The 68053-nt window shown below is 48.1% G+C and overlaps 2 protein-coding genes and 1 long non-coding RNA gene across 3 annotated transcripts; 1 reads left to right on the top strand and 2 right to left on the bottom strand.

Annotated features, from left to right (window-relative positions):
• Window positions 1-2858: 2858 nt before the first annotated feature.
• Window positions 2859-22783, top strand: LOC129713843 (uncharacterized). The gene is made up of 7 exons (XM_055663176.1): window positions 2859-3085; window positions 13844-13957; window positions 16744-16990; window positions 18207-18368; window positions 18772-18913; window positions 20306-20401; window positions 22556-22783. Exons 2-7 carry the CDS (start codon window positions 13861-13863, stop codon window positions 22634-22636), a joined length of 825 nt encoding a protein of 274 aa, XP_055519151.1. The 5' UTR covers window positions 2859-3085; window positions 13844-13860; the 3' UTR covers window positions 22637-22783.
• LOC129713844 (uncharacterized) lies at window positions 22601-22991 on the bottom strand. Its single transcript, XR_008726284.1, has 3 exons — window positions 22862-22991; window positions 22810-22828; window positions 22601-22726 (listed from the first exon to the last, which is right to left on the bottom strand). It is a non-coding gene; the product is annotated as an uncharacterized LOC129713844 (long non-coding RNA).
• A 19961-nt stretch (window positions 22992-42952) lies between these two features.
• On the bottom strand, window positions 42953-64779 carry LOC129713842 (branched-chain-amino-acid aminotransferase, cytosolic-like). Its single transcript, XM_055663175.1, has 11 exons — window positions 64636-64779; window positions 56751-56825; window positions 56239-56439; window positions 55092-55202; window positions 54463-54582; window positions 53246-53409; window positions 52067-52209; window positions 51107-51192; window positions 50111-50251; window positions 48565-48639; window positions 42953-47366 (listed from the first exon to the last, which is right to left on the bottom strand). Exons 1-11 carry the CDS (start codon window positions 64672-64674, stop codon window positions 47325-47327), a joined length of 1197 nt encoding a protein of 398 aa, XP_055519150.1. The 5' UTR covers window positions 64675-64779; the 3' UTR covers window positions 42953-47324.
• Between the last annotated feature and the right edge of the window lie 3274 nt (window positions 64780-68053).

Below are 68053 nucleotides of genomic sequence, written 5' to 3'. Positions count from 1 at the left end.
CCCCCTCCCTTCGTCCCCACACCCCCTCTCATCCCCCACAACCCTGTGTCACCCCACAAATCCCTCTGTCCTCCACCCTCTTCACATACCACCCTCTCCCCCACCCCCATTTTCTCACCCCGACACCCCCTTTCCCTTCAGCCATATTAGCCCCCCCACGCCCTTGTCTCCCCTCACCCCATCTGTCTCCCACACTTCCCTCCCCTCTACGTCCCTCCTCGGTCTATCCCCCCCAATCCCGGACCAATGGCTCATTGGGTATATCCGCCTATGTCCCCACATCCACCAACTGTATCCCCCCTCCGCCCCCCATGCCCACACAGGCTGTGATTTGTGTGTGTGTTGTGCTGGGTGTGATCTTTGCTCGGGGTGTTATGACCTTCATGAGGTAACCTGATATTTGTAAACTGTTTACTGGAAATCAGACGTCATCTTCAGAGTGCGATCAATTATTTACCTGTTATTTAACGCCCTGTGCCGGTGTACCGTGCGTGGCAGGTGTGTATGTGGGTGTATGTCTGGGTATTTGGAAAACAAAGGCGACAGGGTGGGGTTGTGTGGGGGCCGTCCCCAGTCGCCAGTGGAGAAGCCTCGTTGTCCCATCGCCTGGATTATAATCATGAGTCATGGGTAGAGCTGCTCACTCCAGTGGGATGGAGGGTGAGAATCTCTGGTGAAACTGTCCCCTTCGATAGAGACGCTGAGGTCTCCAAAGATAGACACAAAAAAGCTGGAGTATCTCAGCGGGTCAGGCAGCATCTCTGGAGAAAAGGAATGGGTGGCGATGTTTCGAGTCGTCCCCTCCTCTCTCCGACAAGAGTTCTGCGACACCCTCTCTTGCTGTGATTGATCAATGTCTGCTTTGTTCTGTCGTTTTTACACCATACCCTTCCATATCTCTAGTATCCCTCTCCCCTGACTCTCAGTCTCCCTAGTTCTCCAGTTGGACCCATTGTAGATAGTCCACCATCTACTGGGCCAGTGTGAGGCAGACACACCATGTGAGTCTCTCCGTACCTCAGGACCCCTCTCCAATTGGATTTCAGGTGAGGGCCAAATGGCCTCCTCCTCGAAGGGCCAAATGGCCTCCTCCTGCACCTATTTTTCTATGAACAGTCATCCATTCCCCCCTTAGCCTGACACCTCATTCCAGCCCATTGACCAAATTCCTTGGAAGAACTTTGGGAGGGCTCCTCTACCAGTGATTCTGGGGGTGGGAATAGGATGGAGATGGGGCCTATTGGTGAGGTTAGGACACTTGCCCCACAATGTTTAGGGAGCCTTTGTGTGGTAGCAGTGATCAGCAGTGAGGAGATGAGACCATTGTGAATTTGACGTCCGTTCATCAGTGGTGGTCTCCATTGTGGCCCACTATGATTTGCTTCTTCCTTAAGTTTAATTTATTATTATCATGTGTACCGAGGTACAGTAAAGAGCTTTTTTGTTGCGTGCTATCCAGTCAGCGGAAAGACTATATACACAATTACAATCAGGCCATCCACAGTGTACAGATACATGATTAAGGGGACAATATTTAGTGCAAGATAAAGTCTGAGGGTCTCCAATGAGATAGATGGCAGGTGAGGACCGCTCTCTAGTTGGTAAGAGGATGGTTCATTTGCCTGATAACAGCTGGGAAGATACTGTCCCTGAATCTGGAGGTGTGCGTTTTCACACTTATGTCTGTACCTCTTGCCTGATGGGAGAGGGGAGAAGAAGGAGAGGCACAGGAACAGGCCCTTCGGCCCACAACATCTGGGGCAGCACAGTGGAGCAGCGACAGAGTTGCTGCCTCACAGCGCCAAAGACCTGGGTTCGATCCTGACTACGGGTGCAGTCTGTGCTGATTCTTTACGTTCTCCTTGTGACCGCGTGGGTTTTCTCCAGGTGCTCCAGTTTCTTCCCACCCTCCAAGGATGTGCAGTTTGCAGGTTAATTGGCTTTGTTAAGTTATTACAAAACAATTGTCCCTAGTGTGTGTAGGTTAGTGTACAGGTCTCTGGCGTTGTGAGGCAACAACTCTTACCACTGCGCCACTGTGCTGTCCCTCGATGTGGCAACCGGAACTCATCACACGATTACATCGGGTAAATGCACAAAGTGTTTTGCCCAGTAGGGTTCACTTTTTTACACCAAGGGTTGTGGGTGTATGGAACGAGATGCCGGAGGAAGTAGTTGGTGCATTTAAGAGTCATTTAGACAGGTATATGAAAAGGACAAGTTTAGAGGGATATGGGCAAGGGCAGGTGGGGTTAGTGTACATGGGGCATGTTGGTCGGCGCAGATAAGTTGGGCCCTGTTTCATAAGTTCATAAAAGGAGCAGAATTAGACCATCAAGTCTACTCCGCCATTCAATCACAGCTGATCTATCTTTCCCTCTCAACACCCATTCTATCATCTGCCTTCTCCCAATAACCCCCCCCCCCGTGACACCCGCAACTTTAATCAAGAATTTGTTCATCTCTGCCCTTAAAAAAAATATCCATTCACGTGGCTCCACACACAGCCTCCCTGGGGACGAATCCTGCAGATGGCACCACCCTCTGACCAAATGGTTTTCCACCTTTGTAGGACTCCGATTCTGACTCGAACCAGCGCACAAATATTGGACATAGACACAGAGAGCTGGAGTAACTCAGTGGGTCAGACAGCATCTCTGGAGGAAAGGAGCAGGTCGGTCCCCGAAATGCTACCTATTCCTTTTCTCCAGATATGCTGTCTGACCCGTTGAGTTACTCCAGATTTTGGTTTATACCAGCGTGATATAGGAGTTGTTGGCCGTGTCAGGTCACTTGCTCCACACACGTGATATGCCCGTGTGCCCTGCCTTTTGTGTACGTAATATTGTAGACAATAGGCTTGGTGCATTCCAGAGATGCTTTGACAAAGGGCTACGTCGAGAGTGGAGGCGTGCCAATTTGGTATTGTGGATCCATGTATCCGCACACCTTGGTCCTTCGAGCCTTTGTCCGCTCCTTCAGGGCAGCAAGGATATTCGTGGGCAAGACTGCCTGGAGAGTCACAGTCTTGTGGATTATTCACGGAGCTGTGTGCTGTGCTCACCACCCACCCTGACCTGAGGAGGTAGGTTCCCCTCCCCCCTCTGCCTGAGGGTCCCTGGCATTCCACGTCTGGCTTTGGGGGTGGGGGGAAGCTTCTTGCTCAAGTGCCGGGGAAAGCCTGGACACTTGGGAGGGGGAGAGAGAGAGAAGGGGTGAGAGGAGAGAAAGAAGTGGGGGGAGAGGGGCAGAGGGAGGAAAGAAAGAGGCAAGAGACAATAGACAATAGGTTGCAGGAGGAGGCATTTGGCCTTTCGAGCTGCTTTTCTTTTTTTTTTTTTTGCCGCTTCAATGTCCCCCTGATCATGGCTGATCATCCCCAATCAGTTTTTTTTTTTTTTACCTCCCCCCTTGTTCCCCCCCTGCCTTCTCCCCAGATTTATCCCCCGACTCTCCGCTATTTTTTCCTGCCCCCCCCATGAGCCCCACTCTAGCTTTTTTTCGCTCTCGTGAAACCGCATTTTTCCAGGGAACTAGCCTCCACTGCCCTCTGAAGCAGAGAATTCCACAGACTCTCCACTCTCTGTGAGGAAAAAGTGTTTCCTCGTCTCCATTCTAAAGGGCCCTTACTCCAGATTAGTAAAGACGGAGAGAGAAGGGAGGGAGGGAAGAGGGAGGAGAGGAGGAGAAGGGCGGGAGGGGGGGAGGAATAGCACCTCCTCTCGGCCATCTAGCCCCTCGCGATCCCTGACTTCCTGCTCCGCTCTCTGCTAGACCATCTCGCCATCCCTTTCTCCATCGCAACTCCATCCCCACCACCTCCCTCTCTGACCTGTTCTCTCTGCACTAGTGGTCCCATTAAATATTTGCAGGGCAGGGAGATAAGGGGATAAGTGATAATAAGTAATGAAATGTTAAATGTAATGTCAAGAAGGAACCGGCATTAGAGGCTGGAAACAATAATTATCGAAGCGCCTAGACAAAACTTTGTCCTTCTTTTTTTTTTGGCGAGAACCCCATTTCAATCAGAGGCCGAAATGCGGAGCGCGAAGATCACAAGAATCTAGCGGCGTGCAGCAGATCTATGGAGCGAAGGAAATAGGCGGACGTTTCGGGCCGAAACCCTGTCTTCATGAACAGATAAAGTAACGAGCTGTTACGAGTGCAGGCATTCTTATTCTGATTCAGTTGTTGATGGTCGAAGCAAATGAATGGCAAGCACTTGCATTGTATAAATGTGTATTGGAGCTTCTGGGCAATGGTACAATTTAGTTTGAATTAAACACCACCATTTCCTGCAGAATCAAATGCAATTAAAAAAAAAACTCCCAAATGCCATATTAAGGATGGACTTGCTTCCAATCCGGACACACTTCCCGCCGTGGGCAAGTCAGCTCCGGATCCCTGTGGCATTCGGGTTCATTGTCCGGCACTATTTTGCTTCTCCTCCCGAAGACATCGGCAGGAGCTCGGCCACAGTCATAGTCTTGACTTTACCGTCCACTTGCATGTGGATCTCTGTCTTGTCCCCGAACTGCAGGGGGGAGAGGGAGAGGAGAGAGGGGAGGGACAGGGAGAGAGGAGAGGAAGAGGACGGGGGAGAGAGGAGGGGAGAGGAGGGGAGAGATTGGAAGATGAGAGGGAGAGGGAGAGAGGGAGAGAAAGGTGAAGCAGAGGGGAGGGAGGGGAAGAGAGGGAAGGGAAGAGGGATAGAGAAGGGGGAGAGGAGGAGAGAGGGGGGGAGGGAGAGGGAGGGAGAGAGGAGAGAAGGAGAGAGGGGGAGGGAGGGTAGAGAGAGAAGGAGCAAGGGAAAGGAGAAGGAAGAAGAAAGAAGGAAGAGGGAGAGGGAGAGAGAGAGGGAAGGGAGAAGATGAGGGAGAGGGATGGGAGAAGGGGAGAGGAGTGGAGGGGAGAGAAGGGGATGAGAGGACAAAGAGGGGAGGGAGAGAAGAGAGTGAGATCAGGACAAATCTTACTGCTTTCTGAAGCTTACACTCTTCTCTCCAGCCGGACACGTTCCCCTAATCTAACGGCAGGGGGATGGGAACTGGACCCGGGCTGAGGAACATTGAGCCATCCAGCCTGGGGGTGTTGTTTATGTTTATCCCCAGTTTGGGGAGGGGAGGGGGTGACCCTGAGTAGCCCCCCCCCACCCCATCGCTGCCAGACCCAAAACAAAAATCAGAATATTCAGCAGCAGGCCAGGCATCATTGAGATACAAGGAACCACAGATGCTGGTTTATAATACAAGTCCCTGCCTCAACAACCTTCTCTGGCAGCTCGTTCCATACACCCACCACCCGTTCCACACAATGGATGGTGGGTGTATGGAACGAGCTTGCCAGTGGAGGTAGTTGAGGCAGGTACTATCCCAATGTTTAAGAAATAGTTAGACAGGTACATGGATAGGACAGGTTTAGAGGGATATGGGCCAAACGCAGTAGATGGGACAAGTTGGGCCGGTGTGGGCAAGTTGGGCTGAAGGGCCTATTTCCACGCTTCTTCTTCTTGTGTACGGCATGCTCAGCCTAAAGTTGTAGGACAACTTGTTCTATTTGATCTTATTTGATTGTGCACGCCGGGGTTGATTGCATTTGTCGAAACAGGGCGGACCAGGTGAAGGTTGCTACCTCCCACCCCCAATTTCCATGCTGTATGACTCTGATAGTGCTGGAGTAACTCAGCGGGACAGGCAGCATCTCTGGGGAATGTGGATAGTGATGTTTCCGGTTGGGACCCTTCTTCACACTGAGGGCCATGGAGTAAGTGACACAGTCAATGTGAGGGGGGGGACCTGTTGATATTAGTATATTTGCATTTCCAGATGGTATATGCCAAAATGCCATATAAAAGGTCGCTGCACAAAGTATGGAGGGGGGAAGTATTTTAACATGGATTTAAGTGTGTCAGAAGGAACTGCAGATGCTGGTTTAAACCAAAGATAGACACAAATAGCTGGAGTAATTCAGGCAGCATCTCTGGAGAGAAGGGATGGGTGATGTTGCAGGTCGGGTTTGAAGAAGGCTCTCGACCCGAAACATCACCCGTTCCTTCTCTCCTGCCTGACCCCCGCTGAGTTACTCCAGCATTTTGTGTCTAACGTGGATTTAAGATTGGATATGACATTGACAGCAGAGAGTTTGAATTATTAACAGGTCTTTTTCAGGCTGGTAAGATGTACCTAGTGGAGTATCAGGAACGTGAGGGGCAACATTTTCACACAGAGAGTGGTGGGTATACACGAAGAGCTATGCCAAAACGCAGGATGTTAACGTCGTCTTTGTCAGGTTTCTAGAACATTTAAATAAATGTGGACTATGTATGGATCACAGCTTAGGATAATGTCCATTTGAAAATCATGAGGGAATACAAGAGCTACCTTCGAGAGTACTGAATAAGGCCATTCGATTTTAGCCCTTGAGTCAAGAAGTTCTCATCTGTCAGTCAATTTCAAATTATTCGCCCCGACCTCTATCTCCTCCGATACAATCACATGATCCCGATTTCTCCCTGCCCTTTATTCCCAATAAGCTCTGTAACATGCTATGCTTTGAGTCGTGGCAGCTGCATGAAAAATGCTGCCAAATTGCGCGGCTATGATGCCGGTTTAAGAGACAGGTACAAATTGGGGCACTTTACTAGGTCTTGCTCAGGAGCTGGTTGGTCCAACTAAGGACCCTGCTGCACAACGAATGACTATGCCCCAGTGTAACATTGATATGCATTTTCTTATTACAATGACTTGGGTTTTGTAGTCCATCAGCGGGGACTATGCCTGGTGCGGAAGGATTCACGAAGCAGACGGGAGCATTCCTGCTGGTTCCATTGCAGATTTAATGCCACCTGTGACTATCCCAGATGGCAGAGGAGAAATCCACCTGCCCCCCCCTGGATTTCCTGTTTGTGTGTCGCAGATGGCGCATTGCTGGTAAGAGGTGGAAATGTCCGCTAATGTTGCCAGCAGAAAGGGGGGGAGTGGAAGCAGGTGAAATCCTGTGAATCTGACAATCCGTGTGGGAAGGCGTGTGAAGCGCCTGCTGCAATTTGGTGAGGAGGACCCAGTAGAGGTTAAGTCTTTTAGGTTTGGTCTCATACCTCTCTCGGCGCCCCTGCCGAAGCAACACCAGAGGGCGTGTTAGTCCTTTATTAAATCACTGTACTAACCTCAGAAGACCAATGGTCCAGCAAACCAGGCTTACAGAGCCCTGGCTATAATAACTCTGTAGTGTGGTAGGCGCTGAGGGAGAGGGGGTGCAGGGGAGGGTGAGGGGAGGGAGAGAAGAGGGGACTTTTTGGGTCAGCGGGTGGAAGGTCTTGGTTGTGAGCGCTGCGAGGGAGGGGGATCGGGAGGGAAGAGGAGGGGAGACTGAGGGGTGGGGGGGAGCCAGTGGGGCGAGAGGCGGAGGTGGGGATGGGGCAAAACCCCCCTTCCAGGGGACGGAGGCGGAGAGTGGGGGCCGCACTAAGTCAGGGGCAGGTGCCCTGGCTTTGAGGCGGGTAGTGGGGGATCTGAGGGGGGAGAGAGAGAGGAGGAGAGGGGGTTGTGGGGAGAGGAGGGGGTCCCTGTGGGGAGGAGGGGGAGGGGGGACGGGGGGGAGGGGGGGACCTAGGGGGGAGGGGTAAGAGCTACACCAGACTTACCTGGCCAGAAGAGGGTAGTTATCCCCCAGATGACGCCTATTCACGCTTCTGGTCGTGGGGGGTACGGGATAGGTGGTCTTTTTTTTGATTGGGCCCACACCCAACACAGGGAGACCCCCTCCTTTTTCGGTATTCCCCACTTCTCCCACCCCTCTCACTCCCTCCCTCACCCCCCTTTCACCCTATTTCAAGGTAAGACAAAACGCCCACCTCATTGACCATCCACAACCCTGACACACACAACTACACACCCTCCCCACACACCAGCACCACTACCACAACTGACACTCCACGCACACACACTAACTGAAACACAGATCAGCCTCAAATCCCATGACTCACACTCCACTGACACACATCGACACACACCTGAGACCACCAAACACAATCAGACCCACATTCTACACAGCTGACCCACACACACATCACTGACATCACGCCCTTTTCACACACACTGTCCACACCACCACACGGCACCCTACACACACGCACACAAAACACTGCACAATACACTGAGACACACACACACACACACACATACACACACACACAACACACAAAACACACACAATACACACAATATACACAATACACACAATATACACAAAACACACAAAATACACACAAAAAAAAACACACACACACACACACACACAAACAAAAACACACACAAAACACACACAAACAACAACAAACACACACACAAACAAAAAAAAAACACTATTATTTTTTTCCCCGGCCAGTACACTGCAACCCCCCTTTTATTTTTACAGGCCACACGTGACCCTTCCGACAACCCCATATTTTTGGTGCATCCTCCCCCCGAATCCCTGGCCCATTCACACACACACCCGCCCAAGCACCCACCCCCTCTAGCACCCCACCTTTTAGTCACAGTTTGACTAGGAAGGGTGTGCTGTTCTGAATGCTGCACCACACCCTTTGCCTCGGTGAGCGGATGTGAGAGGTCACTCCCCCCCGGCCCCCCTTCCAGTAGTTAGAGGCCACAGTGCACACGCATGACCCCCTTCCCCTCCACTGGCGCGGGCCCTTTATCTTTTTTCCCCCTTTCTTTTCTTTTTTCCCCCCCTTTTCCTCCCCATTTTGCTGCTCTCACTGGCACTTTCAGGTCGTTCTGATCGCCCCTTAGATTATCCCTTCCCACCCTCATTTCATGATTTTGTGATTACGGTGTGGGAAACCAGGACCTTCGCCAAAATTATCCACACCCGGGCACACCAGCGCCCAAAACTCCTTACATTAGCCCCTCTGCCGCTTGTTAGCCAATATTTAGTTGTTTTTTTTTGTGGAAACTTGTAAGACTGTAGCCCCCCCTATTCTCCCTAGACCCACATGTAACTTTTGCCTTTTTCTCATAAACCAGCCCCCCACGCCCCTTGAATGACAATTAAAAGGCATGCGATTCTATTCATTCCATTCAATGTTCGTATCCCTATCCCTTTTTGTCCAAACTGCTTTTTCTTTTATGTCTAAAATGTCTAATTTTACAGCGTTTCTACACACCCATTGTAACTCCACCGTCACCCACTGGCCCTAAGACCACACCCCCTACCCCCTCCTTACAGCAGCTCCGGCTGGCATACAACCACCAACCCATTTACGTGAAAAAAAGTTGACTCGGGTTCCTCTTACATCTTCCCCCCCCTACCCTGCCACCTTAAAAACAATAAGTCCCCCTGTTCATCGGCTTCCCCTACTCAGGACAAGAGACTCTGTGCGCGCCCGATCTATTCCTGTTATGATTCTGTATCTACCCTCTAATAAGACACCCCTCAACCTCCTTGCGCTCCCACCCCTCTATGGAATAGTTTTATGTTCTTCCAAGGCTTTCCCTTTCTTGCAGTCAAACCCTCTGCGTAGAGAATTGCCCGTTACTGCTGTCCATATCCCCTGCCTGGGGGGTTTCTGACCGGCCCCGGTGTATTCTAATCCAATTTACATTTTATCCCTGATCTGTTGGTCCCTCCCTCAGAAGTACCTCCCATGGTCTCCGTTTAAGGTAGAGACTTAACACCCCCCAACCCCCACTACACTCTTTTTTCTACTCATGTCTTGACGTCCCTGAGCGGAGGGCTATATGTATGTAGTTTTTGGTTATTTTGTTCACGTACGTATTTTTATCTATTTTCCCCCCCCCGCAATTCTCAATGTTTGTTATAAACGTTAGTACCTCCACCAATATAAAGCACTCTGGCCAACGAGAGTTGTTTTTTAAATGTGCTGTATAAATAAAAGTGACTTGACTTGTTTGCCTGGCCCCACACAGCCACACCCATATCTCGTTGACCTCTCTGTACATGGCCCCAGTTACGCTCGGTGCTGGGATGGGTTTCTCACCTGTGAAGGTCTTTCCATCATCAGTCAAACAGAGCAGCACCCACGGAATCATTGCTACCCCCGGTGTGGCTCCCGCCTAACCGCCTTGTACCATACCTTGGCACCTCGTTGCCTTTCCCCTGTGTAACACGACTCGCCTTCTGTTGTCACGTGGCCTAGAGCTGTCACATTCTTGCTCTGCCATGCACAAAGGTCAGGGGTTTAAGACGGTGTTGGACTTGCCCAAGGGACCCAACCACAAACACTGTAGGAACCAAGCTGGACATACGTGTCTCGTCGACTGGGTCGTTTGTGTCTTGCCCTTTTCGCGTTGAGAGAAAGGCATGATAGGGCATGAGGACCCCCGATTGTTTTTATTTCTTTGCTGTTTAGCAGCAGATGTTTCTAGTGGGAGATCTAGGAAAAGAGGCCGCCACTAGCACCAGCAATATAAAAGGAAATCAGAGGGTCAGGCAAGAAACATCAATGGAGCCCCAATTTAGTGATATCATTTTTCCCCCTTATTCCGTTTCGCAGCCGTTTCGTTTTTTGGCCCTCGATGATCCACGTCAAGGATTTGCTTTTTCCTTCCTCGTCCCCCGACCCTGAACACGAAGTTCCGCTCTCGACACGAAACGTAACCTATTCCTTAGCTCACTAGATGCTGCCTCACCCGCTAAGTTTAGCGGCATAATTCGTCGTCTATCGTTTGATTTTTGCCAGTATATCTGCACGTTCATTTCTGCTTAATTACATTCAGAATTTAAAGGACGTTTTTTTTCTTCTTGCCGGCAAACCCTGTGAGATTTTTTTTTTTTTTTTTTTTGATGAGGGAATTTCTTTAGTCAGCGGGCCCCCCTCCCCGCCCCCGGCACTAGACCCCCCCCCCCATTATTGCACCACCGCTACGTCAGTTTTTGACCCCCCTTGACCCGCCCTTCCCTTTTCCCCCCCCCGCCCCTTTTTTTTTCGACACAGGTTTGTCTCTGGCGCCATGAGGCACCCCCCTTTTCCTTTTTTTCCCCCTTCCCCCCCCGGCCCCCTTTAATACACTACTGCGCGCCCTCACTCACCATTTCTTTGGGTAGCCTTTCCCCCCCCTGTCTCCATCAGCAGAGGATGGCTTGACCCTTCCGCTGATTTTCCCCCCCCCCCCCCACCCCCCCACCCCTCTTCACCACCCCCAGGATGTGACTGCTCCAGGAAACAGCTTCCCCTCCCCACCTAGTTTCCTCACCTAGATGGAGAGCTTTCCACTGCCCAGTTGACTTCTACCCACCCCATCCCACCCCTTCAACCTTCCCCCCCCACCCACCCCCCCCCACCCACCACCCCCCTTTTTTACCCCAACTTAGGTGGGGGCCCCCACTTAGTGGTGGATGAACTCCCCACACGCAGTTAGTTTCGGCTCCCACCTGAAGTGCGGGCCCGCTGTTTGTTCTTCTCCCTTGGGGCCAAGTGGTCCCTGATTGAGCCCCCCCCCCCCCTTTTTTCCCTCCCGCGAGAACACTTTTATTAAAATTGCTCGCATTCCTAGACAGAGCCCCACCCGCACAACCCCCGTACGGGCCGGGATCGAACCCGTGGGGTTATCCGGCGTGTTGTGAGGCAGCAAAACTATACCACTCAGTGTCTAGGACCATGTAAGAAGAGGGGTGAGACCGTGGGGATTACTGCATTGGTTGAGGGAGTTTAAGGGAAACACAGTTGTCCATGGCCATCAACTACCATTTACCGCCCTACTCATATGGACAATGCTCACACCCGCTTGACCATTAAAGTTGCTAATACGTTTCACGAGAACCCCCCCCCCCCCAGAAGGCTTTTGTGAAAGAACCGTGTCAACTTAAAGTCACGCCACAACAGTTGTCCCGCGGTCCCCCCCCTCAGCGAATGGTCTAACCCATTTCCAGTAAGGTTTTTTAGACATTCCCCCCCCGAACTGAGTCCGCACAACTTCCCACCCCACCTAGCCCTAGTCATTCGCAACTGGGCTGGGTCTGAGCCCGACTGAGTCCTGGCACAGGGCAATGTTGACAAGAGTCCAATTCACAATTGGGTGTCAAGGCAACTGGGCCAAACAATGGAGAGGGTGACCTTATAAGGAGGGCAATGAATGACACAACAGAGGATGACTGTGGGTGTGGGGGTGACTGCGCAACCGCCCAATATGGTCGTCCTCTCCACATATGGAGAATATGTTGATTGGACACGGCCTGCAGTGACCCATGCATCACAATGGCCTTGCTCGGTCATAGGGCAGCGTTGACCATAAGAGATAGGAGCAGAATTAGGCCATTGGGCCCATCAGGTCCAAAGATCCTATATAGCAAGCAAGATAGACCACTCCTTCTAAATGCAAGGGGCTGACGTGTAGTACGCAACGGAGCGGCACGTGGGCCTTTTTTCCATCCATTTCAGTAACCGGACCCGACCCGACTCGCAGTGTAATCAACGTTGCGGGGGGGGAACAGTTTGTGTTAATAAATTATAATTCTGAAAATGAGGAGAAGAGTTTTCCCAAATAAATTTTACTTTTACCAGGATGTTTCCGTAACCGACTTCCGTCTCCGCACTAGTATCCTTGCTCCGCTACAGGATCTTTGGTGCGGAGACAATGTTCCCTAATGCGAGAGAATTCAATAAAGTTTGTTCCCCGTGGTCGGGGCCTCCAGCCCTCGGCAGTTGCCGCTAATTATGCGGCTTTATAAGTGCCCCACTGTGCTGTGTTAAGATAATGTAAGCGTGCATGTAATCCTTTCAGACTCATAGTGCCTCCACTTTGAAACTTGGTGCTCCTCCCTGACCTTCACTCCAGTGTACACTCGCTTGTACCAGTCAGACTATGGAGCCCCTCACTGCCCCTGATCCCACACCCACCTCAGTAGCTCACTAGAGCGAACTCCTTATACCGGACTTCTTTATAATGCACTTCGGTTATAGCAGACTGGCCTACTGATGGTTGCCAACAACACCCCCAGCTCACATACCTCCCCTGCCAATTGCAATAAAAGCCCACTGCCCCCATGCCTTCCCCACCCCACCTCCCTACCCCACTCACCACCCTCCCCCCCACTCCGACACCTATCCCCACAACAACCCCCTCCCACTCCCACCCCTACAACACCCACCTTCCACTCCAACCCCTCCCCCCACTCCCAACCCTACCCCCCCAAACCCCCACCCCCCCCCCGTCAGCTTGCAGCAAACGCCGGCTGCCCCCAGAGTCTGAAGAAAGGTCTTGACTTGAAACGTCCCCGATCCAAAGAGTGATGCAGCATGGAAACAGGCCAATCGGCCCTCCTTGCCCACACCGGCCAACATGTCTCATCTACACTAGTCCCACCTGCCTGCGTTTGGCCCATATCCCTCCAAACCTGTCCTATCCATATATTTGAGAAGGAACTGCAGATGCTGGAAAATCGAAGGTAGACAAAAGTGCTGGAAGTGCCTGTACATGCCTATCCATGTACCTGTCTTAACTGTTCCTTAAACGTTGCGCTAGTCCCAGCCCCGACTACCTCTCCCACAGCTCATTCCATACACCCACCACCATTTGTGTGAAAAAGTCACTCCTCAGATTCCTATTAAATCTTTTCCCCTTCACCTTAAACCTGTAAACCATGTTCTCCAGAGATGCTGCCTGTCCCGCTGAGTCGCTCCAGCACTTTGTGTCTATCTTTAGTGTAAACCAGCACCTGCAGTTCCTTCCTACACATCCGACAGCAGAGTGATTCAATGAACATGGAAGCATCTCGACCCGAAACGTCTCCAGAGATGCCAGCATTTTGTGTCGATCGAAAATGAATGCCTTGTTGTTGTGTCTCAGGTTAGATTAACCTGTTCCCTTTCTTGTCCCACCAGGGATCAGGCTGACCAACATGACAATGGAGTGCCCAATGTGTGGCCGTGACTTTCCCGAGAGCCAGCTAGAGCACCATGCATGGTCATGTGATGGATGGTACATGCCCACTGATGGTGAGCAGTGAAAGGGTCTCGACCCGAAACGTCACCCATTCCTTCTCTCCAGAGATGCTGCCTGTCCCGCTGAGTTACTCCAGCATTTTGTGTCGATCTTGGGTCTAAATAGATCCTGGGATCGGGCCATCTTATCTTCCCAATTGATTGTCATGTGTACCGACGTACAGTGAAAAGCTGTTGTTGCGTGCTAACCAGTCAGCGGAAAGACAATACATGATTACAATCGATCCGTCCACAGTGTACAGATACATGAGACCCGATCCAAGCGAGGCCCAGGCTGCTGCGGGGCCTCCACTTGTCGCCCTCCCTGGACCGATGTCCCTCTCCTCGCCCGTCCACCTTTGTGCCCCAGGGGGTGGGAGCCCCCCACAGCCGATCTCGAGGGCGCGGAAGGCCAGATCCCGGTTCCCTGTCCTCTCCTTCCCTCCCCTCCCCCTGTCCTCCCCCCCCCACCCTCCCCTCTCCTCTCCTCCCCTCCCCTCTCCTCCCCTCTCCCCTCCCCTCCTTCCCCCCCCCCTCCTCCCCCCTCCTCCTTCTCCTCCTCTCCACCCCTCCCCTCTCCTCTCTCCACTCCCCTCCCCCTCTCCTCCCCTCCCCTCTCCTCTCCCCTCTCCTCCCCTCTCCCTCTCTCCCCTCCCCTCTCCTCCCCTTCCCTCTCCCTCCCCTCCCCCTCCCCTCCCCTCCCCTCTCCTCCCTTCCCCTCCCCTCTGACCTTTCCACCTCTCCTCGCTCTCTCTGGCTCCTTTTACACCTCTTTCTGCCCACTCTGACTCCCTGTCTCTGCCCCGCTTGTACATCCTCCCCCTCTCCTCCCTCTCCCTCTCCTCCTCTCCCCTCTCCTTTCCTCTCTGCTCTCCTCTCCTCTCCTCTCCTCCTCTCTCCTCCCCTTTCCCCCCCCCTCCTCCCCCTCTCCTCCCCTCTCCTCCCCTCTCCTCCCCTCTCTCTCCTCCCCTCCCCTCTCCCCTCCCCTCCCCTCCTCTCCTCCTCCCCTCCCTTCCCCGCCCATACTCCCCTTCTCTCCTCCCCTCTCCTCCCCCTCTCTCCCTGCTTCCCCTCCCTCCTCTCCTCCCCTCTTCTCTCCCTCCCCTCCCCTCCCCTCCCAGAAAGCGGCTCCCCCTCCCCTCCCCCTCTCTCCTCTCTCCCTTCCCCTCTCTCCCCCCCTCCCCTCCCCCCGGGAGCCCTCCCCTCCCCCCCTCTCTCCTCCCCTTCCTCTCCCCTCCTCTCCCTTCCCCTGCTCGATCCCCTCACTCGCCCTCCCTCCTCCTCCCTCCCCTCTTCTTTCCCCCTCTCCCCTCCCCTCCCCTCCCCTCCCCCCCCTCTCCTCCCTCCCTCTCTCCCCTCTCCCTCCCCTCCCCTCCTCCTCTCTCTCCTCCCTCCCCTCCCCTTCTCCCCTCTCCCCTCTCTCTCGCCCTTTCCCTCCCCTCTCCTCTCCTCCCTCCCCTCCCCTCCCCTCCCCTCCCCTCCCCTCTCCTCCCCTCCCTCCCCTCCCCCCCTCTCCTTCTCCTCCCCTCCCCTCCCCTCGCCTCTCCTCCCCTCCCCTCCCTTCTCCTCCCCCTCTCCTCCCCCCTCCTCCCTTCTCCTCTCCCTCTCCTCTCCTCCCCTCCCCTCCCCTCCTCTCCCCTCCCCTCTCCTCCCTCTCCTCCTCTCCCCTCTCCTTTCCTCTCTGCTCTCCTCTCCTTTCCTCTCCTCTCTTCCTCTCTCCTCCCCTTTCCTCCCCTCTCCTCCCCTCTCTTCCCCTCTCCTCCTCTCTCCCCTCCCTCTCCTCTCCCTCTCTCTCCTCCCCCCCTCGTCTCCTCCCCTCCCTCCCTCTCTCCCCCCTCTCCCCTCCTCCCTCTCTCCTCCCCCCCCTCCCCTCTCCTCCCCTCCTCTCCCTTCTCTCCCCTCCCCTCTCTCCTCCTCTTCTCTCCCTCCCCTCCCCTCTCCCTCCCCTCTCCTTCTCCTCCCCTCTCTCCTCTCTTTCCCTCCATCTCCTCCCCTCCCCTCTCCCTCTCCTCCCCTCCTCCTCTCCTCTCCTCTCCCCCCTCTCCTCTCCTCTCCCCTCTCCTCTCCTCTCATCTTCTCCTCCCTCTCATCTCCTCCCTCTCCTCTCCCCCTTGTATCATCTCATCCCTCTCTTCTCATCTCATCCTCCCCTCCCCTCCCCTCTCCTCTCCTCTCCTCTCCTCCCCTCTTCATTCCTCTCCTCCCCTCTCCTCTCCCCCCTATATCTCTCTCTCCACACCACCCCTCCTCCCCCCCCCCCCCTCTCCCTTCCCCTCCCCCCCCCCCCCTCTCCCCCCCTCTCCCCCCCTCCTCCCTCCTCTCCTCCCTCCCCCTCTGCCCGCGCCTCCCCTCTCTCCTTCCCTCCCCTCCCCTCCCCTTTCCTCCCCTCCCCTCCCCTCCTCCCTCCTCCCCTCCCCTCCCCTCCTCTCCCCCTCTCCTCTCCTCCCCTCTCCTCTCCTCTCCTCCCCCCCCCTCTCCTCTCCTCTCCTCTCCTCCCCTCCCCTCTCCTCCCCTCCCCTCCCCTCTCCTCCCCTCCCCTCCCCTCCCCTGATCCCCTCCTCCCCTCCCGGGCCTCCCTCGCAGGGCCAAATGGCCTACCCCTGCACCTATTGTCTATTGTCCTTGAATGGCCTCGTGCTCGGTATCTCCTCCTTGTGGTTCCCCTCCCCTCTCCTCCCCTCCATGGCATACTTTTTTGGTACGTGCTCGGTGGCTCCCTCTGCAGGCCGCGGCCTGCCGGGGTCAGTGCGCGTGTTTTTGCCCATTTCTGCCTGGTAATGTGACTCCTGTTTGTGCTCCAGTCACTTCAGAGTGGGCGCAGGAGGGTGAAGCGGTGGGCGAGTGCCCGTTGTGTTTCTGCCCATTCTCCGCGGAACAGATGGCGGAGCACGCTGCCTTCTGCAACGGCCCCAGTTGCGTGGTGTTACCGGATGGAGCGATCTCCTGCCACAGCCGGCAGCAGGAGCAGGATCCCACGAGCTGCAGCCAGCATCCAGAGGAAGATGCCTCCACCCAGGTCACCAGTAACATCATGCAACTGTTTCGCAGGTACTCATCATTTATTAGCTAAGTTTAGTTTAGAGATACAGCGCTGAAACAGGCCCTTCGGCCCACCGGATCCGTGCCGACCAGCGATCCCTGCACACTAACACTATCCTACACACACTAGGGACATTTGACATTCATACCAAGCCAATTAACCTACAAACCTGTACGTCTTTGGAGTGTGGGAGGAAACTGAAGATCTCGGGGGAATCCCACACAGGTCACGGGGAGAACGTACAAACTCCTTACAGACAGCACCCGTAGTCGGGATCGAACTCGGGTCTCTGGTGCTGCATTCGCTGTAAGGCAGCGATTCTACCGCTGCGACACTGTGCCACCCAAATTCTTCCCTGTCTTAGCCCAGCCCTCCTGGGAGCGGGCTGGTGTTTGTGGAATGATCTCCGGGAGCAGCTGGTATCGGAGAGTCTTCCCGGGAGCGGGTCCGTGTTTTGTGGAACGTTCCAAACAGTGAAAGGCTTAGATAGAGTGGATGTGGAGAGGATGTTTCCACCAGTGGGAGAGTCTAGGACCAGAGGGCACAGCCTCAGAATTAAAGGACTTTCCTTTAGGAAGGAGACGAGGAGGAATTTCTTTAGTCAAAGGGCAGTGAATCTGTGGAATTCATTGCCATGGAAGGCTGTGGAGGCCAAGTCATTGGATATTTTTAAGGCAGAGATGGATAGATTCTTGATTAGTACGGGGCATCAGTGGTAATGGGGAGAAGGCAGGAGAAATGGGTTAGGAGGGAGAGATAGATCAGCCATGATTGAATGGTGGAGTAGACTTGATGGGCCGAATTGCACACACTAGAGGCAGGAAACATGTTCCCGATGTTGGGGGAGTCCAGGACCAGGGGCCACAGTTTAAGAATAAGGAGTAAGCCATTTAGAACGGAGATGAGGAAACGCTTTTACTCTCTGTGAGTGGTGAGTCTGTGGAATTCTCTCTCAGAGGGCGGTGGAGGCAGGTTCTCTGGATGCTTTCAAGAGAGAGGGCTCTTAAAAATAGCAGAGTCAGGGGATCTGGGGAGAAGGCAGGAACGGGGTACTGATTGGGGATGATCAGCCATGATCACATTGAATGGCGGTGCTGGCTCGCAGGGCCAAATGGCCTACTCCTGCACCTATTGTCTATTGTCTATTGAATGGCCTAATTCTGCTCCTATCACTTACCTTGTGGTTCCATAATCCCTCTGAGTCCTCTTTGTTCTCCTTCTCAGCTACGCCAATGTAACGGAGCCAGTAGTTCCAAGTGCTGCAGTGGGCAGCGTGGTTCCCAGGACTAGCGGGAATGAAGACAGAACTTCGCAGAACGTATCTGACGTGGTAGCGCATTTGATAAAAGTGGGAGGCCAGTTAGACAATGACGTTGAATTAAATAGGTAAGTGAATGGATTTCGGTGTTGTGGGACCACAAACGTTCCTTGATTTTAAGCTTCCGTCTGCACTTCCCTCACTGAGGGAGGTCCCACCAAAGCCCTGCCTTCCCATCAAGGGATTCTCGGCCGGATTCTTGGATGAACTGAGCAAATTCCCATTTAGTTGTAGTTTAGTTTAGAGATACAGCATGCAGGCCCTTCAGCCCACCGAGTCCACTGCTCACACTTGTTTCACACACAGTTCCTGCCACCTTGCACCCAGCAACTCTACCGCTGTGCCACCGTGCATATATACGCTGTGGTTGTCCTCTCATTCTGCTGCAGCGAGAGTGAAGAACTCACCAGTCCGATCCATAAAACGCAGGCGGTAGTGATCTCATGGTTTATCCCTGTTCCTTCCCTGCAGATTATTACAGCCCCTCCTGAACGGCAACGCGCCCCTACAAGTGCTCCAGGCGCTGATCAAGGGCATTTTCGGCAAAGGCAACTTCTCCAGCTATACGCCATTCATCTTTCTCTTCTACCTGTCCAAGCGATTTTTGCCAGGAGTGAGTAGCCATGTCTTGCGATCGTGAAGCCATCTTCCAGCGGTGGGTGACAGCCATCCCGAGTTGTCATCTTGGATGAGCCAGTGCTGAATCAACCTGTCTTTTATTCAAAAATATTTTTATTAGAACATATACATATCATAACCAAAACACGATTTGTTTACCAGTTGCATTTAAACACAGCTTCTATTTTTTATAATTTTTTTTGAAAGATAGAGCTATAGAGAGAAAAGAAATACGGGTTTAGAAAAAGGAAACTATAAGCTAATAGAGAGGGAAGGGAGAAAAAAAGTGTAAGGTCTCAGATATTTTCGTAATCCACATTTTAATTGTGGGGGTTATTGGATTTTTCCAAAATTTTAATATTAATTTTTTCCCAATTATTATACAATAATCAAGGACATTTCTTTGATTTATTGTAAGTTTTATGCTTTGTTCTGAAATTCCTAATATTATTAGTTTTGGGTCAGGATCCAATTGGATATTAACAAGAGAATAGAACCTGTCTAACCTTTGCTTTGGTCTGAAGAAGGGTATCGACCCAAAACGTTGTCTATTTCCTTCGCTCCATAGATGCTGCCTCACCCACTGAGTTTCTCCAGCATTTTTGTCTAACCTTTGCTGTGACCTCCATGGAATTGTATCGAGACATGGTTCAGAGACAGCTTTACCTGGTGGACACATAATGCTGGAGTAACTCAGCGGGTCAGGCAGCATCTCTGGAGGGAAGGAATGGCCGACGTTTTTAACCATGGCCTTCGATTATAACCAGCATCTGCAGTTCTTTCATGTGCAGCTTTCCCTGGTCTTTGGGAAAGTTCGATGTACCTTGAGTCAATACAGGAGTGACAGTCCAGGGAAAGGTTAATAAAGGCTCTATAGCATAGTGTAGTCAGATTAGCGGTGGATCAGTGAGGCACAGTGGCTCCGCAGTAGAGGGTGACAATGTGACTACACTTAAATCTCTTACAGTTCTTCACCAGACCATCAATGTAATTGTATAGATACAAACAAGTGCGGCACGGTGGTGCAGCGGTAGAGTTGCTGCCTCACAGCGCCAGAGACCCAGGTTCAATCCCGATTGTGGGCGCTGTCTGTACAATGTTTGAACGTTCTCCCTGTGACCTGCGTGGGGTTTCTCAGGGTGCTCCGGTTTCCTCCCACACTCCAAAGACGTGCAGGTTTGTAGGTTAATTGACTTCGGTAAAAAATGGTAAATTGTCCCTCGTGTGTGTGTGTGCGATAGTGTTAGCGTGCGGGGGCGATCGCTGGTCGGCGCAGACTCGGTGGGACCAAGGGCCCGTTTTTTGTGCTGTATCTCTTCAAAGTAAAGTCTAAAGCTTTGCATAACACTGAAGGCAGCTGACTAGTTGGTCTGGTTCTCTTTTTAAGATCTTGGAAAGCGAATTGTGGGCTACTTTTATTAAATGGTTGGAAACATTCGTTATTGAAGTGGTGGCTCCATGGATCAGCAAGATGGGCGGATGGGTGAGTAACCGTGCCGGCCACTCGCTGAGCAGCGGTGATCAGGAGTTGCTGTCGGCATATTGTATGCGGCGTGGTCACCATTCTTTAACGGTGTGAGATGTCTCGGTACACCGGCACGCCTCCCCTCCTGGAAGTGTTGCCCCTTGCTGGGGGGGGTGTGGAGTTCCATGAGTGCTGGAGTACAGGCGCACCTCTGTCCAGTTCAGTCTGAAGAAGGGTCTCAACCTGAAGCATCACCCATTCCTTCTCTCCAGAGATGCTGCCTGTCCCGCTGAGTTACTCCAGCATTTTGTGTCTATCTCTGGGGTGGAGTTCCATGGGTACCCTCCCTTGCTGGGGCACAGTTTTGTGGACAATGCTCCTTACTAGAGTAGATTCATTGGGTTTTTAAAAAAAATTAAAATCAAAAAATGTATTCAGTTATTAAAAAATAATATTGACACTACAATAAAACAAGCCACAACCCACCACCATAATACAATACATATCTCCTTAATAAAACCCACTATACAAGTATGTTACAATCCTTGTCAAGGATACATTCAACACCCTGCGGTCCCAGAACTCCCTCAGGGTGCCCGTGGACAGGGCGTATTCCCATTCTAACCCCACCCGGGAACGTACGTATTCCCGGAAAAGGAGCAGGCAGCCGGCTCTGGCAGAGCCCTCCACTGCCTGGCGACGTGACACGTGGATGGCCAACTCGGCCAGGCCCAGGAGCAACCCAACCAGGACACCTTCAGCCCCAAACCCTCTCCCCTGAAGGCAAGGAGCAGCCCCTTTAGGCTGCAGCCTCACGCACTCCACGTACACGTGGTACACAGACTCTTCCAGCCCGCAACAGTGGCAGGCGGCTGGCGAGTGTGTGAACCGCGAGAGAAACAGGTTGCAGGGAACACCTCGGGGCAATACCCTCCACCCCAGGTCCCCAATGTAGAGGGGGAGAATCCCTGTGTAGAGGGACTAGATTGTTTGTTAGGTACTTTATTGTCAGGTGTACTTGATACGGTGAAATTCTTCGTTTTGCACACAGGACACAAGTATACAGAGAGCCACCACGTAAAGGGCGCTGAAAAAGTTAAAAAATATCAATACAGTCCCTCTTCCTTCTCAATCCCCCAACCCCCCCCCCCACACCGGATCCCTCTTTGGGTCAAGTTTCAAGGGTACCATCCCTTGCCTGGGCACTGCCCCTTGTTGGGGACCAGTTCCTGGAATGCTGCCCCCTGCTGGGGTACAGCTCCATACACACTGCCCCTTGTAGCAATCTAGTAATGTGGGCACTGATTTCATCGAAACATAGACAGTAGGTGCAGGAGTAGGCCATTCGGCCCTTCGAGCCAGCACCGCCATTCAATGGGGCGACAGATGGCGCAATGGGCTAAGTGTTCGGCTGGCGACCGGAAGGTAGCCGGTTCGAATCCCGCTTGGAGTGCATACTGTCGTTGTGTCCTTGGGGCAAGACACTTCACCCACCTTTGCCTGTGTGTAAATGTAATGTAATTATGTGAAGCACTTTGGGGTCAATGCAAGTTGACTAAAAATGTGCTATATAAATAAGGTTATTATTATTATTAATGTGATCATGGCTGATCATCCCCAATCAGTACCCCATTCCTGCCTTCTCCCCATATCCCCTGACTCTGCTATTTTTAAGAGCCCTATCTAGCTCTCTCTTGAAAGCATCCAGAGAACCTGCCTCCACCGCCCTCTGAGGCAGAGAATTCCACACTCACAACTCTCTGAGAGAAGAAGTGTTTCCTCGTCTCCGTTCTAAATGGCTTCCTCCTTATTCTTAAAAAGCTAGACATGAAAAGCTGGAGTAACTCAGCGGGTCAGGCAGCATCTGTGGAGAAAAGGAATAGGTGACGTTTCAGGTCCAGACCCTTCTTCAGACCGAGTGTTCTGATGTGTGTAAACTCGTCTGATTAGACTGGGACACATTGTTGGTGTAGAGGTGGTTTATCCCCTGTGTTGCCCTGTGCGTCTGGTAGTATTGTGTAGTGGGAGTTCCAGCCGAACCATGGGAGTGTTTGGTGCGACTATGCAGAAGGAGCCTTGGTGTATTTCACCCCTGTGGTACCCACCTCCATCCTCGGTTCCCTCTGTACGATCCCCTGATATTAACGGTCTTGTGTCTCCCTCTGTCCACAGGAAGGGCTACTCTATGCCCTCGGGGGTCTCCTGGCCGCGGGCCTGGTGGCGGGGCTGAAAATGCTGCTCACAAAGTCATAGATTAGTGAACCTGCCACGGCCACATCAGTGTCCCTAGACCCATATCAGCTTCCAAGATCCATATCAGCTTTCCTGGGCCATATCAGCTTCCTAGACCCATATCAGCCTCCCAGGGCCATATCAGCATCCTAGGGCCATATCAACTTCCAACCTTCCAAGATCATATCAGCTACCTAGACCCATATCAGCTTCCTAGACCCATATCCATAGACCCATATCAGCTACCTAGACCCATATCAGTTATCCAGGGCCATATCCGCCTCCTAGACGCATACCTGCGTCCAAGACTCATACAACTTCCTAGATGCATATCAGCGTCCAAGACCCATATCAGACTCCCAGATCCATATCAGCCTCCTCGACCCGTATCAGCCTTGCACAATCAAATCAGCATCTCACAGCCATATCAGCCTCCCAGACCCCTGTCAGTGTCCTAGATCCATATCAGCTTCCCACAGTTACATCAGTCTTAGACCTGTATCAACCTCCCACAGTCATATCAGCGGCCCTCAGTCATAACAGTATCCCACAGCCATATCATCCTTCCACAGTTGTATCAGCGATCAAGAGGCATATCCTCCCACAGCCGTATCAGCGTTGGAGAGCGGTATCGGCCTCCCTCAGTCGGATCAGCGTTCCACAGCCATGTCAACCTCCCAGAGCAGCATCAACGTTCCAGAGCAGCACCAGCGTTCCAGAGCAGTATCCTGGATTCATTGACGTCTGGTAACCAGACCAACTCAGGAGATGGTGACGGGCTAGTGCCGAGACATAGGAGGAAGAGATAGATCAGCCATGATTGAATGCCGGAGTAGACTTGATGGGCCGAATGGCCTAATTCTGCTCCTATCACCTATGGACTTGTAGAAGGTGGAACATTGTAAGGGCACAGCCACCTAGTGTCTCGGTGTCTCTCCTACATCCACTGTTGGTGCCCCAGCCCCCCTAGGCTGAGGGGAATTGCAAAGAGAAGACGTCACTAAGATCCTCAAGGACAACTCTGCCCCTGCCTTCACAAGAGGAAAGCATTGGTGTTACGGAGAAAGGGTATGAGGTATTCCCATCAACAGAGAATAGAACATACCTTGCTCGAGATAGACACAAAATGCTGGAGTAACTCAGCGGGACAGGAGAGAAGGGATTGGTGATGTTTCGGGTGGAGACCCTTCTTCAGACTGCCTGTCCCGATGAGGTACGCCAGCATCTTCGTGTCTATATCTTCGATGTAAAGCAGCATCTGCAGTTCCTTCCTGCACATACTTGGTTCACTTGGACCCTCCTCGTCCCCGTCTCCGTCCCCCCTGTCCGAATCCGTCCTGCCCACCTCCTCATTATTCATTAGTCCCATCGTAGAGTCGCAGAGTGATACAGTGGGGAAACGGGCCCTTCGGCCCAACTTGCCCACAACGGCCAACATGTCCCAGCTACCCTATACGTCCCAGCTACCCTATCATCATAGGAACATAGCACAGGAACGGGCAAATTCGGCGTACAATGTTTGTGTCGAACATGATGCCAAGTTAAACCGATCTCATCTGTACCCTTTTCCTCAGCCTCGTCCCACCCGGAACCTAGATTAAGAGGAGAACACACAACAAGGAAATAAGTGGATTGATGAGCATCCTACAGAGTGATGAGGGAAATGATTTATTTGTATGTTGTAAGGACATAGCTGTTTTTGTTAACCATTGACAGATCCACTTCCCTGTTGAGGATTTTATTTCTCAATGGCATGCCTCTGCCAGGAATAATAAAATCTTTATATAACGTTTCATCACTAAGACACAGCCCTCATTTAAGTTCTTACACTACCTGTGTTTCCCGGTTCTTTTATTTCTTGATTACACACTGTACAACAGCGGAAATACAAATGGTCTGCAAATTCACGAGAGGAATGCATCTAGAAAGATCAACATGTTGTGTGCAAAACCATGAGGGGAATAGATCGGGTAGACGCACAGAGTCTCTTGCCCAGAGTAGGGGAATCGAGAACCAGAGGACATAGGTTTAAGGTGGGGGGGGGGGGGGGGGGTGGAGATTTAATAGGAACCTGAGGGGTAACTTTTTCACACAAAGGGTGGAACAAGCTGCCGGAGGAGGGAATTGAGGCAGGGACAATCGCAACATGTATAAAACAATTCGACAGGTACATGGATAGGTTACGTTTGGAGGGATGCAGGCAGGTGGAACTAGTGTAGATGGGACATGTTGGTCGGCGTGGGCTAGTTGGGTCGAAGGGCCTGTTTTCACGCTGTATCACTCTACGACTATGAGTTTGGTCACCCTGCTTCCCTTGCCACTGTAATGGCTGCGAGGGCAATCTCATTGGCGTCTTCTTGCACTTGGTCTGAAGGCTTTGTGCCTTTATATCAAGAGCTTTTCCTTTTGTCTTTCAGTTCCCTGGCTATGTCGTTATCATGAGAGGGGATCTTATTGAAACATATAAGATTATTAAGGGCTTGGACACGCTAGAGGCAGGAAACACGTTCCCGACATTGGGGGATTCCAGAACCAGGGGCCACATAGTTTAAGAATAAGGGGTAAGCCATTTAGGATGGAGACGAGGAAACACTTTTTCTCACAGAGAGTGGTGAGTCTGTGGAATTCTCTGCCTTAGGGTGGAGGCCAGTTCTCTGGATACTTTCAAGAGAGAATTTGATAGGGCTCTTAAAGATAGTGGTCAGGGGATATGGGGAGAAGGCAGGAACGGGGTACTGATTGGGGATGATCAGCCATGATCACATTGAATGGCGGTGCTGGCTCGAAGGGCCCAATGGGCCTGTCTCCATGATGCGTCTCTAAAGGCTAAATTAAAGAGCAATGTGCCAACAGCAGCAGTTCCCTCTCTTGAACAAGCCCAGCGTAGACCGTAGTGTGTTAGAGTTTGAAGATAGACACAAAATGCTGGAGCAACTCAGCGGGACAGGCAGCATCTCTGGAGAGAAGGAATGGGGGAAGTTTCGGGTCGAGACCCTTCTGTGTTAGAGCTTCTTATGTCTTCATGAAGGACAAAACAAAGTGCCTTATACCGAGACTGGGGAGTTTTAATGATTCTGTGATTGTGTTAAAATAATTCTATTGTCTTTGATTTATGAATAAATTCTAATGTGATTAATATTTTGCTGGCGTGTTTATCTTTACTGCTGTTGGTGGAGGGCAAAGATTCAGGGGGGAGGGGGGTGGGGTTGGCAGACAGGATGAATGAATTTCCTGGGACACTCCAGACATTGTTTCCACAAACAGTTCTATTATGATGGATGGGACTTGTGCCCGTAGGAGGGGCAGAGACAGGGACGCTGGGCACCGCACAAACAGAATAGGGGACCTTCAACAGGGGGCGGCAGGGTGGCACAGCGGTAGAGTTGCTGCCTTACAGCGCTTTCAGCACCAGAGACCCTGGTTCGATCCCGACTACGGGCGCTGTCTGTACGGAGTCTGTACGTTCTCGCCCGTGACCTGTGCGGGTTTTCTCCGAGATCTTCGGCTTTCTTAAGGGTTTGGACACGCTAGAGGCAGGAAACATGTTCCCGATGTTGGGGGAGTCCAGAACCAGGGGCTGCAGTTTAAGAATAAGGGGTAAGACATTTAGAATGGAGAAGAGGAAACACTTTTTCTCACAGAGAGTGGTGAGTGTCTCCCTAGAATGGGAAAAAATAGAATCTGAATCTGAATCCTCTGCCTCAGTGGAGGCAGGTTCTCTGGATGCTTTCAAGAGAGAGCTAGATAGGGCTCTTAAAGATAGCGGGGGCAGGGGATATGGGGAGAAGGCAGGAACGGGGTACTGATTGGGGATGATCAGCCATGATCACACAATGGCGGTGCTGGCTCGAAGGGCCGAATGGCCTACTCCTGCACCTATTGTCTATTGTCTATTGTCTGTAATCTCCCACACTCCAAAGACGTACAGGTTTGTAGGTTAATTGGCTTGGTTATGAATGTAAATTGTCCCTAGTGTGTGTAGGATAGTGTTAATGTGCAGGGATCGCTGGTCGGTATGGACTTGGTGGGCCGAAGGGCCTGTTTTCATGCAGTATCTCTAAAGCCCAAGCTAAAATAGAGAGCCTGGAACTGGACCCACAGTGCCAGACCCAGCACGAATAACATCTGATGGTCATGATTCTCAGGCTCCTGTGCCTTCTTCCAGATGCTAGCAGCAAAAGGAGAGCGCAGAACGGTGATCACGGAGAGGTGGAGCCCACAATGGTCCATTGTTGGCTGTGGTAACAAGTGAAACTAAGCAGAAAGACAGTGAAACTAGTAGGACGAGCAGGGTGGGAGAGAGAAGGTATCTGGAACTAATGTTTCCCAGTTCAGGTAACATCCTGGTGAATCTACCCCATATCCTCCCCAGCCTAGTCGCATGCTTCAAGTTCGGGTGAGTTTATTGTCACATGTACCGAGGTAGAGGGAAAAGCTTTTTGTTGCGTGCTAACCAATTAGCAGAAAGATAATACATGATTACAGTCAATGCATTTACAGTGTATATCCAGAGCCAGCAACATTATGGGGGACCCCTTCCACCCCAGCAACAGACTGTTCCAGCTGCTACGGTCAGGCAAACGCCTCCGCTGTCATGAGACGGAGTTTCTACCCAGAGGCCGTCAGGACTGTAAACTGCTGTCTCACCAGGGACTAACTTTACTGTACCACTCTACTGTTGTGTTGTGTCTTTTTTAAATTGCTGGGTTATTTTTTGTTGTTTTTTTCTATCACCAATATGTAAATACTGATACTGTTACATTCTGTTCTGTAGTTTTTTGCACAATGCGCAGGAATTGCCACTTTTCATTTCACTGCACATCTCGTATGCGTATGTGACGAATAAACTTGACTTGATAGATACATGATAAGGGAATAACGTTTAGTGCAAGGTAAAGCCAGCAAAGCCCAAGGGACATCGATGAGGTAGATAGTAGTTCAGCTCTGCTCTCTGGTTGTGGTAGGATGATTCAGTTGATGATAACAGAAGAAGCTGTCCCTGAATCTGGAGGTGTGCGTTTTCACACTTCTGTACCTCTTGCCTGGTGGGAGAGGGGAGAAGACGGAATGGCCAGGGATGAGGACTCGTCCTTGATTATGCTGCTGGCCTTGTTGAGGCAGCGTGAGGTATAAATGGAATTAACAGAAGGGAGGTTGGTTTGTGTGATGGTCTGGGCTGCGTCCACAACTCCTACAACATGGTGAGCAGAAATGCACACAATACGCCAAGTACAATCTAACTGATGTTGAGTATAGATGCAACAATGCATCCCAGCTCTTATATTCTATGTCCCAACCTCTGAAGGCCAGTGTGACATATTGTATTAGGACAGGCAGCATCTCTGGAGAAAAAGAATGGGTGACGTTTCAGGTTGGGACCCTTCTTCAGACAGAGGATGTTTTGGTCCCCGCCCAAAACATCACCCATCCTTTATGGCCAGAGATGCCGCTGACCCGCTGAGTTACTCCAGCACTTTGTGTCTATCTTCATTGTAATCCAGCATCTGCAGTTGTTAGTTTCTGCATGAGCCCCAACAGTGAATGAGAAAGAACTAACTGAAGAGGGGTTCCAACCCGAAACGAAACTACCCATGTTCTCCAGCGATGTTGTCTGACCCGCTGAGTTACTCCGGCACTTTGTGTCTATCTTCGGTATAAACCAGCATCTGCAGTTCCCTCCTACACCAAACCACCAGAGTTTCGAGACATGGGCTCCCATGACTACACCTGTCTCATATCAACGGAAGGAAATAGGTCATGAATACTTATGTCAACAATATAACAAATCAACTCATATTTCCACAGAAGAGTTATGTTATTTTATGGTCTTCTTGCGTAGAGCATGCACAGCCTAAAGTTGGTCAACTTGTTCTATTTGATCTTTTGTTTGATTGTGCAAGTCGGGTTGATTGCATTTGTCAAAACAGAGTGGTCCACGTGAAGGTTGCAATCCCCCACCCCTTGTTTTATGGTAACAAAACATTAAGTTTTCTTATCTTTGTTCATTGCATCTTCCAGGAGATCTATAGATTATTGAGAAATAGCAAGTAAGGCTGGTCGCTCTTTTATCAAACTAACCATCCACTTGTTGGTCAATCACTTCCCTTATTTGCATAAAGTGATTGGGTAGCTCCTTTAAACAAAATGTTGACGAAATTGAAAAAGTTAATGAGTATAAACAGGAAGGATTATTAATGCTAGACAGCGTTGTGAAATGCATGTTAATTATGTCTGCGTGCGTATGTGTGTTTCACTGAGGTCATTTACGTTTGAATTGTGTGGGAAGGAACTGCAGATGCTGGTTCAAATTAAAGAGAGACACAAAAAACTGGAGTAACTCAGCGGGTCAGGCAGCATCCCTGGAGAGAATGAATGGGTGACGTTTCGGGTCGAGACATTTTTTACACAGAGAGTGGTGAATCTGTGGAATTCTCTGCCACAGAAGGTAGTTGAGGCCACAGTTCATTGGCTATATTTAAGAGGGAGTTAGATGTGACCCTTGTGGCTAAAGGGATCAGGGGGTATGGAGAGAAGGCAGGGATGGGATACTGAGTTGGATGATCAGCCATGATCATATTGAATGGCGGTGCAGGCTCGAAGGGCCGAATGGCCTACTCCTGCACCTATTGTATATGTTTTCTATGTCTATGTTCAGACTTTCAGGTTTCGACCCGAAACGTCACCCATTCCTTCTCTCCAGAGATGCTGCCTGTCCCGCTGAGTTACTCCAGCATTTTGTGTCTATCTTCAATTACGTTTGAGACAAATGAATGCCTATATTTAGGTAATGAAAATGTGTATGTATCTGTGGATGTACACATGGCTTTCTCTGCAGGTAGACACAAAATGCTGGAGTAACTCAGCGGGACAGGCAGCATCTCTGGAGAGAAGGAATGGGTGATGTTTCGGGTCAAGAGCCTTCCTCAGACTCTCTCTCCCTCTCTCTGCAGTGCTTGTGAGGTTTAATATGCAGTTCTCAATCATGCAAGTCACAAAAATAGAAGAATCCAGGGTGAACATTCCTAACCTGCAGGATATGTGTCGAGGGTTTCGGAAGGGAATGAAGTGAAATTGAAATTTAGTTTATTGTCACGTGTACCGAGGTACAGTGAAAAGCTTCTGTTGCGGGCTAACCATTTAGCGGAAAGACAATAGACAATAGGTGCAGGAGTAAGCCATTCGGCCCTTCGAGCCAGCACCGCCATTCAATGTGATCATGGCTGATCATCCCCAATCAGTACCTCGTTCCTGCCTTCTCCCCATATTCCCTGACTCCGCTATTTTTAAGAGCCCTGTCTAGCTCTCTCTTGAAAGCATCCAGAGAACCGCCCTCTGAGGCAGAGAATTCCACAGACTCACCACTCTCTGTGAGAAAAAGTGTTTCCTCGTCTCTGTTAGAAACATAGAAACATAGAAAATAGGTGCAGGAGTAGGCCATTTGGCCCTTCAAGCCAGCACCGCCATTCAATATGATAATGGCTGATCATCCAACTCAGTATCCCGTACCTGCCTTCTCTCCATACCCCCGATCCCTTTAGCCACAAGGGCCACATCTAACTCCCTCTTAAATGTAGCCAATGAACTGTGGCCTCAACTACCTTCTGTGGCAGAGAATTCCACAGATTCACCACTCTCTGTGTGAAAAATGATTTTCTCATCTCGGTCCAAAAAGACTTCCCCCTTATCCTTAAACTGTGACCCCTTGTTCTGGACTTCCCCAACATCGGGAACAATCTTCCTGCATCTAGAGTGTCCGGCCCCTTAAGAATTTTGTAAGTTTCTATCAGTGTTCTATAAGCGTGTCCAAACCCTTAACAATCTTATATGTTTCAATCCTTAACAATCTTATATGTTTCAATACAATACATGATAACAATTGAGCCATCCACAGAGTACAGATACATGATAAGGGGAGTAACGTCTAGATAAACTCCAGTAAAGTCCGATTAAAGATAGTCCGAGGGTCTTCAATGACGTAGATTGTAGTTCAGGACAGCTCTCTAGGTGTTGGTAGGTAGACAAAAATGCCGGAGAAACTCAGCGGGTGAGGCAGCATCTACGGAGCGAAGGAATAGGTGATGGTTTCGGGTCGAGACCCTTCTTCAGTTGTTGGTAGGATGGTTCAATTGCCTGATAACAGCCGGGAAGAAATTCTCCCTGAATCTGGAGGCGTGCGTTTTCAGGATTGAACGTCCAAGTGAGTGGCATGGTGGCGACAGCGATCTGGGTTGGATTCTGACCTCGGGTGCTGTCTGTGTGGTGTTTGCACGCTCTCCCTGTGAACGTACGGGTTTACCGCTGGGTGCCTCAGTTTCCGACCACATACCGAAGAGGTGCAGGTTTGCAGGTTAATTGTCCTCTGTGAAACTGCCCCTCGTGCAGTAGGGAAGTGAATGGAAAAATGGGATAACACAAAACTAGTGTAAACGGGTGATCGAAGGTCGGTGTGGGCTCCATTTGTCCATGCTGTGTATCTAAATTTAGCTAAACTGATAGAGAACTAAGTTACAGGGAAACCGTGCACATGTGGGAGGTTACTTGTAATGACCTGATGGGAAATGGAAAATGACACATGTTTAAAGCTAATATCAGGCTGGTTAAACATATTAAAAGGGCAGTTTGCTCTCTGGAGTGATAAGGTCGGTGTACAACAACAGGATAAGAAGGAAGGGAAATTTATCATTTCAGAGCATCCCAGAATGTTTAATGTTGAGCTGTATTTGAAACGCTGGTACTATGCAAGGAAACACACACAGGAACCCTGCCAACAGGATCCACTATCATTAAATCATTCAATTCTTTTTGGTGGATGCAAGGAACTGCAGATGCTGGTTTAAAAAGAAAGAAAGAAAGTCAAACACTTTTTCTCACAGAGAGTGGTGAGTGTGGAATTCTCTGCCTTAGATGGAGACAGGTTCTCCGGATGCTTTCAAGAGAGAGCTCGATAGGGCTCTTAAAAATAGCGGAGTCAGGGGATATGGGGGAGAAGGCAGGAACGGGGTACTGATTGGGGATGATCAGCCATCATCACATTGAATGGCGGTGCTGGCTCGAAGGGCCGAATGGCCTACTCCTGCACCTATTGTCTATTGTCTATTGACACCAAATGCTAGAGAAACTCAGAAGGTCAGGCAGCATCTCTGGAGAACATGGATAGATGATGTTTCGGGTCACCAAATGCTCCAATAAATTGTGGCGCAGCGGTAGAGTTGCTGCCTCACAGCGCCAGAGACCCGGGTTCAATCCTGACTACGGGTGCTGCCTGTACGGAGTTTGCACGTTCTCCCTGTGACCGTGTGGGTTTTCTCCGGGTGCTCCAGCTTCCTCCTATGTTCCAAAGAGAACAAAGGTCAAAAGGACAAAAGGACAAAGGACATTTTATTGTCACATACACCAATTGGTGCAGTGAAATCTGCAGCACACCAATAAGAGGTGCAGGTGCATAGATTAATATGAACACTACACGTTGAACTGGGACTTGAAAAAGGCACCAAATCTGACGATTCTCTATACTGTCTCAGTGTAACATAGAAACATAGACAATAGGTGCAGGAGTAGGCCATTCGGCCCTTCGAGCCTGCACCGCCATTCAATATGATCATGGCTGATCATCCCCAATCAGTACCCCGTTCCTGCCTTCTCCTTGATTCCGTTAGCCCTAAGAGCTATATCTAACTCTCTCTTGAAAACATCCAGTGAATTGGCCTGCACTGCCTTCTGTGGCAGAGAATTCCACATAGAAACATAGAAAATAGGTGCAGGAGTAGGCCATTTGGCCCTTCGAGCCTGCACCGCCATTCAATATGATCATGGCTGATCATCCAACTCAGTATCCCGTACCTGCCTTCTCTCCATACCCCCTGATCCCTTTAGCCACAAGGGCCACATCTAACTCCCTCTTAAATATAGCCATTGAACTGACCTCAACTACCTTCTGTGGCAGAGAGTTCCAGAGATTCACAACTCTCTGGGTGAAAAGGTTTTTCCTCATTTCAGTCATAAATGGCATGCCCCTTATTCTTAAACTGTGACCCCTGGTTCTGGACTTCCCCCAACATTGGGAACATAAGTGCACTAGTGCTATACACTTGTACTGCATCTGAGATGGTTATCTAAGATGTATTTAAGTGCTTATGTGTAGTGATACTTGTACTGAACTGTATACAAAAATTAATTTCACTGTAACCTGATACATATGACAAATAAAGTGAACCATCGATGGGAGAAGGAAGAAGAGGGAGTGACTGGGGTGAGACTAGGGTGCAGTTGTATAGGGCTCTGGTGAGACCACGTCTGGAGTATTGTGTCCAGTTTTGGACTCCAAATTTGAGGAAGGCCATCCTTGTGATTGAGGCAGTGCAGCGTAGGTTCACGAGATTGATCCCTGGGATGGCGGGACTGTCATATGAGGAAAGATTGAAATGACTAGGCTTGTATTCACTGGAGTTTAGGAGGATGAGGGGGGGATCTTATAGAAACATATAAAATTATAAAAGGACTGGACAAGCTAGAGGCAGGAAAGATGTTCTCAATGTTGGGCGAGTCCCGAACCAGGGGCCACAGTTTTAGAATAAAGGGGAGGCCATTGAAAATGTCACATCCCAATTGTAATTGCTTCCTTCAAATCCATGAATGGCATCTGTAATCCAACTGCATTTATTCTATACTTTTATGGCATATCTCCGGTTGATATAACAATGCTGTCATTCTAATTGCAGCTAGATAATTCAGCATTTTGCATGCTGTACATTGCAGGATATTCTCCAGAATGATTACACTTCATAATACCCTGTAATACCATTTCCACCTAATTCATTAGTTATAATTTATTTGTTTATCTTTATAGCGCGTGCTTCTGTTCACACCTATAAAACCAATTTTTTATACTAGCAGACGGTGTAGATAAGATAAGATTTGCATTGTTATTGGTGGGGTTGACAGTCAGAGAGCAATATAAAGCATTCGCCCATCACAGATCGACAGACCGTCGAAAGGAGGACTGAAGATTTCACCGCGAGGAACAGCCTGAGAAACGCTCTGGTCAGTCCGTGCCTACTTTAATTTTCATATTACTGTTTGCTTTGAGGTTCCAACAGCCTCTGTATATATACCTGCCACAGAAGGTAGTTGAGGCCGGTTCATTGGCTATATTTAAGAGGGAGTTAGATGTGGACCTTGTGGCTAAAGGGATCAGGGGGTATGGAGAGAAGGCAGGTACAGGATACTGAGTTGGATGATCAGCGAGTGCAGAGAAGGTTCACCAGACTGATTCCTGGGATGTCAGGACTGTCTTATGAAGAAAGACTGGATAGACTTGGTTTATACTCTCTAGAATTTAGGAGATTGAGAGGGGATCTTATAGAAACTTACAAAATTCTTAACGGGTTGGACAGGCTAGATGCAGGAAGATTGCTCCTGATGTTGGGGAAGTCTAGGACAAGGGGTCACAGCTTAAGGATAAGGGGGAAATCCTTTAAAACCGAGATGAGAAGAACTTTTTTCACACAGAGAGTGGTGAATCTCTGGAACTCTCTGCCGCAGAGGGTAGTCGAGGCCAGTTCATTGGCTATATTTAAGAGGGAGTTAGATGTGGCCCTTGTGGCTAAGGGGATCAGAGGGTATGGAGAGTAGGCAGGTACGGGATACTGAGTTGCATGATCAGCCATGATCATATTGAATGGCGGTGCAGGCTCGAAGGGCCGAATGGCCTACTCCTGCACCTAATTTCTATGTTTCTATGTTTCTATCAGCCATGATCATATTGAATGGCGGGCGACAGGGTGGTGCAGGGGTAGAGTCGCTGCCTTACAGTGCTTGCAGCACCAGAGATCCAGGTTCGATCCTGACTACGGGTGCTATCTGTACAGGAGCCTGAAGTCTGCAACAACCAGGTTCAGGAATAGCTACTTCCCCACAGCCATCAGGCTATTAAACCTGACTCGGACAAAACTCTAATTATTAATAACTCATTTTCTGTTATTTGCACTTTATCAGTTTATTTATTCATGTGTGTATATATTTATACAATGATATATGGACACACTGATCTGTTCTGTATTCATGCCTACTATGTTCGGTTGTGCTGAAGCTAAGCAAGAATTTCATTGTCCTATCAGGGACACATGACAATAAACTCACTTGAACTTGAACTTGAGTTTGTACGTTCTCCCAGTGACTGCGTGGATTTTCTCTGAGATCTTCGGTATCCTCCCACATACCAAAGACGTACAAGTTTGTAGGTTAATTGGTGTGGTATAAGTGTAAACTGTCCCTAGTGTGTGTAGTGTTAGTGTGCGGGGATCGCTGATCAGTGCAGATTTGGTGGACCAAAGAACCTGTTTGCGTGCTGTATCTCTAAACTAAATCTTCCCCCCCCCCTCAACTTAAACTTATGACCTCTAGTTCTTGATCTCCCGACTCTGGGCTAAAGACTGTGCATTCACCCGATCTATTTCTCTCATGATCCCAGCACCTGTAGAGTGTCTACAGGTCCCCTTGACAGGCCTGGAAAGGTGAGAAATGTGTTTTAAAATTGCAGACAGGAGGAGAGGCGGAGAGAACATATGGAATGTCTGTGATAAGGGTGGAGATGAAAGTTGTTCAGGTGATGCAAGGATTTTAGTAGCTTCTGGTTAATGAGGGAAGCTCGAGATTAAAAAAACAATAAAACAGCATTGTTTGACTATGAGAATCAGAAGATGGGCATGAAATGCTGGAGTAACTCAGCGGGACAGGCAGCATCTCTGGAGAGAAGGAATTTTGTTAGGGGAGTGGGTGATACAGAGCATGGGCTGTACCTTATCCCTGACATCAGTCTGAAGAAGGGTCTCGACCCGAAACGTCACCCATTCCTCCTCTCCAGGGATGCTGCCTGTCCCATGTCCCACTGAGTTACTCCAGCATTTTGTGTCTATCTTTGATTTAAACCAGTATCTGCAGTTCTTTCCGGCACGCAGTTGATTGAAATTTGAATCTATTTGAAAATTAAATGGGGGGGGGGGTCGTGAATCTGATGGCTGCAGAAAAAGTAACTGCTCTTAAACTTGGTGGTGTAGGACTGTGGGTCTCCGCACCTCCTGCCCGATGGTAGCAGAGAAAAATCACGGCTCCGATGTTGGGAATTGTTGATGATAGATGCCACCTTCTTAAGGCAGTGCCTCATGTAGATGCTTTTGATGATAGGGAGTGGCAAACCTGTAATGGACTGAAGGTTACACAAAAAGGCTGGAGAAACTCAGCGGGTGCAGCAGCATCTATGGAGCGAAGGAAATAGGCAACGTTTCGGGCCGAAACCCCTCCAGCCTTTTTGTGTAACCTTCGATTCTCCAGCATCTGCAGTTCCCTCTTAAACACTGTAATGGACTGAGCTGAGTCTACCACTCTCTGCAGCCTGTTGTGTTCCCTGTACATTGGAATGATGCTATCAGGCAGGATACTTTCTTGGGCAGAAGAGCTGCCTTGGAGTTGGGCCTTCCGAATAACATTTAAATGCCAACTTTTTTTTGTTTTGAACAGTTAAGTGTGAATTGCTGCCATGCCCCACTTAGCAATTCCACTGGGCCTTCTGCTGATTCTGTCATTCTCGGCGATGAGCTTGATCGAGGCAAGTCCGGTGGAGCTGGTCCACGGCAGAGGACACGACCCCAATCCTGGCCAGCCCTCCCACCGACACGTTACCCTCTACATCCAGATCAACAATGAGGGGCAAGTCAGCAAGACGAGGCGCCAGAATGATCACAGTAAGGAAACAATCACTTCAACTAATTCCGCAAAGGTTACACAAAAAAGCTGGAGAAACTCAGCGGGTGCAGCAGCATCTATGGAGCGAAGGAAATAGGCAACGTTTCGGGACGAAACGTTGCCTATTTCCTTCGCTCCATAGATGCTGCTGCACCCGCTGAGTTTCTCCAGCTTTTTTGTGTAACCTTCGATTCTCCAGCATCTGCAGTTCCTTCTTAAACACCAATTCCGCAAAGCTTTGCTTGTTTGTTGATTAATTGGCTATTATAGAGCATTTGAAAACCAGGAATAGAATATCGAACAGACAACGTGGTACAGCACAGGGACAGGCCCTTCCGCCCACAATGTCTGTTCCGATCGTGGTGACAAGATAGAAAATAGAAAATAGGTGCAGGAGGAGGCCATTCGGCCCTTCGAGCCAGCACCGCATAAACTAATATGTGGATAAACTAATTCCGCCTACACTTTGATCCATATCCCTCCGTGGTGATCACCATACTTTCGGGCAGCAGAGTGGCGCAGTGGTAGAGCTGTTGCCTTTCAGCGCCAGAGGCCCGGGTTCGATCCTGACAACGGGTGCTGTCTGTAAGGAGTTTGTACATTCTCCCTGTGACCATGTGGGTTTTCTCCAGGTGCTCCGGTTTCCCCCCATATTCCAAAGACGTGCAGGTTTGTAAAACCCCTGTCCCACTGTATGAGGTAATTCAAGAGTTCTCCCGTGTTTTCCCCTGATTCGAACTCGGAGAATGTCCGCAGCGGCATGTCCGTAGGAGTTCGGGGATGTCTCGTAGCGGCCGGTACAGTTTAAAAAAGTTTTTTAAAATTTCATCACGAGTGTTTTTTTACTCGTGGACATTTTTCACAGTGTTGAAAAAAACGTCACGAGTTTACCGGATTACCTACCGTTACTCGTACGAGCCGCTATGTGACATCCACGAACTCCTACGGACCTTCTCCGAGTTCGAATCAGGGGAAAACTCGGGAGAACTCTTGAACTCTCGTTCAGTGGGACAGGCCCTTAAGGTTAATTGGCTTCAGTAAATTGTCACTCGTGTGTAGGATAGTGCTAGTGTACAGGGGGTGATCACTGGTCGGTGTGGACACGGTGGGCCAAAGGGCCTGTTTACACGCTGTGTCTCTAAAGTAAACTAAACTTTGTTGTAGACTGTGAAGTGAGTAAATCTACCAACATTACCCTGTTGTTTTCAGCTCTGATGGACATTGAGTTCACCAACACTGGCATCTTGATTAAAGGAAGAAAGAGTGCTCGCTATTTATGTTCCAACACCAACAACACTCTCTACAGCACGGTGAGTAGAAGGGCATGAAAATCACCCTCCTGTAAGGAAGCAGAGAATCCCATTGTCTCCTGTTTGATTGTTACATTATTACATGGTTATTTTAGTATGGTTTAGTTTTAGTTTAGAGATACATAGAAACATAGAAATTAGGTGCAGGAGTAGGCCATTCGGCCCTTCGAGCCTGCACTGCCATTCAATATGATCATGGCTGATCATCCAACTCAGTATCCCGTACCTGCCTTCTCTCCATACCCCCTGATCCCCTTAGCCACAAGGGCCACATCTAACTCCCTCTTAAATATAGCCAATGAACTGGCCTCAACTACCCTCTGTGGCAGAGAGGTCCAGAGATTCACCACTCTCTGTGTGAAAATTTAAAAAAAAAACAAAAAAAACATAGAGGGAGTGCAGAGAAGGTTCACCAGGCTGATTCCTGGGATGTCAGGACTTTCATATGAAGAAAGACTGGATAGACTCGGTTTATACTCGCTAGAATTTAGAAGATTGAGGGGGGATCTTATAGAAACTTACAAAATTCTTAAGGGGTTGGACAGGCTAGATGAAGGAAGATTGTTCCCGATGTTGGGGAAGTCCAGGACAAGGGGTCACAGCTTAAGGATAAGGGGGAAATCCTTTAAAACCGAGATGAGAAGAACTTTTTTCCCACAGAGATTGGTGAATCTCTGGAACTCTCTGCCACAGAGGGTGGTTGAGGCCAGTTCATTGGCTATATTTAAGAGGGAGTTAGATGTGGCCCTTGTGGCTAAGGGGGTATGGAGAGAAGGCAGGTACGGGATACTGAGTTGGATGATCAGCCATGATCATATTGAATGGCGGTGCAGGCTCGAAGGGCCGAATGGCCTACTCCTGCACCTACTTTCTATGTTTCTATACAGCGCAGAACAGTCCCGTTGGCCCACTGAGTCTGCACCGACCAGCGATCCCCGCACGCTAACACTATCCTACATACACTAGGGACAATTTACACTTATACCAAGTATACAAACACACCCCAATTACCCTACAAACCTGTACGTCTTTGGAATGTGGGAGGAAACGGAAGATCTCGAAGAAAACCCACACAGGCCACGGGGAGAATGTACGAACTTTGTACAGACAGCACCTGTATTCAGGATTGAACCTGGGTCTCTGGCACTGCAAGCGCTGTAAGGCAGCAACTCTACCGCTGCGCCACCGTGTTGCCCTACCACTGGGATTTTGGGATTGATCGCTGAGATCTTCTTCTTGCGTGAGGCGTGCACAGCCTAAAGTCGTAGGACAACTTGTTCTATTTGATCTTATTTGATTGTGCACGCTGGGTTGGTTGCATTCGTCGAAACAGGGCGGACCGCGTGAAGGTTGCAATCTCCCACCCCATCCAGTTAATGTCTCATATGTTGTAGGGAGAAATGTGAGGGAGGTGGGTGTGGAGACACAAGGGTAGTGCATATGATGGTTTATTAAAAAAAACAATAAGTGCTGGAGTAACTCACGGTTTCAGACAGTATCTCTGGAGAAGTGACATTTCGGGTTGGGACCCTATACAGATTCAAGAAGGATGACCTGTAACGTTACATATCCATGTGCTCCAGAGATGCTGTCTGACTCGCTGAGATTTGAAAAATGCAGCAAAATAGCCACTGCCCGCATGTGCAAGAAGTGCATTGTGCAGTTGTTGCATATGTGATAAATAAAGCAGTTAGAGATACAGCGCAGAAACAGGCCCTTTGGCCCATCGAGTCCGTGCCGACCAGTGATCCCTGCACATTAACACCATCCTGCACACTAGGGCCAATTTACACTTATATCAAACCAATTAACCAACAAACCTGTACGTCTTTGGAGTGTGGGAAGTCACGGGGAGAATGTACAAACTCGGTAGACAGCACCCGTAGTCAGGATCGAACCCGGGTCTCTGGCGTTGCATAGCGGAAAAACTCTACTGCTGCTCCACCATGCCGCCCAGCAGTTACTCCAGCACTTGAAGTGTTATTTTGGGGTAAGGGTATGGCCAAAGATTGGTTTGGTTATCAGAACTTGTAATTAGACATGCGATTTGTTTAAGAAGGAACAGCAGATGCTGGAAAATCGAAGGTAGACAAACGTGCTGGAGAAACACAGCGGGTGCAGCAGCATCTATGGAGCGAAGGAAATAGGCAACGTTTCGTGCCGAAACGTTGCCCATTTCCTTCGCTCCATAGATGCTGCTGCACCCACTGAGTTTCTCCAGCACTTTTGTCTACATTACACTGCAAACTGTTTAATCTGGAGCAGTTATTTCAACTTCACTGTAGTCACAGCTCTATGAAATCATGTTTGTTTCAGTTTCAGCTGATGGAGAACTGCAAATTTAAGGAGGGAGGCGCCAACGAGCCTTCAAGTGACAATGGGAATGTGGGGCACGGCAACTCTTCACCACCAGAGTTGGACTCCGGCTGCCCACAGTCAGGACAAATCAATCCCGCTCGAGCAGATCCGCTGGGATTGATCGAATGTTGAGTCACTACACCTCAGGAGTTCAGCGATAAATGAGGGGCAACAGCCTCAGATATTATTTATTTAAACACATTATCATCAATGTTAATGAACCGTTTTATTTATTAAAGAGGAGATTGTTACATAACGTGAAAGGGCTGAAACTGGTTTATTTTGATAACCTTTTTATATGAATGGTTCTTTGCTATTTTTGTGTTTGTTTTCTAAGTCTGCACAAAATTTGAGAGTCTTTAACTTACAACAGAAGTCTTTAATGTTTCACTCAATGCTGGCAGCAAGACTAGTCACTACCCACAGGATAAATGATATACAAGACATCTCCCTTTGTCCTGTGCAGCACCTACCTGCTGCACGAGAGGAGCAACGGGTCCTCCCACCCCACACAGTCCACCAAACCAGATACTATAGGGTGATTTTACCAAATGTCAAATGAGCGTAGATCCCCCCTCACGTGACTGAAAATTTTAACTGGAGGACATATGGAGGACAGCGTTTGCTCGCTGAATTTCATCAAAAGTAAGTTAATAATGCCTTACTTTTGATGAAATTCAGCGAGCAAACGCGATATTTCCCGATATTTTGGACCTGTAAATTTCCACGGCAAATGTCGGCTGATCACTTCCGCTGTGTTCCACCTTCAGTTCCCTCTTGTAATTACCTTACTTTCTATCTTTTTTTTTGCCTGAAAATTTAGGTCGCTGTGCTTCACGGTCACCCCGACCAGCACAGAAAATTTCAGCTCAAATATCGGCCGTTTTCCATGTTTTTAACGGGTGGGAAAGTGCGTGTTTCCCCATTCACTAACATGTACCGATGTGACATATGTCCTCCAGTTAAAATTTTCGGTCACGTGAGGGGGGGATCTACGCTCATTTGACCTTTGGTGAAATCACCCTATAGCGAGCAAGATAGATCACTCGACGAAAAAGACGTAGTACGGTCATGGGCGATTTTCGGCCCCATTTCGGTAACCGGCTTCCGTCTCCGCACCAAAGATCCCATAGCGGAGCAAGGATACTAGTGCGGAGACGGAAGCCAGTTACGGAAACATCATCGTAAAAATAAAAGTTATTTGGTAAAAATCTTCTCCTCATTTTCAGAATTATAATTTATTAACACAAACTGTTCCCCCGCAACGTTGATTACACTGCGAGTCGGGTCCGGTTACTGAAATGGATGAAAAAAAGGCCCACGTTCCGCTCCGTTGCGTACTACACGTCAGCCCATTGCATTTAGAAGGAGCGATCTATCTTGCTCCGCTATAGGATCTTTGCACCAAACATCACAGTCATTTGCAAGGTCTCTCTTACCGTTGCATTTTTTTTCTTCTGCCGTGAAACTGGGCCGCTGGTTCGATGGATGTTTACTATCACATGTACAGGCGTGGAGTGAAATTGGATATTTTTTTTCCGTAGAGTTCAGTGAAGCATTGCCATGCCCAAGCACAATCCTTCAGAGAAGGATGTGGAGGAAGGAACTGGAGATGCTGGTTTAAATCAAAGATAGCCACAAAATGCTGGAGTAACTCAGCGGGACAGGCAGCATCCCTGGAGAGAAGGAAAGGGTGACGTTTCGGGTCGAGACCCTTCTTCGGACTTCTTCATCAGTCTGAAGGGTCTCGACCCGAAACGTCACCCATTCCTTCTCTCCAGAGATACTGCCTGTCCCGCTGAGTTACTCCAGCATTTTGTCTATCTTCCCTTCAGTCAGAGATCTGGTTTAGCCCACACAACCCTTAATTTCCCCTGCCCGTAACGGTGTAGCAAGTTACATGCCGCGATGTCTCAACCATCCTTCTGCCCCCGCAGCTGCTGCTTGACCAACTGAGTTTAGTTTAGTGATACAGTGTGGAAACAGGCCCTTCAGCCCACGCCAAACCATCGATCACCTGTTCACACTAGTTCTCTGTTATCTCACTTTTTCACTCTGAGTAATTTACAGAGTGCCAATTAACCTACAAACCTGCATTGCATTGGGATGTGGAAGGAAACCGGTACACCCAGAGAAAACCCACGCGGTCACACAGGGAAAACGTGCAAATTCCACACAGACAGCGCCCGAGGTCAGGATCGAACCCGGGTTTCTGCTGCTTCGAGGCACGTTTTACCATGTTCTTTCCAGGAGTTTAGTGTTTTCCTGTAGATTCCAGCATCTGCAGTCTCTTGTATCTCAACACAACGGTTTACATCCACATTCTCAAGAGGCAATGGTCACAAGGTGTTTTCAGATAACTTTGTCACTAGGTAGCATTAACATTACAAATGGGAAGGTTTAAGGACTTAAGGAGACAGCAGTATGTGCTTGCCTCTACTCAGATTACATCTCGACACAGTTGTGCACAAAGATCATATAGCAAACAAGATAGATCACTTGACAAAAAAGACGTAGTACGGTCATGGGCAGATTCATGGGTAATTTTCGGCCCCATTTCCGTAACCGGCTCCCGTCTCCGCACCAAAGATCCCGTAGCGGAGCAAAGATACTAGTGCGGAGACGGAAGCTGGTTACGGAAACATCCTCGTAAAAATAAAAGTTCTTTGGGAAAAATCTTCTCTTCATTTTCATAATTATACTTTATTAGCACAAACTGTTCCCCAGCAACGTTGATTACACTGCGAGTCGGGTCGGGTTACTGAAATGGATGAAAAAAAGGCCCACGTTCCGCTCCGTTGCTTACTACACGTCAGCCCATTGCATTTAGCAGGAGTGGTCTATCTTGCTCCGCTATAGGATCTTTGGTTGTAGTCAGTCAGTTACAATCCCTCACCTCCCCCCTCCCCATCAGTGAGAAAACACAAAACACATTTTAATTATTTTATTGCAGAATGAAGGAATATAGTGTTAGTAATGGTGCAAGCGAGTTTGACAACCTTTGTAAAGAAAAAAATACATTTATAAATAGCACTTGGGAATGAAAGACATAATTCAAAGGTGTATAAATATACTCTTGGATGAACAAAAATACAACTTACAGGTAAAGATCAAAGCCAAATGGACGCTGCCAGACACATTAAATAGGAAGAGATGTTGGCCACGCTGCAAACCAGAATAACGTGGTGCAGCCTCGACAGAGTTTACTGGAAGCATTTTTAATTAACCTCCCGAAGGAACGTTTTGGAGATGGGATTCTTTGCAATTTCACTGATATTTTGTTGACAGTCAGGATTCAGCCCAAACAGCTCCAATCTATTAGCCTCCCTCAGAGCCATGACATGACGTTTCATGAGTTAGAGATGGTGGAACAAGGCCACTGTGAAAGCCCTTGGCAAGGACACATGTGGTGTTGGTTGTGGATTTTGCCAACATCCTTCAGACAGCACGGATGCTGGTGGTGGTCTGGTAAAGACCTTGACTGTTAGTCAAGATGAGCGCCAATAAAGAACGACACAAAGTGCTGGAGTCAGGTTGGTAGTATCTCAGGAGCAAAAGGGTGGATGACATTTCGGGTCGGGACCCTTCTTCAGTTTGATACTGAATAGGGAATGTCTGTCCGTACCAAGGGCATTTACAGTGTGACATGGAAAATGGGCAAAATGGGCTCGTTCAGGAAGCCACCTTGTCTCCGTCCCTCTGTCATTCCCGTTTTCATGCAGTGACTCCTCTGACAGGCACTCCCTGCAGCTCCATGCTTGCCTCCCCTAACTCCAAATTGAGCATCTCACTGTGTAAATCACTAGTCATCGAATCGTACAGCACAGAAACAGGCCATTCGGCCCTCCAAATCTGTGCACTGCTTTACAGCTCGCCGACACCAATCCTATTTTATTCCCTACCCACCCCCCCCACATTCCTGTCAACTCCCACAGATTCTACCATTCCCTGCATACTTCAGGCAATTTAACAGTGGCCAACCTTTGCATGCCAACAGTGGCACGCCTTTGTTGTGTGGGAGGAAAATGGAGCACCCGGGGGGGATAGACACACTCTATCACAGGTGGGAAATGGGCAAACTCCACACAGACAGCACCCAAGGTCAGGATTGAATCCGGGGCTGAACCAGCGAGGCAGCTGTTCTACCAGCACATTACCTAACCTGAAGATAGACACAAAAAGCAACTCAGCGGGACAGGCAGCACCTCTGGAGAGAAGGAACGGGTGACGTTTCGGGTTGAGACCCTTCTTCAGACTAACCTGGCAGGTAATGAGAACTGGAATTTGGTGGTTTGTCTCTTTAGAATTATCACTGGGTAAAAACAGTGCCGAAGATGATTTAAAGGATGGGTTTATTATGCAGCTTGTCGATGACATAACTGGCACAGTTATTTCTGAGTTGACCCAGTTTGACTCCTTCAGTTACTGACACGGCTAAATCCAAAATACCCAGTTGTCCCAAGCTGCAGTTCATCAAACCACACTGCCTCATCCAAGGATTAAGTGAAACTGGCATCCTGCTACAGGGTCTCGGAGATCAGCTTGTTACACTACGGCTCTTAATCAGTACCCAGACGGACAGAGAAACCTATAACCATTTGAGTGGAGAAGCACATTGATGCAGCCTGCATTAGATGCAATGGTTCAGAGGTTTCTCAATGCACACACACACACAGGCGCACGCACGCACACACGCACACATCCACTTACACACAGACCCACATACACACCCACATATACACAGATACACCACATACACACACACACAAACCCATCGAGGTCATGCAATGAAATGCAGATAAGTTTTAGTTTTAGAGACACAGCACAGAAATAAGGCTCCTCAGTCCACCGATTCCACACCGACCATCAATCACCCATTCACGGGCAGTTCTTTATTCTCCCACTTTTACATCCACTCCCTGCACACTAGGGGGCAACTTACAGAGGCCAATTAAACTACAAACCTGTACATCTTTGGAGTGTGGGAGGAAACAGGAGCACCTGGAGAAAACCTATGCGGTCAGAGGGAGAACATACAAACTCCACACAGACAGCACCCGAGGTCAGGATGGAACCTGGGTCTTGTGGAAGGGTGATTTCAGAGTTTCCTCGACACAGGGCTGCTGGATGGAGCTAACTGCATGGAGGGCTAGAGATGCTGTCTCAGTAACGTCTGCTGCTCATCAGTGGGGTTAATGTGGCTGCAGTCTCATTCTTCCCAGTCCATTGGCCATGTCAACCCATTAAACAAACAAGGAAAGCACTGAAAATACTCTTGTGACAGTGGAACAAGAAAGGCCAGATTCATGATTGGCGGAAGACTCCACACTGACCATGAAACAGATGAAACATTTCTGCCATCATTAACCTATTGGCCTCCTTCAGCACTGACCGAATGACTACAGAAGTGTAGCCGTTGTGTGATTTTCTGTTCCCTAACCCCTCTCCTTGGGGCAATCACTGCACTGGGGCTGAGGACAGGGGTACAGTTGTTTAATACGGGTTACCTTAACAGGTTGCTATGGATTAGCAAGCAAGAAGAGGGGAGGTTCGACAATACACTTGAAGCAGCTTTGACATAAAAAACCTCACAATGGGAGATGAAGTGTGCACTACTTGTACCGTTGAGCCCCATCAACAAGCTATTAGCACCACCACTAGTCACAGTAACACGTGCAAATGTGCAGCATTAAAAGACTGCCATACGTTTTTAAAAAACTATCATAGCTCTGCTTCCATTGTACATATAAAAACTGATTTGCCCCAATTCTGTCCCACTCAGAAAAAATACAACTTGTTTTGTGCGTTCTGACACCATTCTGTACAAAAACATGTGATGGTAACAGTGGTTGAATTAACTAGTGCGCTGGAGACCCGGGCTAAGCCCAGAGAGACCCGGTTCAAATCCTACTTGGGTGGGATTTAAATTCTTTGCAATGATGGCCACGAAGCTACTGGATTGTGGAAGAGACCCACCTGGTTGACTAGTGATCTTTGGGAAAGGAATCCGTCACGATTACACAGTATGGTCTGTGTGTGAGTCCAGCCTATTGCAACGTGACCGACTCGACAGTGACCTAACGCGCCTCTTAGTTCAGGGAAATTAATGCTGCAATCAATCTTGCCAGCAATGTCCAGATCCCAGATAAAATTACATTAAAAAGATAATTTGCCATAATGACATTCTGATGTTCTTAGAAGCAAGGGGATTTTTAGTGATATACAGTCAGGCTGTTTAACTCAGCGGAGCCAGGGGAATGAATCCTCAATGTGCCTGATCTCTACTCCCATCCCCAACTGACCTAGCAGAGCCAAGAGATTCAGGGACACATCTTCGTACTGCATGGAATCAGGCCCTTCAGCCCACCGAGTCCATGTTAGCCCACCAAGTCAGACATTGTAACAATACTCCCACATCAATCCCATTTTTTATTCTCTCTACATTCTCATCAACTCCCTGCCCGAGATTCTACTACTCCGCCACACACTAGGGGCAATTCACCCACTGTGTTAATTCACCCACCAACACGCTTGTACTAGAAACGTGGGAAGAAGCTGGAGCTCCCATTAGTAAGAGAGGGAGAACATGCAATTCCATGCAAACAGTGTCTGTGCTTAGGTTTAAACCCGGGTCTCAGGTGCCGTGAGACAGCGGCTCTACCGGCTGCGCCACTCCTTTTGATTCAGACGGCTCTAGTTGATGTCCTCTGCGAGAACTAAAATGAAAAAGCTGAAGAGCTTCAATAAGGCGGCTGTTCAAATGTCGGCAGTTGACAGGTGGCTGAAGGAACGGCCATGCTAAACCAATCGATTCAACAGCACAGATCAAAGCCATTAATTGGTCTTTCCTGTTTTCGAGTCTCCCTCCGATTCCCAGCATTTCCTGATCGTAAGAAGCAGCAAACAGGAGCTGAGGACTTCTTCCAGCACGACCGATTTCCTCCAATATATCGTCAGCTTTTCACTTCAAAGCCACAACCAACTCTGGGTCCTACGGGTCTCAAGAGCATTCGGAGAGTCACTGATACCGATTATTGTTTAAGTTGCAACAAGTTCCATCCCTATAAAGCGCAACAATTCACTTGATAAGCAATTAAAGGCTACTACGGCAGACCAAAGAATCTAGAACAAGATAGCACTGCTGAATCCACTTTCCGGACTAATTCTACAACCAGACAAGATTAATAAAGTCTCCAAGATATTCCCTTGAGAAGCCACACAAAGCATTGAAAGCATTCCCAGTACAGACTGAGCTGCCTCTGGCTTAGGGTTGTGTGGAATGGAAACCAGATATCCATCATTCAGATGACCAGCTTTGCCCACTCGCTGGACGTCCGACCGTACTGGAATTAAAACAGAAACAATCAAGTCAAGTCAAGTTTATTTCTATAGCACATTTAAAAACAACTCTCATTGACCAAAGTGCTTTACATCAGAGCAGGTACTAACATGCTACAAAACAGTGGTACATAGATCGACAATACATACATAAGTACATACAGCGGACCTCAAAAAAGGCTTGAGAGCAGAAATAAGTTTAAAGTCTAGACTCAAAAGAGTTGATGGAGGGGGCAGTTCTGATGGGAAGAGGGATGCTGTTCCATAGTCTAGGTACCATGCACATTAGTGTTAAGAGCAAACTCCAACATTACATAGCTCTTCCCACTTATACTGCAGGCACAGACAAACAAACAGTAAAGGACTCCACTATTGAAATGTAGTAGTGTTGAATGTAGTATTAAAGTAGTCTTGAAATGCTACTTTCCAACAGCAGTGTAAACCGATCCACTCATACTGTGCGGAAGGCTGTCAAACTGTACAACGGGGTGTAGGTCAGGTACAGGTACACACGAGGTCACAGGGAGAATGTACAAACTCCGTACAGACAGCACCAGTAGTCAGGATTGAACCCGGGTCTCAGGCGCTGCGCCACACTTAAATATCATATTATTATTAAGTCTGATCTTATACGTGTGTATATGTGGTTGTCTTTACATCTTCGCAAAAACACTATGCGGTAACGATTACATTTTTACATATTCTGATTGACATTTTTCCCCTCTAGGCAGAGATCACCTTCACTGAACATTTTATGCTTTATCTCTCGACTTATTACTGATTAAAAGTTTAAAAAATTCAAAAGAATATGAATTTAAAACGACCAGCTGCAACTGATGACGTCACAATGGCTTGGCTAGAAGTGATCAGCTTCACTTCCTTCCGGAACGGCTTGAGTTGGAGGACCATGCCTCACATGGGGGCTACGGGTAGGGAACGGGTGCTTTGGGGAAGCAGACCCAACGGGTCTGCACTTGGTCTAGTATATTTTAAAAGTTTACTTAAAATCAAAACTTTGCCTGATCTACATCGCCTTTCAGGGAACATTTTATAACATGCGTTGGTGCATAATATCACAAGATTCTCCTCACTGAAATTCTACCCACAAATTGGTATGAAGATATGAGCCATCATTAGCTTCAGCTGACACGTGAAAATAGGATTCATGCAAGCTGCTGTACATATAACAGTCCAAAGTTTTACCTGAATGTCTGTCAATTCTTTCAAGAACCTTTTAGCTAGCTCGGGGCCATTCTCCATGGTGGGAATGTGATAGTTCTAAATAAAGAAAAAAGACCAATGTAAGAACTGTGTTCTTTTACAATATTCCACCGTCATTAAAAACAAGTTTTGTAGCATAGGAACTATTTTAATCACATTCAGTATTGCGACTCAAATTTCTAATGGTTACTTTTCCTTCTATGTATTTGTGCATTGATTAGTACAGGTGTCAGAGATTATGGGGAGAAGGCAGGAGAATGGGGTTAGGAGGGAGAGATAGATCAGCCATGATTGAATGGCAGAGTAAATGGGCCGAATGGTCTAATTCTACTCCTATTCCTCATGAGCCCTGGTCATTGGCATTTGGTTCTTTGACTTTCCTTATCGCTGGTGCTTAATTCCTGAGCATTTAAAAAAAAAACGTAATTTGCTTATGTTGACAAACTAACTGCATGGATAAACCAAGCAAAGTCAGTGCATGCTTCGGCCCAGCAGCTCTAATTACATTCAATCAGTTGCGACTGGCAGGTCGTATCATTCACATGAATGACTGGAGACTCCTGAAATAGACATTCCATTTCAATCGCTGTTACAGGGAGAGTTACCGAGTAGACAGAGGAATGAGGCTAAAACCTCCTCTAAGAAATGCAAGTCCCCACTTACGGCTGGGAAACACAGACACTGTGAACACACAAGGGATGGAAAAGGAACATTCAGGGCTAGCTTTGTGAACACTTTGGGAGTGCACAGAAGCCGAGTGTTAATTGCTCACAACTGACCTGCCTCAGCTACTATCTCTGGCAGCTCGTTCCATACACCTACCACCCTTTGTATTAAAAAAAAAAAACTTGCCCCTAAGGTTCCTATTAAATCTTGACCCCCCTCACCTGAAACACATGTCCTCTATGTGTAAATAGTGCGAGTGGGGGAATAATAGGAGATATCATAACAATCAGCACCTTGCGTGGAACAATATGTTTGCATCGGACCTCCCTAGTCCAGGAAAGAAGATGATTAACATAAAGTAGACCTTCTTTTGGGACCAACGGTTAACCAACCTGAAGGTACACAAAAATGCTGGAGAAACTCAGCGGGTGCAGCAGCATCTATGGAGCGAAGGAAATAGGCAACGTTTCGTCCCGAAACGTTGCCTATTTCCTTCGCTCCATAGATGCTGCTGCACCTGCTGAGTTTCTCCAGCATTTTTGTGTTCCTTCGATTTTCCAGCAGTTCCTTCTTAAACAAAGTTAACCAACCTGGCCTGGATCATTTATAATCTGGTTTAAAATGTCAGGTATTTGTCTTTGGAATCAGCTGAACCATGCGCTTCTGTCTGAAGGAGGGTCCCGACCCAAAAAAGTTATCTCCGGAGATGCTGCCTGACCCGCAGAGTTATTCCAGCTCCTTTTGTCTATCATGGGCTTTCGCCTGTCTGCTTGCTGGGTGGAGTTTCAGTTTCTTACTCCGCTTTTCAACCCGTGATGCCACAAAGCATTTCAGAGAGTGGGGTTCCATCAAATGGACTCACCTGGTTCATGTAAAGGATTCGATCGACTGGACACACAACACACGCTGTGCCTGCGCCAAAGATTTCCTTCACTCGATTCTCTTGCAGTCCTTTGACTAGTTCAGGCATTGTCATCCCTCGCTCTGAAATTTTAAACTCTCCCTGGAAATAAACAGTGTTTAATTATAAACTATCAGTGGAGATTTTTTAAAGCAGAGATAGATAGATTCTTGAATAGTACGGTTGTCAGATGTTATGGAGAGAAGGCAGAAGAATGGGGATAGGAGGGAGAGATAAATCAGCCATGATTGAATGGCATAGACTTGATGGGTCGAATGGCCTAATTCTACTCATATTCCTTATGACTTATGCATTCTGGCTCATGACTGCTTGTTAATAGAAACATAGAAAATAGGTGCAGGAGTAGGCCATTCGGCCCTTCGAGCCTGCACCGCCATTCAATATGATCATGGCTGATCATCCAACTCAGTATCCCATCCCTGCCTTCTCTCCATACCCCCTGATCCCTTTAGCCACCAGGGCCACATCTAACTCCCTCTTAAATATAGCCAATGAACTGGCCTCAACTACCTTCTGTGGCAGAGAGTTCCACAGATTCACCACTCTCTGTGTGAAAAATGTTTTTCTCATCTCGGTCCTAAAATATTTCCCCCTTATCCTTAAGCTGTGACCCCTTGTCCTGGACTTCCCCAACATCGGGAACAATCTTCCTGCATCTAGCCTGTCCAACCCCTTAAGAATTTTGTAAGTTTCTATAAGATCTCCCCCCTCAATCTTCTAAATTCTAGCGAGTACAAGCCGAGTCTATCCAGTCTTTCTTCATATGAAAGTCCTGCCATCCCAGGAATCAGTCTGGTGAACCTTCTCTGTACTCCCTCTATGCATTTGTCCTCCTCCAGCCACACAATGACAATCCCAAAATGTGCCAACTTATGTCACTGAATTTAGTTTAGTTTAGTTTAGAGATACAGCATGGAAACTGAAATGCCAACATACCCACTGCCGTGCCAGGTCCAGCAAGCTCTGCCTCGTGACGCCTGGAAGGATTGTACCGTCCAGTGGAGGAGTGAGCAATTCAACCTCTGGAGGAGGAAGCCTAGAATTACTCAACAAGAAACCAAAACATCATCACCTCAAGCCGGGCATACCTCCCCAACCATCCGCTTAACAGGGACGAACGACAGCTTTGGGAACTGACACACTTAAAATGCACAACCTGTTATCAGCAAGTGCAGATGAAAAGGCAGACCCTGCATGGGAGGTGCAAGTAGGAGGGAGGGAATGTAGGAGGGAGAGAATTAGGCCAGGGCTCTACACTACAGTGAGTGAGAGACAGGCAGGGAAGAGCGCACAGGACATGCAGGAGAATCAGGTCATGGCCCTATACTGCAAGATGGAGACAGGGCAGGGCCAAGTCTCAGCACATGGGAAGGGAAAACAGCCTGGTTCCACATGGCTGGAGAGATACATAGGCCAGGCCAGGGCTCACAATGAGGGAGAGGCAGATGGGCCAGACCACACAGGGAAGGAGAATCAGGCAGCAGGTGGGAGACAGGCCAGGGTTCACAGAGCAGGAGATAGGCAGCTTTGGCCACACAGGGATGGAGAGGCAGGCAATACATGCCAGGACTTGCAGTGAGGGGGAGAGAGGTAGACCTGGCCACACAGGTCAGGAGGGGGCAACAGGTCAGCCTCTGGACTGCAGGAGGGACAGAGGCCAGGCCCGGTCTCACAGTGAAGGAGAGATAGGCAAGTAAGGCACACTGGTCAACAAAGGCTCCACAAGGCAGGAAAACACAAGAGGAATGCAACAGGAGGAAGACAAGATTAAAATAATCTTGAACTGTGGCCATTAGGCTTGTAAAGTGTGGGCTTGGAAGGTGTTTATAAAGGCAGCAGTGTGTATGAGTGCACTAACGGGCTGGCTGTGCAGCTGGCATTGCCTGCAATACTCACCGCCTTGCTCGTTCTTCCAATAGACGAAGATGTTCATGGTCCCCACTTCTGTGACCGCGTGCTCGTCTCCATAGAGCCACAGCACCTGCTGGCAGCCTTGCTTCAGAGCTTCATTCTGAACATAGATCGTGGGGCCGTAATTTCTACACGGCAAGGAAGTGAGAGGAGAATTCGGTCAGATTTTACACAAAATAACCTTTAGTCTAGTTTAGTTTAGCGTTTATAGCGCAGAAACAGCCCTTCGGCCCACCGAGTCGGCGCCAACCAGTGATCCCTGCACACTAACACTATCCTACACACACTAGGGACAATTTACAATTATACCAAGCCAATTAGCCTACAAACCTGTACATCTTTGGAGTGTGGGAGGAAACCGGAGCACCCGGAGAAAACCCACGCAGGTCAAGGGGAGAACGTTCAAACTCCGTACAGACAAGCACCCGTAGTCAGGATGGAACCCGGGTCTCTGGCGCTGTAAGGCAGCAAATCTACCGCTGCTCCACCGTACCACCTTTATCCTGATGATTCTCTTGTACATCATTCTGGACACCGACTGACGAGGATCTTGCACTGGAGTTTTACAAAACTGGGATAATTTAAGCACAAGTTAATAATTAAAATGAATGTACTAAGTCCTCAAATTGCCCTCCCGTGCTGCTTGGATAGTCTTTCTGCTGATTGGATAGCACGCAACAAAAATGCTTTTCACTCTACCCCGGTACATGTGACAATAATAATAAGCTAAACTAAACCAAATTCTACTCATCACAAGCCATTTTGGTCACAACACGTCCCGACACACCCAAAATGTTGGAATATCTCAGTGATCAGGCAACATCTCTGGAGAAAAGAAATGGGTCACATTTTGGGTCAAGACCCTTCTACAGACGGATAGTCAGGGGAAAGGGAAACTAGTGGTACAAAGAGGTTTAGAACAAATCCGAGCCGGCACTGGCGACCAGGGGAAGGTGGAGCCCACAATGGTCCATTGTTGGCTGTGGGAGATGCTTTTCATGGCCCAGTGCTGGGAGTTTCCCATCCCGATGTTCCAGTGCTGGGGGTTCCCAATCCCCTTGGCCCAGTGCCAGAAACCCCAGATTTTGACATTCTCTCTCCATTAAATCATATCTTTAAAAGTGGCATCTGAACATGGACCTCGTTTGTTTTGAGCTCACTTACCCTCCCATTTTGCAGTCACCCACGCCTCCTTTCCAAGCACGCACAAACTTTGGATCAGCAAGCAGCGAGACGGGGTTGAAACCTCCTGTTGCAAAATAGGGTCCAACGGGCCCAATGATAACAAAGAGTAGGGCGTGGTTAGTTCGGGACACTCCGAGGGAAGGCTGGGAAGAGAAAGCAAATGTGCAACAATGAATGTGTGGTCCACACCGGTTGCTTCTTACCGAGCGTTTAACTGGCGCCACTTGCTGTGGTGCAAACTGTCCCATCTTCTCAAAGGAAAGCTAAATAATCCAGTGATCAGCACGATATCTGGGGCAAAATCCACAGAATGGGCGGCCACAGTGGTGAGCGTAGAGTTGCTGCCTTACAGCACCAGAGACCTGGGTTCGACCCCGATTACGGGTGCTTGCCTGTACGGAGTTTGTACGTTTTTCCGCGTGTGTTTTCTCCGAGATCTTCAGTTTCCTGCCACAATCCAGATGTACAGATATGTAGGTAATTTGGCTTGTTGTATGTGTAAATTGTCCCTAGCATCTGTGGGATAGTGTTAATGTGTGGGGATCGCTAGTCAGTGCGGACTCGGTGGGCCGAAGGGCCCGTTTCCTTGCTGTATCTCTAAACTAAACTAATGTTCAGTGGCTGCACCTCGTAGAAAGGGTTGAGAAGTGTGGGGGAATGGGATCATATTGCGTGCACTAATAACAAGGGAAGCAAGTATAAGGTTGACAAGGTCAGGGAAAATTATCTGCTTCAATGGAATCCATCTGAATTCTGTGATATCTTGATTGAAGCAGTTACACTGTCTTTTATTTATTTCAACTGCACACTTTAGTTTTAGTTTTTAGTTTTAGAGATAAAGCAACGGAAACAGGACCGAGTCCGTGCCAATTAGAGATCCCCTAGACTAGCACTATCCTACATACTAGGAACAATTTGCAATTTTACCAAAGTCAATTAACCTACAAACCAGGACGTCTTTGGAGAGTGGTAGGAAGCTGGAACTCCCGGAGAAAACCAATGCAAGTCACGAGGAGAACCTACAAACTCCATGATCCTGTAGTCAGGATCAAACCCAGGTCGCTGGCGCTGTAAGGCAGCAACTCTACCGCTGTGTCACCGTGCTGATGGTTTAATACATTTTTGTTTAAAATAGCAACTGGCAGGCAAATCTCTTAAAACACACGGCATCGACATGCCAAACAGAGGCCTCCTACCTCAGTGCCAATGAAGGTGGGTCGGATGTAGAGGCTTGCTTTATCAGAATACGGGACCCATTCTCTGTCAACTTCAATCAGTTTTCGAATACACTCCGCCAACTCTCCTTTGTCAAATTCCTATAAACACAGGCAAACAGGCAGCAATTCCCAGAAGTTCTGGCAAAGAACGTTTCATTTTCTAAAGGGCAGCATGCACAAAGGGTGTTGCATTGCAATAAAAATGGCAAATTATAACATGAACAGTTTCAAACACATGGTGACAAAGAAGTCACAATGATGCAAACTGCTGGAAATGGAACTTCAGCACGTGGGGCAATAGAGTGCTGTGATTTGAATTAAGTGGCTTTGTCACTTTTGAGTTTGAGTAGTTGAACCAGGTAGGATTTGGCAAACAAACCAGCAGGGCTTTAATATAATGTATTATTCAAATAGTGATATCTTGGACAATGCGACACACTCTCGGTACTGGATTGAATGTCCTAGCGTGGGAGTGGAACACTGGAACATCGCTCTCCACATCCGGCCATCGTAACCGAGCACGTCATCCCTTGCGAGCACTTTGAGTTGTTGCGTATCTTTGTTTTACTCTCTTCAACGAGGAGAATGTAAGCGAGTGCCCAACGTACCGGCAGACAGGCTCTGACCGCTGACCGGTGCATCCGCTCCATGTTCAAGTCCGGTCGGAACATGCGAATCTTGTTGTCCACACCACGGAAAGCCTTCATTCCTTCAAACAGCTGCAGGGGAAAACGGGAGGAGAAGGAAAAAACGTTTTATCTTCAAAGTGTCCCACATGCCACTTGCCCCCCCCACCCCACATACACACATTCGATGACAAAAGGACACTTTCATCAACCATTCCTTCCAACCTCCCTCCAGGACCAACATCCAAAGTAGGGTTGATTGCTATAGGTTTAATGGAGCCGATGTCAGGACATCTAACCCTTGTGTATAAGGGTTCCCAATGCATCTGCGGGCCAATTTTTTAACTGATTGTATTAGATACAGCATTGAAACAATCAGTGGCGGGCTGGGTCTAAAAATATTGGTTGCCAGGAGACAAAGGGGGCCCACTTCATCAGGGGCCCACTTGATATAAGGGGCCCACTTCATCAGGGGCCCACTTGCCATCGGGCAAGCTGACACCCTGGCCAGTCCGCCACTGTAAACAATGACCACCCGCATACACTAACACTACCCTACACACTAGAGACAATTTACAATTTTTACCGAAGCCAATTAACCTACAAATCTGTATGTCTTTGGAGTGTGGGAGGAAACCGGAGCACATGGTCACAGGGAGAACATACAAACTCAATGCAGACAGCACCTGTACTCAGCATCGAACCCAGAATTCTGGCGCCATAAGGCAGCAACTCTACCGCTGCACCACTGTGCCACCCCAAAGTTCTGGCACAGAAAGGAATGAATGGTTGTGGATGGAATAAATGAGGAGTGGGATTTCCGAATCGTGGTTCAGAGAACTGCAGGATGCCATGGGATGGGTAGGTTCAGTCAGGTTTATTGTTACATGTACCAAGGTACAGCGGAAAGCTTTTGTTGCATGCTGTCCAGTCAGCAGAATACGCTCGAGCCATTTACAGTGTACAGATACATGATAAGGGAATAACTTTTCGTGCAAGGTAGAGCCAGCAAAGTCAGATCAAGGATAGTCCGAGGGTCACCAATGAGGTAGATAGTAGTTCAGCACTGAGGTATTGGCCCTGGTGTTTAAAAGTATTAATTCTTGGATCTTGTAAGGAAATTGGTTACCTCTATAGAGTAGTGCAGAACTGAAGATGCAGGATGAATGGAGAGGTTCTGCAGAGGTTTAATATGGGGTTTGCTCCAACCCTTCTCTGCGTCCCATTCCACTGTCAACATATGGTCTGTAAACGACTTGCCGAACACCAGGGTGTTGTTGTCGGGCTTCTCTCTGGGTTGTTTAGTGAGTTCAATCTGCATATCAGCAGCCTGTTCAAAGCAGGAAGACAAAGAGTATTGTGTTATTGAAGACAACTGCATCTCATAATGACCAGTGCAGCATCAACTCTGCCTAGTATACCTGTGTTTTCCTTTCCTCTGCTGGTGAAAGGTCATCAAACTCAAACTTAAACTCAACACATAAGGTCATAAGTGATAGGAGCAGAATTAGGCCATTAGGCCCATCAAGTCTACTCCACCATTCAATCATGGTTGATCTATCTCTCTCTCCTAAAACCATTCCCGTCTTCTTCCCATAACGGCAAGGTACCGTTAAAACACAACGCAACATTTTAGGTCACCTTAAATGCCGTGCAAACTGATCTCCGGGATCCATTGGATAAACGATGAGGATGTGTCAACTGCCTCAGTAAAACCTGCAAAAGAGAAGATTAACATGAGATTAATTTGGGTGAAACATTGGCACAGGTGGTAGAGCTACTGCTTCACAGCTTGAGAGAGCTGGGTTCAATCCTGACCTCAGGTGCTGTCTGTGTAGAGTTCGCAAGTTTTCCCTGAGTGTGTAGGCTTTCTCCGGGTGCTGCGGTTTCCTCTCACATGCCAAATACATATGGGTTTATAGGTTAATTGACCCTAGTGTGTAGGGAGTGGATGAGAAAGTGGGATAACATACAACGAGTGTAAACGGGTGATCGATGGTCAGTGTGGACTCGGTGGGCCTATTTCCACGCTGTTTCTAAAACTAAAAACAAAATATGAAGTTACTGCTGAATGAGAAAACTGCACTGAAAACAACTGCTCTCTGTGACAATTTTCAGGCATTTCTACGCAAGCTCTATTAATTTCCATTCCCTGGGAAGAAGGATCCCATGTGGCGTTCTGTGCTGTATCTTGGTGGAACCAGTCTGTTGCTGAAGGTGCTTCTCAGGTAGACCAGTTTGTCATGGAGGGGATGAGCAGTATTATCCAAGGCTCCAACCATGATTGAATGGCAGAGTACACTTGATGGGCCAAATGGCCTAATTCTGCTCCTGGAACTTATGAACGACGTAGTGTTGATCGTCAAACTTGCAACGGGCGCCACTGTAACAGTGCAGGAGGTCACGGACAGACGGGATGGTGAATTAAAACCGTCGTCAATGAGAAGCTGTGGGTCACTCCTGTGAACCAAGTGCACTGGGATCGCAAAGAAACCATTCAGCCTGCATTTGATTTCCCCTCAGTGGAGAAGGTCACAATGCGAACAAATGCAGCACACAAGACTGGAAGTCCAGGTGAATTGCTGCGTCACCTGGAAAGATACCTTTGTGTTCCTGTACAGGGGTGAAAGGACATACATGGAGAAGTCCCATAAGATGGTGAGTGGGAGGCTTAGATCCAGGGAATGGCAAAGCTAGCTTACGGTATCTCACTCTTTCTTTCTGTAAGTTCAGAACTGCTCCTTTGTGCTCCTCATCACTTCGCAGATACACACAAAATGCTGGAGTAGCTCAGCGGGACAGGCAGCATCTCTGGATGGAAGGAATGAGTGATGTCACGGATCCATGTTCTCCAGCGATGCTGCCTAACCCGCTGACTTACTCCAGAACCTTGTGCCTACCTTTGGTATAAACCAGCATCTGTGGTTCCTTGTTTCTAAACTCTCTATTGCAGGTTACAACTTATTTTTCAGAATGCGCCAATCAAGGCAATAGTTATTGGTCACCCCAATATGCCTTTTTATCTTGGACTAAACGTTATTCCCTTTAGAAATGTATCTGTACACTGTGAACGGCTTGTTTGTAATCATTTATAGTCTTTCAGCTGACTGGTTAGCACGCTACAAAAGATTTTCACTGTACCTCGGTACACATGACAATAAACTAAACTGAACTAAACTACCCCACAGGATGCCCTGTCGGCATTGAGGACAGAGATGACCTTGCTCCTCTTTCTCACATTAACAACTAATTTTTTAATAGACATGCAGTGGATATCAGTCCTAGATTCACTGAAAGCACTTGATATATTTCCTTTAGTCTCTCTGGGAAACAGGTTGAAAACTGAATGAACAGATGTGATCTTCCTGTGAGTCTGGCAAAGAAACCACTGAGTATGTGTAGGAAGGAACTGCAGATGCTAGTCTACTCTGAAGATAGACACAAAATGTTGGAGTAACTCAGCGGGACAGGCAGCATCTCTGGATAGAAGGAATGGGTGACGTTTCGGGTTGAGACCCTTCTTTAGACTTCTCGACCCGAATCACCTATTCCTTCAATCCAGAGATGCTGCCTGTTCCTACGAGTTACTCCAACATTTTGTGTCTATCTTCAAAGAAACCAACTGATTCACCTACATGACAAAAAGCCTCAGATCCAGGAAGATACACTCCCTAAATGCAGTCTTGAACCTGAAATGTTGGGCGTTTCCCCACAGATACCGACTGACTTGCCGTGTATTTCCAGCATTTCCTGTTTTTATTTACGATAAGCCCAGTTTTGTACAATGTAAACTTCAATTGAATGGATGTGCTATTCACATCAAGTGTTGGTATCCGTGCATTATATCTGACGATAATACTCCCATTCCCACATTTTGGGGAATTTGGGACTGATTCGCACGCAACTAAAGCTTTTCACTGTACTTCGGTACAAGTGACAATAAACTAAACTCAATATTTAGCTGCATCTGAAAATCAAAAGTTAAAGATCAACCGAAAGAGCTCTCTTGGATTCCAGTCAACAATTCTCCTTCAACTATCAATAGTTCCTACTATTCCATTAATCTATTGTTAGATCTCACTGCTGCTCCCACATTTAACACATCAGCAGTAATTGGACTTCAAAAGGAATTAATTTGTAAGCATCCTGTGACAGTGTGAGCACAACATCTGATTTTTAAAAAGTAAATGTACAGAGTGTAGAAGGTTCAGAATCATGCACAATCTGATACTGAAGAAGCAAATCAAAAGTATCCAAATTGCAGCAACAGCACAAATCATTAGATCATAAGACAAGGGAGCGGAATTAGGCCATTCGGACCAGTGAGTCTGCTCCACCGTTCGATCACGGCTGATCTATTTTTCCCTTTCAACCCCCATTCCCATGCCTCCTCCTAATAACCTTTGACACCCTTACTAATCAAGAAACTATCAATCTCCGTTTTTAAAATACCAATGACTTGGCCTCCACCACAGATTCACCACCCTCCGGTCAAATTCATCTGTGAATATCAGCAAAATACTTAAGAAATTAAGACATCAGTCTGAAGAAGGGTTTTGGCCCGAAATGTTGCCTATTTCCTTCTCGCCATAGATGCTGCTGCACCCGCTGAGTTTCTCCAGCATTTTTGTGTACTTAAGAAATTAATCCTACAGACTGATCTTTGAAAGAAAGTGAAATAATACAGCCTGACAGAAAATTGCCGGTTAAAGCAGAACTCATTAATTCAAATTCCCAACCTCCACACAATGCAGACTTCACCAGTCATTTATTGCACAGGCACATTTGCATTTTGTCTGCTCAGCTATTCAAAGGTTAATGAAAGGAATCTTTTCTGATATAAACCACCCTGGTTGGTTCAAAGTACATTTCTTTGCCTTTGGTCACATCGAAAGGAGAGTGAAAAACTTGCAAGAAGCTTCGACAGAGAGGGGAGTTAGACCGAAACACAGCTTCAAACACAGCATTTTTGTTCCACATTTTTAGCCCCGGGAATTATCCTGGAAGAATCAAGGTAAGAAACCTTTTTTTTCCCCAATCACGCCATGAAACGTAGGTTTCAATGCAAGGGGTGATCTGTTACAGAAGGAAACATGATCCAAACCTACTGAGTTAGAGATTTTAATATATTGATGTATCAGAATCTTATGTTGATTCCCCAATATAATGTCTTTGCACTGTAAAAGAAATTGCATTAAGCAGTAGAGTCATTGTCACAGGGTGTGGCAACAGGCCTTTCAGCCCAACTAGCCCATGCCGACTAAGATGCCCCATCTATACTAGTCCCGCCTGCCTCCGTTTGGCCCATATCTTTCTAAACCTGTACTATCCATGTACCTGTCCAAATATCTTGTAAACGTTGTGATAGTACTTGCCTCAATAACCTCCTCTAGCAGCTTGTTCCATACACACACGACCCTTTGTCTAAAAACATTGCCCCTCAGCTTCCTAATAAATCTTTCCCCACTCATCTTAAACCCAAGTCCTCTGGTTCTTGCTTCCCCTACTCTGGGTAAAAGACTATGCATTTAACCTCACTAATCCCCTCAAGATCTCATACACTACATAATCTTATACACAGTAAACGTGAAAACTTCTTCAAAGCAGTCGTACTTTGAGGAGATTTCACAATAGAGCAGTAAAAAGAACTTCCTCAAAATAGCCATGTTTTGAAGAGATTTAGCAGTAAAAAGAGGTACCCTTCTCTTTGGTGAACCTTCTTGAAGACGGGTCCTGTCCATTTCCTCCACAGATGGTACTGACCAGCTGAGTTACTCCAGCACCTTGCTTTTTGCTAAAGACGTTGCACTTTGGCCACGGCAAGCATGCTAGTGTACTGTACCCTCAACTCCTGACACTTGGTGAATGAGCCTGTAAAGGTGCAGGCTGCTCTCTTCCATTAGGCCCTGCCTGTGTCCATGATGTGTGCATGCAGAAATATGAAGGTGTATCCACTGCCCCGACAAGCAAGGACCAATTTGTGGGTCTGATTGGTTTCAGCATTGCTGGACATGATTTCCCAAAATAGAGGTGCCTCAGTAATTTTACTCTGTTAACAAATTATCTATCTACCCTTGTACGAGGAGACACAAGGAACTGCAGATGCTGGAATCCACCCTGGAATATTATCCCCAAACACAAGTGCTCCAATTTTGTTAAATAATCATTCATGTGGCATCTTATCGAAGGCCAAATACACTGCATCTCACCCTCTCCCCACCCTCTCCCCCTCTTCCCCCCCCTTCTCATTCCCCCTCTCCTCACCCCACCCTCTTGTCCACTTTTCCTTCCCCACTCTTCCACAATTGCTCTTCAGCGAAGGTTCGTTGACATCATTTTTTATTCAGTTTGACTTTATTCAACACAATAAATTTTCATTTTGTACGTCAACAGACATCTGCCCAAAGAAAAACTCCAAATTGGAATCTTCTTGCTGTTTTTGTTACAACCGTATAAATTCCTTCCAAAGGAGCAATGCTAAAACTGTTGCTTTTATGTTTATAAAATCCTTTGAATTGTCAGTTAGTTTCTGCTTCACAATGGAAAACGTCCTTTACTATCTCTGGCGTCAAAAGCCCTAGCTTTGTTTTGTTTATTTTCTCTTTGTTAATTCAGACCCATAAATTGCTCCTTGTTTAGAAAATGAAAATATAGAAAATAGGTGCAGGAGGAGGCCATTCTGCCCTTTGAGCCAGCACCGCTTGTTGTGACGAGGGGAACAAATATCATCTATCCAAGTGTATTAATGATACTGAGTTGAGTAGCTATGTAGATTGTAAGGAGGATGCAATAAGAGTATTCAAAGGGATAAAATCCCAGTAGGGATATATACTGAATTATAATAGGTCAAATGAGCAGATAATGCAGAATATAATGCAGAAAAGTACGAGTTTCCAGTGAAGCTGGAAATAAAGCTAAAGAAGAGTACTTTATAAATGAATAAATATTTTAAAGTGTTGGTGTTCAGAAGAACTTGGCTGTCCTTGTACGCAAATCACTGCAATTTAACGCATGTATAGGATAAAAATAAAAAAGGAAAATTAAATGTTAGCTTTTATTGCAAGAGGATCTGTTTATAAGAGTAGAGCTCTTACAGGGCTCCAGCAAGACCACAACTCGAATATTGTGGGCAGGCTAGGTCAATTCTCCCCTTCACGATATGCAGGTCCACCACCGATTTTCTGGCAACTGGTGGTCCCACACCTGCTTTAATCCGGACAAAATTATGAGGGCACACTTGAAGTCTCCCCCAGAAGTCCCCCCGAAAATGTGGCGCCTAGGCTGGTTGAGGTAACGATTTCACCCTCCTTGGGACTTCCATGCCGATCGATGGGCGAATTTGCTCCCTGCGGCCGGGGCTCTGGAACTCCGGCCTGGATAGAGCCGCCAGATCCATTCCCATAGCTGACTTTGCAGGCTGGTATCTCGCCCCCTTGGCGACATAGGTGGACCATTCTGGTACCGTTGGACTCCTCTCGGAGGCCTTGACCTCTGTTGGTCCGGCAAAACGGATAATCCAGAAAGGTTCTGAAACCACGGATGCCAGAAAATCGGTGGTTGACCTGTACTTGCAATTGAGGGAGTGCAGTGAAGGTTCACCAAAATAATTTCTGGGATTGAGGGGGTTTGGCTGGTTGGATCGGTGGCGGTGGTTGTTGTCTCAAGTGAAGGGAGATTGAGCACAGATCATACTTTTCACAGTTTAGAGGACATCATCCTTTGTATGTCCACCATCTTCAACAAGGTTCCAGCATTGGTCAAATCATCCCTTCCCTCTCCTCTTTCAGCATTCTGAATGCATCATTCCCTTTGCAACTACCTGGTTCGCTCTACCATTCCCATCAACACTTCTCTTTCTCATTCCACATTCCTGTCCTGCTGCAGAGATATAAAACTTGCCATTTCATCTCACTCTTTTTTTCACTTGGTGGTGAAGAAGGTTTTTGGCATGCTTGCTTTCATTGGTAAGAATATTGAGTACAAAAGTTGTCAAATCAAGTTGAGACCATACGGAGCACTGTATGCAGTTCTAGTAGTTCAGCTATCGGAAGGATTTTATTAAGCTGGAAATGGTGCAGAAGGGATTCACCAGGAAGTTACCTAGGCTGTGTAGGAAAGAACTGCAGATGCTGGTTTAAATTGAAGGTAGACACAAAATGCTGGTGTAACTCAGCGGGTCAGGCAGCACCTCTGGAGAGAAGGAATGGGTGACGTTTCAGGTCGAGATCCTTCTTCAGACTTGTGGGCTTGAGTTGTTAGGAGAGAATGGATTGGCTGGGACTTATTTCTTTGGGGTGTAGGAGGCTGAAAGTGGCCTTACTGAGGTGTAGAGGGTCATGAGAGACATGGATGAAGTGAACACACACTGTCTTTTTTCCCCAGGATAGAGCATTCTAAAACTGGAGGGCATAGGCCTTAGTTGAGAGGGGAAAGATTTAAGAGAGATTTCAGGGGCAACTTTTTCTACTCAAAGGATATTCCATATCTGAAATGAGCTGCCAGAGGAAGTTATAGAAGCAGATACAGTTACAATTTTTAAGACATTTCTACAAATGTATGGAAGCAAGGGTTTAGAGGGTTATGGTCAAGTACAGGCAAATGGGACAAAACCAGTATGCCAACTTGGTCAGTGTGGACAAGGCGAGCCGAAAGGGAAAAGCCTGTTTCTGGGCCATACTGTCCTATGATTATAATTGGGGAGCCCAAAATACCTTCCAGGTGAAGCACATTGGATTTCTTCTAATAAAGTCTATTATATTCAGTGCTCCTGCTGATGGAGAAATTGAATGCATGAATACCTTCATTCAGTCTGTAGGGGGAACCCTTAGTTTCTAGTTACCTGCCACTTTAATTTTCTGTCCACTTCGGTGTCACTGTGTACAACCTCTAACTACAGGAATTTAACATTGCAGTATTCATGAATGATACAGGCTGCATCTCAAATTTGAAACTGTCCCAGAGCTAGATGTTAAGAGTCAAAGCTGCAAATTCCCCACATTTGTTTTGACACACAAAATTAATGGTAATTGTATCATGCCTTGGGGCCCTAACCCAAGGAAAGGTGAGTACAATCTATCCACACCGAGCAAATGAAGCCTCGAGAAGAGAGGGGAAGGAAAGAGGAGAAAAGGGTTGAAGAGGGACTAGAGAGTGGAAAGATGCAATCAATTGGTCGGAACCAGTTAACCTTCAGATCTCCAGCTGTGCAGCCTTCCGCTCTCTATTGTCTCAGACCCCCCACCCTCTCATTAGCTTCACATTCTTTACCTCTGCAATGCACCCGCCTCCATTGTCCCGGATCTCTCTCCCTCCCTGTCTCCAGTTTCTCAGATTACCTCCCTCTTCTTTCCAATGTCTTGTATCTCCCTTTGCCTCCAGTTATTCGCGTCTACCCCCTCCTCTTATCCAGTGACTCAATCTCCATCCCACAGCCTCCAGTGTCTCGGATCTCCCTCCTTCCTCTTGCTTCCCGTATCTCGCATCTTCCTCTCCCGCCATGGTTCAGGGTCTCCCTTCATTCACTCACCCTCAGCTGTCCTGCCGCAGCCACTCTCGCCGCCGCCATCACTCTTATCTCGCATGTAAACTAAACCGTCTGTCCCTGCAGCCCTAAAGAAAGGTTCCGCCTACGGAGCCTGAACAGGGCAGCGAGCAGGTTCAACCCCTTGTACAGTATCGCCTGATGCCAGAAAAGCGATAATGGGGTAAATCAACCAGGGAGAGGGAAATTGATCTGGGAACTGAGTGCAAAAGGGGTGGATTAACCAGAGAGGCAATGTAAAAGGAAGAAAATTAGCCTGATTGAGAGCTGCAATTGGATCCGCCTTGACTTCACATTTTCATTTGTGAGCTGGTTTTATCTTCTTTAAACCTATTCATTTACAGTGTGTCGATTTCAGTGCTTCTTATCGTCACACGTTTGATTTTAGTCGTGTTCGGGTAATGGTTAAACTCTGGAGCTTCCCACTGGGTTGAGGAAATGTACCCACAGCTGCTAACATCTATCCTTCTAGCCACATATAATTATTCCTTCACCCTCCTGGACCTATTCTCAGCTCGCACTGACGTGGCATGTTTCCCAAATGAAGTTGGCGTTCCAGGAGTTCTGCAGTAATTCAGCAGCAAAGTTTGTTTCAAGGTTTTGAATTGCTCGCAGTCTGCAGTGCAAAACGTCCTCCCACGTGTTGGTCTGCTGGTCTCTGTGTTGTTAATCTTATGACAGATGGCATTCCATACTTGACAAAACCAATTTCTGATTGAAATCTGAAGTGCAAGGTCATTGAGATAAATATCAGGGGTGAAATTTTTTTATATACGTAATTTGTTTCCACTGTGTATTCTGAGAGTTGAAATCACCGTTTGTAAATCTAAAATCATCAACAGTAATACTTGGGTATTGGACTTTTTAGCAGCTGGGAAAAATATCTTGGAGTCTTCAGAGTTTTAGAAATGCAGTATGGAAACAGGCTCTTCAGGCCAACAAGACCATCTATCGCCCATACACTTGTTCTATGCCTTACACTAGGGGCAATTTGCAGAAGCCAATTATCCTACAAACCCGCAGATCTTTGGATTGTGGGAGGAAACCGGAGTGTAAAATGACTTACTGCACACACAAGTATTTTTACTGTAACTGTTTATTAATACTAGAGTTAACACTAGGCTGTAGCTGTCCGTGGTCATCACTGGAGCTACAGAGCGAGCTAGAGGTGGGGACACTACAATTATACTGGAGACAATGGGGAGTGGTTAGTAATGGGGAGGTCACTATGGTTAAAGGAACATGCACTGATCTACATCCTTCCTCTTAGAAACAAAAGCATGGCAGGTACTATACAGAGTGACCACGGCTCATACGCTACGAACACCAATCGCACCGGCAACAGTATAAAACTATGCGAGCTCCCCGTAGCGGACAGGCGGCTTGACCAGCCGGCCAGAGCGGGTGCGTAAACCGCCCTCCTCCTCTTCGTCGGGAACAAAAGGGACAGCAGCCGGGGGAGCGGCAGGAGAGGCGGGCGGAGGAGAAAGCGGGGCACCGGGCGGAGAAACAGGCTTGGCAGGTGAGGCAGGTTTGACGGGCGAAGCCGGTTTGACAGGCAAGGCAGGGGGACGGGCGGACGGTTGAGAGGGTAGGGTGCGCGGCATGCGAGGAGGTGTCGGGGCGTGAGGGGCAACGGGAGTCCGAGAAGAAATGGGGGGGTGGGAAGGATCCGCGGGAGGCGGAGCGGGCTCATTCACGAGCAGCAAGTGCTGGCGGGAGCGACGGTAGATAGCCCCCTCGTAGTCGACGAAGTAGGAGCGCGGAGAACCGGCGTCGCCGACTACGACGGCGAGGCGGTAGTGGCCAGAGGGGGACTGCATTCGGACAACCTGCCCCGGGAACAGACGTGGAAGGGGCCGGGCGGACTTGTCGAAGGAGCGCTTCTGGATCACTTGTTTGTTAACAATGCGCTCAGTGACAGTGGCAGGATTCTGTACAGAGGGCTTGAGGGACTGCTGGGAGACCGGCAGGGGAGGTCTGGTGGTGCGGGGAAGATAAGGTCCCGCGGTTTGGATTCAGAATTGGGTTACCCATAAAGGTGGAAGGGTATTATTATTCTGACTGAAGGGGGAAGATTTAATGGGAATCTAAGGGGTAACCTTTTTAAACAAAGGGTGGTGGATGTATGGAACAAGCTGCCAGAGGCAGTAGTTGAGGCAGGTACTATCAGGTTTGGGTTCCTCCCGCTTCCCAAAGACGTGGGTATTAGGCTGGCCAGTAGAAATTGCCCCTAAATTGTAGTCAAAGGGAGAAGGACCTGTTGGTACCATAACAACATTTAAATGTACTATAGTGACTTTGTAAAGACATTTAGACAGATGTACGGAGAGTAAAGTTTTAGAGGGATACGGGCCAGGTGGGAGTAGTATAGATGATGCATTTTGGTCAGCATGGGCAGATTGGGCCAAAGGGCCCGATTCAATGCTCTATGACTCTGAGGACATGTAAACATGGACAGCATATGAAATCAGGATTCAATTTGGGTCTCTGGCACTATGAGGTAGTGATTCTACTGGCTATTCCACCATGCTGTCCCTATGTGTTATTCTGAATTGTTCCATGTCAGCAATGAATAACGTTCCTATCCATTTTGAAATCGTTCAAAGCATTCCATTCTCTGTAACTCTTCCAGTATTCCTAGTGTCTTGTTTTTCCCCATTCCTGCCATTATGAGGATTCTTTATTTTAAAGGTGACCTTTTGTTTCTCTATTTTTCTTTCTTCAGTTTAGGAAATCCTGGGAAGTCTACATCCAGACTAAGCTTTTGGACACCCTTTGATAACAAAATTATTCAATATGAAGATAAAAATTAAAACTGCAGATGCTGGAAATCTGAAACAAACACTGGAAAAAATCACAGCAGTTCAGCAGCATCTGTTGGAGCAGTACATGGTTTTGGTCTATCATTTCTGAAGAGTCACAGACCCAAAACTTTGACAAGTTATTTTTTTCACAGATGCTGCCTGAGCTTCTGAAGTAAATCAAAAACGACTGTTTCATTTCAATCTTGTTCTTTCTTCTCTAGGCATGCATAAAAACGGGGCTTTCATTCATAACAAACTTAAGTCCACAACAGAGAATAATAAAGCTAAATAAATATCTTCTTCCTTCTTAAGCCCTTTGCTCCTCTAGGGCACAGAGGCCATTGACAAATGTCCTCCACCTCACTCGGTTGTTGGCGGTTCTTTTGAGATCTCCCCAGTTGAGCCCACTCTCAGACATTTCTGTCTGGACATCTCTTCGCCAGCTGTTCCTGAGGCGACCTCTTTTCCTTTTTCCTTTTTCCTTGGGGATTCCATTTCAGGGCTTGCCGGGTGATGATTGTGGCAGGTGTCCCGAGGGTGTATCCAATCCAACTCCATTTTCTCCTTCGAATTTGTAAGTCAATGGGCCCCTGGCT

Source organism: Leucoraja erinacea, chromosome 37 (genome assembly GCF_028641065.1).
Source record: "Leucoraja erinacea ecotype New England chromosome 37, Leri_hhj_1, whole genome shotgun sequence".
Lineage (NCBI taxonomy): Eukaryota > Metazoa > Chordata > Chondrichthyes > Rajiformes > Rajidae > Leucoraja > Leucoraja erinaceus.
The sequence above is the reverse complement of the archived record's forward strand: the minus strand, read 5'-3'. Positions and strand labels throughout refer to the sequence as shown.

Excerpts from the sequence above, each read along its gene's own strand:
- LOC129713843 (XM_055663176.1), top strand. The coding sequence starts at position 13,861 with ATGACAATGGAGTGCCCAATGTGTGGCCGTGACTTTCCCGAGAGCCAG. Across the intron at positions 18,369-18,771 it reads AATGACGTTGAATTAAATAG|ATTATTACAGCCCCTCCTGA; the intron begins GTAAGTGAATGG and ends CCTTCCCTGCAG. Across the intron at positions 18,914-20,305 it reads CCAAGCGATTTTTGCCAGGA|ATCTTGGAAAGCGAATTGTG; the intron begins GTGAGTAGCCAT and ends TCTCTTTTTAAG.
- LOC129713842 (XM_055663175.1), bottom strand. The coding sequence starts at position 64,674 with ATGGCGGCGGCGAGAGTGGCTGCGGCAGGACAGCTGAGG. Across the intron at positions 52,210-53,245 it reads GGTGACTGCAAAATGGGAGG|AAATTACGGCCCCACGATCT; the intron begins GTAAGTGAGCTC and ends CTTGCCGTGTAG. Across the intron at positions 47,367-48,564 it reads AAGAATTGACAGACATTCAG|TACGGTCGGACGTCCAGCGA; the intron begins GTAAAACTTTGG and ends TTTTAATTCCAG.